The sequence below is a fragment of the Rhododendron vialii genome, chromosome 3a (assembly GCF_030253575.1).
Source record: "Rhododendron vialii isolate Sample 1 chromosome 3a, ASM3025357v1".
Classification (NCBI taxonomy): Eukaryota; Viridiplantae; Streptophyta; class Magnoliopsida; order Ericales; family Ericaceae; genus Rhododendron; species Rhododendron vialii.
The window spans coordinates 25857000-25927553 of NC_080559.1; the positions used below are offsets into that span (position 1 = coordinate 25857000).

A 70554-nucleotide genomic window follows, 5' to 3' on the forward strand; every position below is an offset into this window, starting at 1 on the left:
CTCTCTTCCCCTGGGATCGCATTCAAATCGACAGCAGAGAGAAGACGAAATATTAAAATATTGGGTTTAAAGGAAAAAGCTAAGAGTTGTGCTACGTGCACAGCACCGGTTTTCTCCCGCCTCGGGTCGCAAAAAGATGATCGGAGCCGCTCATTTTGTTCAAAATATCGTTTAAGGTCTCTGTAAAAAATGAGCTTGGTTCGATATCGTTAGAGTCGTTAACAAAACACCCAAAATCACTTCAGAATTTAGCCTAAATTCTGAGGCTAAATTCTGAAGTGATTTTGGGTGTTTTGTTAACACCTCTAATGATATCGAATGAAGCTCATTTTTTTCAGAGATCTTAAACGATATATTTTGAACAAAATGAGCGACTCCGATCATCTTTTTGCGACCCGAGGCGGGAGAAAACCGCTGCTGTGCACATAGCTTTTCTGAAAAGGTAAACACTGCCGCGCACAATAGCCTTTTACATAGGTGCTGGTACAAATGTCTTGTTGTACCGACACACTCCTTTACTTTGTCGATACTGTCCTTTCACTTTTCTCCAAATTCAGCTCTTCATTTTCTTGATAAACCCGTCTCGCTCTTGGATAAATCCATCTCGTGTTGATGATTTTTTCTCTTTCCTGAACTCATAAAAAATTATTTAAAAATAATTTACAGTTAGAATCATCTTTATAGAATTCGTGATGGCCCTTGCAAAAATTATTAATTTTTTACCATTTTTTGCTCGACCAAACGGGGCCTTTGCCACAACAATTTCTTAATTTTTGCAGAGCTTATTGCGGGTCCTATAAAGATGATTCAAATACCAAATTATACTTAAGATATTTTTTATGGGTTTTTGAAAAAATTAGTTCAATTCCATATCGGTAAGGATTGTCTTAGAATTCGTAAAGTGTTTCAGAATTCGTAAGATGCCTTATCATTTCTAAAATAGCTCTTACCGATATCCGATTAGACTACTTTTTTTGAAACGGTTAATCTAACGGGCGCATAGTGGCGCTGGGTATTTAGGTAAAAACCCGGCGGACAAAAGTTTCCGAGTCAGGTATTGTCCTTTCCTTTTGACACAGTGGGACAAAACCATGATTACACGTTTTGTACTTTTTTGGAATTACACTTTTAATCCATCTCTTATTTTACATTTCTCATTATCCTATGTCCCTATTTCTCCTTATTTCCTCTTTTGACCGTGAAAAACTATAACTAAATGGGGATGATTAGGGGGTGTTCCAACTCCAAAAAAAAAGAAGGTTTTGGAAAAAAGAAGATAATTTCAAGCCCAAAAATTATATGTTTATGCAAATAATTTTTCTACCAATATGGATCTTGTTTGATAGATTTCATTGAGATCTTTTATACGGTGCAAGAAAAATCAAAAAATTATTTTTCATTTTCATTATATTTGAGTTTGAAAATTGAAGAAAATGAACTTTTTAAAAAGGAAGGTTAGTTGGAACGGGGCCTTAGAGCGCCGGTCGCGAACAAATATGTATTTTCTTGTTCTTATTATAACGCTTCAAATATTTTTGATAATTTATGTGTTCGGGTCAAGTTAAGTACACATCGATTAATTCTGATACTAATTCTACTTTTCAGTAACGGGAGCTCCAATTATGGTCAAAACAAAAGATTTCATGGGATAATCTTTTTAGGACACTGGGGAATGGGGATGTTCTCACTGATCAAACATGTGAACGCGCGACAGCTTTTTGACTTTGACCTTGTTCAAAAAAAAATTGCATTTGTTAGTTTTGTGCTAAACTTTTATTTGTTATAGATTTGTCTCGATAAGAGGAATCGAAAAAGTAAAAAATTACGACATTTACTCAAGCATTTTGTGAAATATCCAAGAGAAATTCTTTTTCTCATCGAGACGAACCCATATAATACATAAAAAATTGATGAAAAACTAACGAACGTGAATTTTTTTTTGAATAAAGACAACATCAAAAACTTGTGGTCCATAATTTATTGCTCAGTGGAAACGCCCCCTAAAAAGTGCTAACTAGAAATGTAAACTCGTCACTTTTGCCCATCACTAATCAAACATGTGAACGACAGCTTTTTGACTTTTGTCCTTGTTCAAAAAAAAATTGCATTTATTAGTTTTGTGCTAAACTTTTATTTGTTATAGATTTGTCTCGATGAGAGGAATCGAAAAAGTAAAAAATTACGACATTTACACAAGCATTTTATGAAATATCCAAGAGAAATTCTTTTTCTCATCGAGACGAACCCATATAATACATAAAATATTGATGAAAAACTAACGAACGTGAATTTTTTTTTGAATAAAGACAACATCAAAAACTTGTGGTCCATAATTTATTGCTTAGTGGAAACGCCGCCTAAAAAGTGCTAACTAGAAATGTAAACTCGTCACTTTTGCCCATTACTTTTCGTCTGCATGGGACAATTTTTTTAGGACTCTAAAAATTGCTAATTATAAACAAAAGTACGAGATGGTGGAATCACAAGGTTGGGTTCTTGGAAACTTAATTTATTTTTTTGTTTTTGTGTGTTATTCGTCTTTTCTGTTTTTGTTTTTGTTTTGCAAGATATTTTTTGGATTAATCATCTGCCTTGACAAGAGCAGTCTTAAAAGTACAAAATTATGAACAAAAGAAAAAAAAATCATTAAAGACAAAAAAAATATCGAACTGTCTTATTTGTTTAAAGTGCCGTCTTATTTGGATTTTTTCAACATTCGTCCATATTTTTATATTTTCTGATTCGTCTCGTTGAGGCGAACGACTAATGAAAAAAATTAGGACGAAACGCTAAATAAAAGTTACGAATAGTAAAAAAAATACATAAATAAGTTTCAAACTTATTAGTTTACAAGAATGCAACCATAATATAAGATGAATAAGTTGGGCTAAACTCCACGTTAGGATTGTGAAGATTGCAAAAACTATTTCCTGGAAAAATGCGAAGTTCATGCAGTTCTTCTAAAGGGTGAAAAGGAGAAGGCATTATGGAAAGGGGTAAATTATGTAATAGCAAGAAAACTGGAGGGGTTATTGGCATTTTTCCCATAAATTTTCTGTACCACCTTAGTAGACATTTCCTATAAAGATGGTCCGGATTGACATTTACTTTGGGATAAATTCAACTTGATTGCAATATATTCATAGTTTATTAATTTTATCGGGTGTATTATGACGCCCATTGGAATAACCGTTTTTGAAAATTCATAAAAAAAAATTTAAGAATAACTTGCTATTTGAAATAGTATTTTTTTAAGACCCGTAGTGAACCCGAAAAAATAAAAAAATCATCAACAGGAATGCAATTGGCTAATTGAAGCCGACGGGTAAGAGGAGAGAGAATGTGGGTGGAGATTTTTTTTATCGGTCTTTCTATTGTCAGCCCAGTGGGTTGACAATAAACACATAAGAGAATAAGAAAAACACATATTTTTATATTTTTTTTTTACACTTTTTAATACACATTCACACTTCTTATTGTCAGCCCAGTGGGCTGATTTTAGATTTTTCTTTTTTTTATTAAAATTGAGAAGACAGAAAGGTTAAAATTGTCATTCGGATATTCAAAGACACGTGTCTGACAATGGAGTTATTGTTGAAAGGAAGTGGAGTAACATACTCGCGCGTGGGAGACCAAAAAGTAATTTTTTATTTTCTTAGAAAATGCATATTTAACGCCTGTAGTGTTAGCGGGACCTTTTTTTTTTTTGTTAATATTTGTCCTAATATAATCAAAAGCCAATTATTTTTAAAGTTATAATATTGGTGCAAAAGATGATTCACAATGGTATAATCAAACTTAGCAACATCCTTAAAAATAATCAAATTTTAAGCTTTGGATAACAAAAACTAGCAACTTTTTTCAAATAATCAAATTTTGTGGATTCTACACCACATAAATTAATTAGTTCCAAATTTTGTATAAACACGTGTTTCAATTGGTATTTTTTTCTTATCTTCTTCGTCTACTCTATATCTTCTTCATTTTACCCACAAACTATTTTTCTTTCCTTCCCTCAAAAAGTGAAGCTCATATCTCTCGATCATTTACAATTCAACCCATCATCCCTGAATTAAGGTATTTCACTCTTTTTTCTCGTTTCAATTTTTTTTCCCCAAAAAAAAATCATAATTGGAGGGAAGAAAGTTACCGATTTTTTCCCAAAATTAATAGAGGGAATCGATATATTTTTGCCAAAAAAAAACTGTAAATGGAGGGAAGTGAATGACAGAAAACAGAGGGGGAGAGTGAGTGAAATTGTAGTGGACCCTTATTTTGGTTATGGACTAAAAGTCTAAAAGTGACCATTGTGAAACTCAACATTGTTAAACTTAGCAACCTCTTAAGTGAATAATCAAAAGCTGATGTGGAGACTTTTGATTATCTTTTTTTGATTATACCATTGTGGATGGCCTAAGCCCAGATGTTAATCCTCATTTACGACTTGTTCGTTTCCTTTTTTGAAAAAAAAAATCAACTCAAAAAATAAAAATGTTCATTATTTTTACTTTCAATTATTACTCTTCACTTATTACTAATATCTTCGATCATTATTTATATTTTCAATATAATATTACTCTTCACTCATTACTCATATCTCCAATCATTATTCTTATTTTTCTTTCTATCTCTCATTACTCACTATCCCTAATTACAATCATTACTCTCATAAAAAATTTCTCGAAAACTCATCCAAACACAGCATTAATGAGACCAAATTACCCCCCTTTTTTTATTTTTTTCCTCCTTTTATTTTTCTAGTCTTTCAACTCCTGCGGGTTTAAGGAAAAAAACAAAATCCTATGGGTAATCCATATTAGTCACCGAAGGTCCGAAATGGTTTACTAAATGCAAGTAATTGTTTATTCCGATGAACACTTTGAACTCGAAGCAAAAAAAAAAAAGGAGAGAAAAAGCGAGAGGGGGTAAACCGCTGAAGCTTGGAAAAACAAATGAAAGAGTATTGTAGTACTTCTTCTTTTTTAATAACTAAATACTACTGTAATACATTCAAGAAACAAGTTTTTTTTTTTTTTTTCCCTTAACCAGATTTTTATGAAAAAAATCCCCCCAGCCAAAAAGTTTATATTTTTGGCTTATTCTTTTTTTCTTTGAACGTCAAACTTTTGGCTTATTCTTTGGGCTGATGTTATATTTTTTGAACCTTTTTTATATTTCGTCTTTTTTTACTTTTATTTTTTCTCTCATCAAAACAAATTAGCGAAGTAAATTATTTTGATCAAAAGTTCAAAACAAGAAAAAAAAATCACAAAAGCCAAAGAATAGATAAATTATTAGTCAAGAAAGTCCAAACGGACTCTTAATCAACATACTAATAATTTTTAAAAAGAGTAATGTTGCTATTGGAACTTTGTATGGGAGAAAGTGGTTAGGTTTGATTCAATAGCCTCTCATTTTTTTTTTTCTAGTTTATATGTGATAATTAAGTTTGCTAAAATTATATTCCAAAAATTCACAAGAGAACACATGCAAACATTTTTTTTTCAAATAAGTTTCATTTTTATTTGGTTAATTCTTAAATCTTAGGTTTTTGTTCGCTGGGTTGTTAGCGGCAATTTCGTCAAATAAAAAAAGGTTTCTCTTTCCAAAATGCAATTTATTACTCTACCATTGTTTGTGTTACTTTTCCCGTGGGAGTGGAGTAATGTGGAGCAATTAATGCGCTTTTATCATATGCTCCTTGGCATATATTAACAAAACCCTTTAGCACTATATAATTCATTTTTTAGACAAATCAATAATTCATAAAAATTGGAGCAAAACTAACAAATACAAAAAAAAAAAAATTTCAAATAAGACAAAACAACTTCTTCTTTTTTAATAATAAGTTTAGAAGAATGAGGCCATCTGTTTGTCCGCATGTAATCCGTCACCAGAGCCCTTGGGGCAGTGAAGGTTGTGATCCGTTAGGTGGTTTTTGGGAGGCTGGATTTAGAGCAAGATCTAGGGGAGTTTTGTCTCTCATTGTGAGAGTTTTGTTTCTCTTTGTGAAAGTAATAGAGTTCGTATTTTTGGTGATTTGTTTACTGTTCGAACTCAAAAAGATTAATATGCATCTATTGGTGATTTGCTAGAAATTGATTAGTGCGCTCATTTCTGGTCAAACTTCATCTAATCGTCTGAATTTTTGTTGTCTTTTTTCCTTGGCTAGCAATGTATCTCTTTTTGAGACTGCTATAGGATATATGAATTTTCCGCTCAGCAGAATGTGCTTCAGGCCATGCCTTTGCTGGGGATAAAAGATATCAATCATCTTATTCTTTCTAGTTTTGTATCAGTTAGATGATTAGTTTGATTTTGTCTAAGTTATTTTTAATAAATTTCGTTGTGTAAGTGTCGTTGGGCTTTATCAATGCAGTACGTCTCACTTTTGTAAAAAAAAGAGAGAGTAGGGATGGGCATCATGTCGTATTTGTGTCGTGTCATCTTATATTCGTGTCAAAAAAATTTCAACCATAACTTGGCCTGTTTAGTTTTTCATGTTAACGTATCATGTCATATTCGTGTTTTGTATCATAAATAGCCAACTCTAGCCCGCTAACTTTGTGTCGGGTTCGTGTTGGATTATCGTGTTCTTTCATATAAATTATCGTATTGTGTCATCTCTTGTTCATGTCGGAATTCTCTCAATCTTAATCCGACTTGTTTAACTTTTCGTGTTATCGTGTGTTGTCATATTCGTGTTTGGTGTCAAAAAATAGCAGACCCTAACTCGATAACTTCTAGGCATAAAAAAGAAGCATCTAAATTGAGTATTTTTCTAGCAGTCTTAATGTTTCGGAAATGTTAATTGGAAAGAGTAAAGTGGGGTGAAGTAAAGGAATAGAGTACCATTTATTTTTCTCCATGTGTTCTCTTGACAAGGAATTTTGCAAAAAAAATTAAAATTCCTTCCTTTTGGTGGGTTACTTTTTTTTGCAAGAAAGTGTTTCTCAATGAGAAAATTATAATTGTGAGTCTCACAACTTTTTGGGTTAATGAATACACAAAAAAAAATTATTGAAAATTTGATATTTTCACCATTTCTCATTATTTCTGCGCAACTAAACGGGATCTAAGTATTGCTAAATAATAATTAATTACTAGGCGATAACGAAACTGTGAAAGTGACTGAAGAAGACGGCTGCCAGTATTGACGGGGACAAGTATTTTTTTTGGCAGGTAGAAGGGCCATATTAACAACCTTAACTTAACTAATTGAGATACGCCGACAACACTAATTATTAAAAATAAATAAAAAACAAATAATTGGTCATTTCTTTGTTGATTGCTCTTAATCTCCACATAAAAAAATAAAATGTTGGTTCCCAAGTTTATTCAGTTCTTTTTGTTTTTCCTCGGGTTGGAAGCAACGTGGTTGAAACAACGTATCGAGTGATTTACGAATCATTAAAGTCTATTTTCACGGCTCAACATTTACGCTTTCTTCACCGCTCTCTATCTCACCGTTGGAAAGTGTTTTGGACAGTCTGGATTTTAAAAAACTCTAACTATTGATTGCTGAGATAGACAGTGAATGTTGAGCGGTGGGAGTAGACTTGCTCTTTACGAATATGGAAAAAATTGATAATCAACCTTGCTCTTTTGTGTTGATTTACACTTTTATATTCTTTTGTTGGTGTTTTGTTCGGTTGTTCGCCGCAAATTAACATAAATCAGTTTTTTTTTGCATCAAAGAGTAGTAAAACAATACTAATGTATTTTTTGAGTTTTCGCTTAATGAGGACCAAAACAAAACAAAAAAAAAACTTTCCCACTGAAAGGAAATGCAGAAAAAAATTTCGTTTCACAGATTTTCGAGAATTTAGTTTGACAACTTTTTGATTGGGAATAAACATTTTGAGCCCTTTAGGAGCAAATGTTCATAGTTGGTCCACTCAAGTTGTAACCAAACTTCAGGATGACAAAGAGAGATCAGAATGAATCTTGAAACAAACCAACTTTTTAATTTTTTGACAAATAAAATCATCTCAGATATATTATTGTAGATAACAAATAAACAATACAAATCAGTTGATTACAAACCATAAAAGTAGTCTCATACATCAACCAAAACACAACATAACCCAACGAAATAAAACAAACCAACTTTCTTGTATTTGGAATTTGTGATAAATTGTAAGGAAGCAAAACATTTAAAGAACCCAATTAGCTTCAATCCATACAAGGTATAGGAGATACTTCATGAGCAATAGGTACCCAAACAACTTACCTGAAAGTGCCACGAAATGGGAAATCAAAAGTCCATATTCATTAAAGAGATGATCTGAACACTTAATTTTCTTTTTCGGAGTACTTTCTCTATAGGTTTTTTTTTTGGTACCTAGTATATTAAACTTGAAGTATGTCAAATCAGGGAAAGTCTTCAATACACACCCTTTTAAGGTGTGTACGATATGCACCTATTGTGTGGTTCATATTGTGCCACCTCATAAAAAATTACTTGTAGGACCGGTCATTCATAACATTTTATTTCGTATCGTAACTTTTATACTAAAAATTCGTAACTTTTCAACAATATGATTCGTAACTTTTTAGCAATAGATTCGTAACATTTTAGGATTCATAACATTTTGGTGTATTTTAATAAGGGTGCATATGATACACACCCAAATAAAGGATGTGTATTGTAGCACTTCCCGTCAAATCATGACATTTACCTTTATAAAGAGTTCCAGCAACAATTGCAAATCCGTGACAAGCGTAACACTGATAGAAAAACAACACATCATTTGTCATGCTCAAGAGAGTCAAACATAACATCTGAATCGTCGAGTTATTAAATTATTTTTTATCAGCTAGAGTTATCAAAATTACCAATCAGATACAACTGAACTGCGTAGGACCTTTGGGGCGGCTCCACTAGGGTTCGCTTGACCCCCTGGGTTGAAAAATGTACTAAATTTTTGTATATTTTTGCGTATAATTTGATATTTCTCTCCTACCGTCGGCACCGAATCAGTGGTGCGAAGCAGAGTAAATGAAAATTTATTGAAATTTGTGAGTAAATAGATCATGTAGCTCAGCAAAATGAAATAAATTAGGCTCGATTAGTCTTCAAACAAAATAAAATATAGTGTTTGGTATGCAAAACTTTTTGTATAATTTTTTTGTCACCGCGGAGTTAAATCCTGCGACTGCCGCTAGCGTAGCTAACGCTATTGTTTGTTCAATGGTGCCATTGCAACGGGATAAGTTGAGTCTTTAGCATAAATTTGATCATGTAAGGATAGACATATCATAAAGAGGCATGGGTATTTCGGTGTTTTCGAAAGTAGGGGAAAATCAAAATCGAAAAATGAGAGTGCAAAAAGCTCCTCCCGGACAAATTCTCAAATTGTGCTTCTACTGTGTGATTTTGAAACGAGCAAGGCTCCCGGTGTTTACGTTAGTGATTAATTTATGCAGAATAATTTTTTGGTTGTCTTTATTCAATTTTTTTTTTGCATTTGTTAGTTTTACGCCAAACTTTTATGTAATATGGGTGAGTAAGGACGAGAAGAATCAGAAAAGTAAAAAATTTTAACTTTTACACAAGTATTTTGAGAAATATCCAAAGAAAAGCTCAAAAAGTCAATTTTTGAAATTTTTCTTGAATATTTCCCAAAATACTTGTTTAAAAATCATACTAATTTTTTACCTTTCCAATTTCTCTCATCATTTCTCACCCATATCACATAAAAATATGGCGTAAAACTAACAAACGCAAAAATAAAAATAAAAATAAATAAAGACAAAATCAAAAAATTATGGTACATAATGTAATCATTAGCGTGAACGGATCTGCAAAAGATGATGAATGACAGGTACGCATATACTTTTGTTCAAAGTAACATCCCAAGCGATTAATGTGGAAAGCATGGTCTCCATTTTTGTTGACTTTTGGCCCAATAATTCGATTTGGCAGTACGAAACGTATCCTTGATCAGATTTCCATTCAGTGCCACGATACAACACGTCTATCAGAGTTGTATTAACTTATTACTACTAACAAATACAGTGAAGTAAAAAGGAAAGAAAGAGAGAAAAGAAAAAGAAAACGTCCAATCACCAGCATGATTTTTCTCTCGCTAATTCAGGTGTCCGGAATAGGTTTTTCTCACTAATTCAAGTGTCTAGATAACTTAAGAGCACCTCGATTAAGAGACCAATCTTATCTTATCACAAACACCAACTTGTGCGTAACCTCAAATAATGAAAACTTGGATAAAGATCTGAAACCCGATCCAGATTACGTATTTGCTTTCAATGGATGGATCGATGAACGTGTTAGGACGGGCGCTTGCACATGGCTGAGTCATCTGCTAACACTAATTTTTGCCTTACTGCCTTGTTTGGCAGCAGAATTGGGTCCCGAGAGTCGATACCATAATATGGCATCAACTGGAAACTAATCCTGCATAACTGAGAGTAGAGCATTATGATTGTATAAGAAGTAAAGGCCACACATGCTCCAGTAAATAACTAACAGCCAGGAGAAAAGAGAACCTTTAGGAGGACCCAAAACTTTGTGAATGGATTGGGGGCCATACATGTCATTACATGATTATACCAAACATTTCGTCTGGTCCCTTTGGTAATACCCCATGAATTTCTAGGTGGGACTTCGACGTAATGGTTTATGAACCAAAATGCTGGTCTAATTCAGGCCTCAAAGAATACAAAATTAGAAAACTCTCTCTCTCTCTCTCTCTCTCTCTCTCTCTCTCTCTGATACCATGTTTTACATGATCTTGGGTAGAGACATGCAAGCCAGAGACATGCCACATAATTCCTCGGCAAGCCAGAAGCCAGAGACATGATACCTAAACTCTAATACAAAATTACTCAGGCAACACTTGCCGCATACAAGCCATAAATATGCACCATACCCATTTCTGCTACCAAACTCTGATACCATGTTACATGATCTTGGGTAAAATTCAATCCCAGAAGCTAGCTGTTGAAATGGGGGTGCACTCATGCTTATATATTACTCACTCTATCCTAATTTATTTGTCCACTTTGGTAAATTTTTAGACGTCCCAAATTTTTTGTTGACTTGTATTTTGGATGAATAAAATTTCAATTGCCCTTTCTTGTTTGAAATAAATTAACTTCTCATAAAGTTGAGGAGTAAATGTTTAGAAAGTTGAATCTTTCTAGGTGCAATTATTGTGTTACCTAAGAAAGTTGAATTTTCAAAATTGGACAAAAAAATTGGGCGGATGGAGTATATATTATTTTGATACTTAGATGATGTGGGACTTCGCTCCACACATCCATGGGCTAAAACTAATATCAGCGACCTATGGTCTGACAGCATATGCAATATCATACAGTATAAATCTCGTAGTGTCACAAGGTTTGGGTTAATTTACTCAATAGGTAGTTTCCTCGGCCTTGGCCTCACAAATAGTTGGCACTTATCGGCCCGCTCTCATAATCTAAGTTCAACTGCACACAATTAAGCAAACATTTTCACAGTTTTCTAGGCACAGGAACCAGTTCATGCCTTTCAAAACATTAGGCATTCCATGCAAAATCAATTGACAATTAGTGAAAAACAGCACGGGAACACGTACTAGTGTTAGAGGGGATAATAACCAAGGCGGGAATCGCGGGATATGCTCTAACACTCCCTTGCACATTCCACCCATGAATCGTACGTGGAGAGGCAAACAAAGGATAACGAAATGAAAGCCAATCAGCAATGAGTGGAGAGGCCACACAGGCTCATATACTAATTTTAGAGGTGATAATTCACCAATGTTTGACAATCTCTAACAACTTATAATGACGGTAATTCGTAGCACTACCACAATGCTCCTAGTATGCTTCGGGTTCTAACATAGGAATCGTAGCCACTTAAAATAAAATGTATACTAGCATGATTATCTAATAAGATGTGGTAACATGACAAAATAGGCTAACAAATATTTGGTTATGGCTTCTAAATCAGGACTACAGTTAGATTCTCAGCAATGCATCAATATTACAACAAACAACCAGAGAGAAAGACAGAGCTTCCACATTTCTACCAAATCGCTAGCTAAATATACCCCTTTTCAATCATCTGAGCTATAGTCAGTGGATTCTGAAAGGAGAGGCACAGCGGCACAACAGAATGATTCCTTGTCCTTGAGCAAAAGACAGCTCCCATCTGAATTCCATTTCAGATCAGTTATCATAAACTGTGGCAGAGGTACGTTCACGCAGTAAGCACCCGACGGGGTCCACATGTATAAGTGAGGGCTTCCAGTGCACAACAGGAGTCGTGTGCACGTGGGGTCCCAGGCTGCTGCTCGGATGGGATCTTTTTGGACCAAGATGGCAGCCGGCTCAAGATGGTGTACGTCCCATATCCACAGAACAGTGGGCATGCTATCATTGCGAGTACAGATATACCGACTGTCGTGGCTCCATGCCATCAGACCTGAAATCATTTGAGTTTGGCCAGTTCAAATATCAACGATTCATGAGATAATCAGCCAGAACAATAATTTCTGGGGATTTGAGAGTTTTGTTGTTACACCATATTTCATGCAAAGCTACTATAGCTTAACTGAGAGAGAAAATCAATTAATTTTCAATCAAACCTGTATGGGAGTATTTCAGATCGAAGACTTTTGAAGACCTTGGTGAAACGTTCTGACTATGTGGAGTCCTCGTATAGGCTCTTTCGAGTTTGTAAAAATACGCATTCAACATTTAAATGGAACTATAAAAGGGACATGGAGTCGCAAGAAATACTAGGTTCATCTTCTAAGGAATCTTCGCTTTGCAACACTCTTCATTGATATGAAAATTTTCAATTAGGAAACTTAGGTATCTTCAGAACTAGGTATGTTCTCCATAAACGTACAACCCACACTGGTACACCATATGCAGTATCATGAGGAATTCATCGTCACATACTACACATAGCACAAAACTCCCAGATGTGGATGTTTACCTACAATACTATTCAGTGCATTCTTTTTCCAACATAAATGGTTCTAACATGAATTAAGCAAAAAGCATGTTCAGAAAAAGGGGAAAACGTGCTTACTATCTGTGTGTATTTCCATTTCCAAATATACTATACGGGAAAAAGAAAGTAAATAAGAAAGCAATGGAAACCAAAGAAAAGCTCAGCTTACCAATCCCTTGTTTCGGATTGGGTTTGTCAGAAGGAGGCTTCTGAAAAGGCAAGGTAATGGGCAATTCCATGACATCATACCTAACTTGGATGTGTCCTTCAGAGAGATTTTCTACAGGGAGAGATAAAAAGGTGAGATAGCAATTAATCTGAAAAATTAAAAAGCTAGTATGTGCTTATTCAGAAGTAAGATGGCATACAGCAGATGAAAGAAAATTTCCAAAATACAAGTACTGTGTATAATTAAATTAAAGTCATGCTGAAATAGGAAAATAAAGTAGCTACAAGAAATTCAAAGAAGTTACAACCACCTCTTAAAAGGCACATTAATTGAAAAACACCAAGTATTAATCCATCAAGGAAGCTTTACACAAATAAAAGGCCACCGTGAACATCAAGTTGTTGTAGATGCCAACAAAAGCTCTAATTACCAGTCATCATAAACAAAATGAAGGGTGACCCAGTGCATAAGACTCCAGTGAGGGTGTGATCTGGGGAGGGCATGATGTACGCAGCGTCCCACCATTTCTTCAGGCTCCAGGGACAATAACCACAGAGCCACAGACGTTACATTTTCAGTCCTCACAAGAAAAGCGCTGATAAAAAGTTTTACTGTACTTATATATTCCAGTTACATATCTCGTGCCCTCGTAGCATCACTACAGAGTGAATTTCAACAAGTTTCATAAATGTTTTTTGCACATTTATCCACATGAACTTAGAATGTGTCTCTATGACAGGTAGCCATGTTCTGCCAGAAAAATCAACCCACTTGAAAAATCAAACCGTTGGAAAAAAAAAGTTAGTGTTATAACAGTAACGCCATTCAAAAGGAAATGGTGACAAGTATAAGAAGTCGTTCAACAGAGTAAATTCTCCGACAGAAAGACAGTGAGACTAATACATAAGGAAACAGATGGACAAACTTTTGAGTGTCATTTAAGACAATAGACTTACCAGAATTGCCACGTATGAAATCATCGCTCAAACACAGTTCAGACATATCAAGTTGCAATGGCTCATCTACCTCCTGAGATTAAACGTATGCAAAGGAACAAAAATATCAACAAGCTATATTCATTGTTAAAGTTTGTGACATATTAGATGCTTAAATACCTTGAAGGTAGCGGCACAACAAGGAGCACGGACAGTATTCAAGTGCATGAATTCAGCAAACACTTTCCAAGTCAACTGATTTAAAACCCGTAACATCTGATCATAACTTCCCACTGCAAGAAATTGGCCACAAGGAGACCATGACACACTTTTCACCCCAAGTCCACTTTCATATGCTAGATATTTGAATAAACACCTCCCATCTGGCGAGTAAATCAGAACCTGCAGAAACCGTATGACAACTAGCATCATGTACCAGGATTCAACTGTTTGCAACTAAAATGCACCACAACCATGACTCACATGCATCTTAATGCGTATCTAGAAACAGAAAATAGACCTTTGATCATACGACACGAGACAATTTTTAGTCAATACTTGTTGGCAAAGCGCTACTTATTACTGTTGATACTGTTCAGATTAACCAATTTTCACTTCTAACAGGAAATGTATTCTGCAACCAAATTAATGAATTTAGAGGACTTCCACAATCACTTAGAACATAGTGACAGTATCATCCATAAAAAACAACCTTTTGGCCACAAATTAAAGACCAACAAAAACCTATGTTTCTACAGGAACGTTGCATGTTCTGTGGACACGATGGCGTACCATTATGTTTAAGGCAATTAACTGTGGAATTCCTTATCATTCATCAAGATGGTCAGAGTCATATGGATTAATCAATTAGTATCAGGACTCGGAAGCTTCACAAGCATGGTATGACAAAAATATCGACCACTGAAAGGAGTTGTATGTGCATAAACTGCAAAATTCAAGAGGATAACACCTCTAATAAACCCTTATGCAGAAAAATAGAAGAGCACCTAGAAGTAGAAGAAGCATACTGTTAAAGCAATTACAAACGAACAACATACCTTATATTCAAGAGGTGAATCCCATATCACTATAGCACTATCATCTGGTGACCATTCAATATCAGCCAAATCCAGTGTATCGACAGCAAAAACACCCATTATTTCCCATGTGTAACAAGACAGAAGATTAATATAATCCTTGCAATCACGCCTCGTGCAAATCGCAGCGAATTTACCATCTTTAGTGAAAGAAATCCCCTTAGAAGCATGCTTTGGCCATTGTACATGCACACATGCCGTGTTAAGCAAGGACCAAACTGTTAATCGCAGCTGGAAGTCGGACGTGGTAAGTATGTGGCGGCTGTCAGGGCTCCACCTTGCATAAGCAATACCTGCAGGACCCTCGTCTATTTTGCACGTCCACTCAGGCTGTGTCAATGACCATGCCTGAATCATTGGTCTCTTGAAAAGGCCACATAATATGTATTCAGAATCTTGTGCCCATTCAATATAACTTATCTTATCCAAACACGAGAACAGCTGCACAACCTGTATTAGCATACCAGCGGTTAATTCAAAACTGGTAACTTCCAAAGTTACATTTTCAGATGAACTAGTGGTCAAACAAACAATGACATCAGACTCCTAACATACAGCATACATTTCTTTTACTAGAATCAAAGACAGACTACAAATTCTACAATTCTACCCATTTAGCCTCACTAACAACCTCCCATCATTGATCTTTGTTTTAAAATCTCTCATTCTTTGCCATAAAATAAAGCTCGAAGGTGATTAGTTTGATAGTTTGGAATTCCTTGGATCCCACAGAGTTGCGAATTAGATTCTGAGAAAAAAACGAATTTTTTGGGACATCATTCACAAGACGAACATTTTTATGACTGGACATTCTTCAACATTGCAATGCCCTCTATGTCTCAGATTCGAAACATTCCCAAGGGCTATCAACCCATATGGGGTCAGGGCTTTGCTCAGGCTTTAATAGGACCCTTGTCAATGGGGAGTGGAATGGTAGTTGAGATGCACGTAAGCTCGCCCAGACACCCAAAACCTTGAGTTATACAGAAGAAACATTGCAATGCTCTGGCTTTGATAAGGCCCATGTTAGTGAGGGCTAACTGAGGTGAACTGCCTGCAGTTATAAAGAAGAACATTGCAACCCTACAAGGCTACGAGATCTCTTTTTTTTCCCTAGTACCACTAACTGGTAACTGGTACTTGATGTTGCTCGGCAATGCCAAGTAAATATCAAATATTTCCAATGCGTAATGGTAATAACCAGTCCTAAAATTGCACTGTCTCAGTCTCCCATAGCCTGAGCTCGAAGAAGAAAGAAACAAGACGGCCTTACCGACAATGCGGCCGGAAATTCGTAACAGAGTCCGGCCACAAGGACCGAAAATTGATGCCCACATGGACAGTGCAAAATAAACTTCCAATTGGAAATTGGATTACGAAAATTGAAGAGTTAAAAGGAACGGAACAAATTACCTTGAGCGAAAGCACATCACGGACCACGAGGCGGTAGTCGACGGCGACGGCGAGAAACTGAGCGTTGGGCGAGAAAGCACAGGGACCGGACTGCTTGTAAGTTTCCGTGAATTCCATCAGCGGCGCAGTATTTTCATGGGAAACACAACAGAAACAGACTTCAGTCCCCAACAGAGTCGTGCTATCTAAGTTAGATTCGGAGCTAAGCTTCAACGGTGACACATTGCGGTACCGTGTGGCCCAGATTGGGGCGGAGATTGTTGGATCCGGGATGAAGATGGCCGGCGCGGTGAAATGATATAGGTATATACGGATGTATATACGCAGATCAAAATTTTGAAACAGGGTGGCTGTTTTTTGCCGGCGCTGTGGAAAATGTTGCTACTGTAAAATGTGATTGGTGGGAAATGGGGTGAAAATGATGGAAAGATCAAGTAGGAGAGGAACATGGTGAAAAATGGAATGAATTTTACTTTCTTTCTTTTTTTTCATAAGAATTTTTTTTATACATGGATATTTGGACTAATTTGTGCGCATCTTGACTAATTCTGAATCTTGAAGGTAATGACTGGAGTATAACCCCAGAGGCCTCAAGGTTAGAAATGTTTCGCCTCCATAAAAATAGAATTGGTGACTTCATGGAGGACATTTATTACTTTCTTACAATCACTTGCTAGTATATTAGATTTGCGAAAAGCATAAAATGGAAATGAGAGAAGTTTATGAGGTTAAATTTGGACTTTCAAATTTTTACTTCATTCATAAGTATATTTCCTTTTTCAAGCATATATTTAGGCTAAGTTCCGCTAAGGTTTTCTTAAATTTTTTACTTAATTTTTTTTTCGTTTGGCAGTTTTGTGCCTGCTTTTGTGAGATATTGATTCAAAAAGTAAAAATTATGACTTTTACCCAAATATTTTTTAAAATATCTAAAATAAAGCCAAAAAAAACTAAAACCCAAAAATTTTATAGGAACTTATTAGCCTCACTACCCCAATTTGATTCTTTGAACCTACTTGAATGCTGGGTAGAAAAATTAAGTTCCTTTTTGAATTTTCTTTCTTTTACTTTCCTTTCCTTTACCTTCTTATGTTTATGTTTAGCATTTTTTTTCCTAACCAAATAAAGTGAACATAAAAATACTACCGATAAAGTGAAATATGATTCTAATAATCAATATGCGGCTATGGTTGGAAATTGGCATACAACGACACAAATTGCTTTTCAAATCTCAAAAGATGAATTTTTGTTATTTCTATCTCTTATTTTGGCCGATCGACAAGGATTTTCGTAACTTTATTCCAATTAGTTTGACACGAGAAAGCATTACAAAAGTATTACTTTAACTGAAATTTTCAACTGTTTATTCAAAGTAACTTTATTGTCATCCTAATTTTTAAATTCATCTTGGTAGATAAATAAAAAAAAATTAGGAAAAATGACGGCCCATTATGTGTTTTGATAATTAATACCCGTTAAGAACATACTGAGAACATTTGTCAATGCTGAAAATGTCATTGACGGATATTAATTATCAAAATACGTCATTAACCGTCATTTTTCCAAAAAATTACTCCACAAGTTCATTTTTTGAGCTTAGTTTTATGTCTCTTCATTTTTTTTTTTTACCACAGTACTCAAACAAGACAAAACTGAAAACCCTAACCGCCTAACCGGCTAACCCCCATCATTCGAGCCGTTTCCTTCATTCGAGCCCATTTCCTCTCAAACTCAACAGGACCCAGCCTTATAACCATCCCAATAACAAAAACCCTAACCCCCCATCATTCGAGCCGTTTTCCTCCCACCAAACACTCACGCAATAACGTTCAAGGGTTGTAGGGTTTTGCCACAAAACCTCTCCCAAAACCCTCACTCCACACCTCCAATGGCGACCTCAATCGCCTCCCAGTTAAAGGCCATCAAGTCTCTCATCAAAACCTCCGATTCAGACCCCCGCAAGCGCCCGTTTACTCGCCCCTCCATCCTCTTCAACCCCAAAGAAGCCGCCGACCTCGACCTAGACACCTTACTCTCCATCGCCATCTCAGGTACCCTTGGCCGCCGCTCCATTAATCATAAACATAATAATCATAATAAGAAAGAAAAGCTTTTATCTTTCTTGAATTATGGTTATATTTGTTGTCTTGCATTGTTGGTGATTTGGCAGGTTTGGAGGTTCTTGTAAGCGCGGACGAGAGGTTTAGGAATTACAAGAATGATTTGTTTAGTCACAAGAGTAGAGAGTTGGATAGGGAGCTGATGGGCATTGAGGAAAATAACCAAATCAATATAGCCATTAGTTCTTATTTGCGGTTGTTATCAGGTTATTTTCAGCTCCCTTCGGCCTTAAAGACGCTCGAGTACTTGATACGTAGGTTCAAGTAAGTATTACAAACGTTCAATTGGTGGTTATACCTTTATAAGGTACATGATGGATATTGTGAATTATATAGTTGTGGGGGATTATGAGTGTTGGTGGAATTTTTAGGGTTCATGTATACAACACGGAGGAACTGATTCTATGTGCTCTGCCTTACCATGACACCCATGTTTTTGTTCGAATCGTGCAGTTGCTTGACATAGGGTAAGGAGATTCACATATTTTTCAACTCGATTATATGCGTTTTTTTGGAGACAGATTTTGATTCTTAAGTTCTGATGGTGTAGGAATAGTAAGTGGAAATTTCTTGACGGTGTTAAAGCATCGGGTGCACCGCCACCTAGGCAAGTTATAGTGCAACAATGTATTCGTGATCGGGGAGTTTTGGAGGCTTTTTGCAACTATGTAAGCTTGTGTTCTGCATAAAATGTTGTTTGATTGCTAAACAGCCGTGGACATACTACACGGATTCATAATTGTTTGTAAAATTTGTAGGCCTCACCTACGAAGAAGTTTCATCCTTCTAAAGCCGTGATTAGCTTCTGCACAGCAGTTGTTGTTGAGGTTTTGGGTTCTCTTACAACTCTTGATGATGACGTTGTGAAGAGAGTCCTTCCATATGTACTCTCCGGATTGCAGCTTGATGCCAAAGGTGGTCTAGATCTCAAGGTAAGGTTTGAAGATATTATCCTGGAAATGTGGGTTGTAGAAAATCTTCTCTTCACTGGTTTGTGTCTTCTATTTCCTGTGCCCTTGGCAAATTTTTATCAACAATCACTCGTACAGCTTTAAGTTTTTAATGGCTTGTGCCATCAAAAACTTGTGATCAGTTGTAGTTGCATAGTTTCTGAAGTTAACAGTCCAGAAGTGCTCGGTGGCTTGATATAGACGTGGATATCTATGTGCTTGTATTTGTGGCAGCTTCTTTTGTACACGAAATTAAACATAAGAAAGCAATATAAGACTGTCTTCTTCGAGGCTAGATGTGTTCCAAGGTGAATGCTGATTTATTTTTTGAATGGGGTACACACAGCTAAGGTGGGTTCATGGTGGCTTTAGAATGTGATAAGTAATGGTAGCTGTGGTTGGCTACATTTCTAAACTGCTACACGTATAAGTTGCTTACTTGCTTCTAGAAGTGTTTGTTAATTATAATTGACAGAGCCCTGAAATGTCTTTATGAGATTCAAAACAATGACATGTCTGTTATCTAGGTTTTATAGGTTTTCATGTTTCTTGAACTAGAATTAATTATATTTTGTCAGAAAATTTTGCATTGATTGAGATTAAAGACTTGTAATCCTTGTTATCTCTCAGTTGACATGGGTATGTTCTTTACCTTGTGTACTTTTTAGTAGTACTGCTAAGCACTGACTGAGTCTTACTTCATTCAAGTTTGTGACCTGAAATTCGGTTGGTTTGAACTACAATTTCTCTACAAATATGAACTCGACTTTGAATTAACTTTTATCCTCTCATTGAAGCTGGTAGCTTGACTTACGGCATTCTTTTTCTCTCATTAACTTTTACATTTTTAGGCTGGTGCTTTGATGACTGTCAGTTTGCTAGCGAGCAGGGTAGCATTATCCCCGAAACTTGTCAATAGCTTAATAAGGTCAATTGCTGAGGTAGCTAGAGAGGATGCTAAAGAATCTACTGATTTGCAGTGGTTTCGCACTTCATTTATGGCCTTGGTCAATCTAGTTCAGGTAATGTTTTGAATTGTGTTCAATTTTAGTAGCTTTACTCCTATGAGTACTTTATTCTTTTCCTTAGTTGTGGAGTTCTGTAGATTAAGTGTCATCGATCTCCTTGACCTTGAGTTAGTGGACTCTTGTGTTTGCTTCCCTACCATGAAAACAGATCCTAAAAAGCTGTGCTTTCCCTTGTCGATTCTAGCTTTTTGTCCGCAAGCTAGCTTTTACACAGATGGATATGCGGACTATTGCTGCAGGCTTTGGTTTAGAAGCGAACTTGGATATTTGAACCTGTTGCATTAAGTTCATGATTTAGGGCGAATATGAAGACACTCTCCTAGTCTCCTATGAGCTTCGATAGCAGGATTAGTAAAGGGAAGTGGCGGAGGCTTTATGGAGGTCCTGATAATAACGTTTTTGTAGTTAAAAAGTTAACGAAAATCTGGCTTTGTTGTGGTTTTAATGAGATTGAAAAAAGGAAGTTTATATGGTTGTGTATCCGAGAGTAATGCTGGAGCCGTTTGGTGTTTTTTTTTTGTGTGTGTTACTACTTACTAGTGTGTTGGTGGGAAAAATGTTGCTTGTTCACGCGCTCACTTTGGTTTGGATTTTTTTTGGCTAGTTGCAATCTGTTGTAATCTTCCCCAAGAAGGCAGTGGATAGTCTGAAAGAGATCAGGTAATTCTTAAATCTTGAACTGCTACTGGAAACGTAGGAAAAAAGAAGCAGCTTCCTGGTGATACTTTCCGTTATGCTGTTCAAAAACTTCTTTTTGTGAAGTATTATCATCGATTTATAGGGATGTTTCGGGGATTCTTGCTGGACTGACCAAGGAGTTCAATATCGACAAATTCTTGGCTGTGTTTCTGGAATCTCTCCTGGAGTACAGGTGTGACTGCACATGTTTTTCAGTTCTACCCTTGGGTGTTCTCATTTTCTCTTAATGGCACTGCCAAACTAAATAACTTTTGTTTGCAGTTCTTCTGATGATCTTTGCCATTTTACTCTAGTATCAATCATAGAGGCAGTTCCTGTGAAGCAATTTGTTAATCGTATAGTGTCTAAGCTCCTTTACTCTTGCATGAGGTCATCACAGAAGAAGAATGAGCCCATATCATCAGAATCAGGTTTCGTTGGTCATGAAATATTTTTGTTGTTTTCGTTTTCAAGATTTTTCAGCAACTGGCATGCGTGTTATCCACATTTAAATGCTAGAGCAATCCATCATTTTGCATTTTCTGCTATGCTGTTGTCTCGGCTCTTTTCTTTTTCTTGGCTCTAAACTTGTTTTTTCTCTTTGTGTGGCTCTCGACAATTGTCAGGAAGCTGGGCCAAGCAAATTTTAATCTCCATTAATAAGATGTACCCATCTGAATTTCTTGGAGCAGTTCACAGTTTTCTGGAGGTGTGTTGGCTCACTGTGTCTCTGTTCTCCCACCTTTGTTTTCTTTCTTGTTACTTTTCTGTTTTATTCTATGCATAGTGTTCTTAATATCCATTTCCCTACACCTGCAGGATGCTAAAGTGCAATCCAAGAATGATGGTTCCATAGATGAGATCATGTGCAGAATATTAGATGGGAATTTGGATTTGTCCATTGACGTCTCTGATTCTAAAATTTGGTTTGCACTGGAACATCCAAAGGTAGCTGATAGGTTGATTTGTTTGTCTATTTCTCGTTTTGTGTTCTACAAACTTTATTTTGTTGGCATTTTACTTCTACCTTATGTGGTATTCATATCCAGGCATCATCTGGTCCTCATGGTTTTTGTTGCATAATGTATGTAGGCTGAGGTTCGACGCTCTGCACTTTCTGGGTTGAATGCATTTGGCGTTCTCAAAGAGAAGTCTGTTGGTTCGGAGGTGAAGTTTTTTTATTTCCTCTTCCTGTGTTGCAGGGAAAAATTTGTTATGTGATGCTGCAGTACCAGTCAATCTGCATGTTATGTTACAACTCATCTAAACATATGCTTCACCAGCTTATTCATGTTTTTGGTGCTTTGAATTGGAGTTGGGTGTGGTTTGTAAGTTGCTCAAGTTTTGTTTTGGGGTAAGATTGTTCACTTTATTTTTGTCTTCCTGGAAAAGTTGTTCGTCAAATGGAAGATGCTCTTTTACTTCTTTGGGGGACTTAACGTTCGTCATGAAGTTGTAAAGGCTGGTTTGTGACAGAGTGTCCATATACAACAGAGCAGTAGTATATTCACAAGGCAAAGAAGATGGGCAGAATTTTTTTGACCATGCAGGGATTTTTTAGTTAGTCTTTGCTTTTATTAGATTACATTGCATGTTGATCCATTAGCTAGTAAATGGAAACTGAAATGAGATAGCAAACCTATTAAGGTTCTTTATTTATCAAAGTGTGAGAGAAAGTTCCACATATGAACTATGTAAGACTGAAGTCCGCGAAATGATTAGTATTGACACCAGTGATTTGTGAGAGAGCTAAACATCCAAGGCGGGACTCAAGTAATGAGGGAAAAGATGGACAGTTCTTAATCTGGTAGAGTGGGGTTTGTGGATAAAATAAGGAACGTAGAAATGAAGGGAAAATAGAAGTCAGAGTACCTGGAATGCTGTGTTGTTTGTTCGGTGTTATTTGGGCAGCCGGCCATATGCATTTGTTTCTTTACAATGTTTAGCAGAAATTTGCCTACATATTACTCCCTCCGTCCCATAATATTTGTCCGGTCCGCAAAATGGGGACTATAAAATAATGTATTTCTTTCAAGAAAAAAATCAAATTTTTTTCATAAGTTAAAAGAACTCGTCAAGATCTAGTAAATTGTTGAATTTTTTTCCAACTTTTCTTACAAAAATTGTATTATTTTTACATCTCCGTTTTGCGGACCAGACAAATATTATGGGACGGAGGGAGTATTTTTTTTTGTGAGTATTGTTAGTGTTTTTCTTTAAAAACATATTTGGTCTACCATGTGATTTATGTTAGAATGAAATGATTTTAGCCTTACTAGATGCTGCATTTGTAATTCTGAAGGTTGGAAATATACCTGGAGGCTGGAGTTGATCATGTTCTCCTGTATATTGCATATAATGAAATTAATGTTTTGCAACACTTTAGTGATCAAAAGGGAAAAAAGTCATGTTCTTTCAGTTATCAGCGGTTCTTTCCTTTCTGCATTTCTGATGACGACTCCCTGCTTCTGTGCAGAGACTTGTAGCTATTCAAGATGCAGTATTACGTCGGCTTCGAGATGATGATCTTACTGTGGTGCATGCAGCTCTAACTGTAAATAGATTGGATGTCTGCATTTGTCCTCCGGCTCTTATTGATGCGCTTGAGAATGTGCTTCAGAGATGTCTCGGAATTGTAATGTCAAGTGAGTTTCTTCAAATTTATATATAGATTTTGGAACAATCTATTTTATTGCTGGTCTTTGTTTACACAATGTTTGATTCAGCAAAATATTCCTTTAATTAATCGCCGAATTGAGGAGTAGCAGTACAAGGAAAGATTCAATTTGAGGGTAAAGAAGTTCAATATGGCCCAATGTGACAAAGAGGATAGTTAACCTATTAATATAGACAAGTGAGATGGAGTTGTTGATTGGATTTTCAGATGCCATTAGTATAAATCTTGACACAAGGACATGGATTGAGGCTGTGATAGGGAAAATACCGTTGTCATGGTACAGGAAAAATGCCAAAAATTTCTTCCTTGGTAAATTTGGTTTCCTGAAACTTAATTCTGATGTCTAATTTTATTTTTTTTGGTTAATGCATGATTGGGCAAATTGTATGTGAACTTTAAGTCAGGATGCGAAGTATGAAGATAATTTGAAAAACCAATCCGAATTCATGTCCTTAATAAAACCAAGTAACCCATGTTACTGGGAATGGTTTAAGGCTGCTGACTGGATGGCAAACGAAGGAATGTCTTCTTCATCTGTTGTATGGATAAGTCTCCATGGAACTTTTTTGGTGAGTGGGAGCTGATCAGATGGCTCTCTACTTAGGACTTGTTTATTCAAGCGGAATTGAAGAATATAATTGTAGATGAATGTTATATTTGGTGATGTGATGTTAGTTAAGTGACCTTCACTATGGAAATGGTGAGGTCGGATCATTCATAGTTTTCAGATTGTGAGATCTGCATGCATATCTTATGAGCTTACTAAGGTGTATCCACTAGTTTAAAATGTTTACTTAATTCAGGATGGTTAATTTCACTAAGACAATGGTGGTTGTGATAGGCATGTCATCTTGATATTGATCTCCAGAAAGAACTGAATTTGGCCTTGTTATTTAGACAGTTGGAGCCTAAAGAAGCTAACAAATGATGGTCACAGGTGTATGAAATCAGAGAATTTGTGCCACGGTTTTGGGTTATGTTATTAAAGCTTATAAACAAGACAGAATTTTCACAGTTGTTGCATTGGAGTTTCAACATATTGGACATAGGAGGCTTACTTTATTGGACTTGATAAATTACATGCTAGGCAGATGAAACATTTTTGAGCAGCTCTCTCTCATTCTATACTTGTGTTGCAGTTGCATCGGGTGACACATCTCTACCTAGCGATGTTGCTTTTTTGTGTCTCGAACGGGCTATTTCAAACTTCCAAGATCAGAAAGAGTTTGCAAAACAACTTGCAACGATGACGTTTCCCTTGCTGCTAATCGTACCAAAGGTTCCTTGATCTTTATGTTGTCGTCCAACTTAAAGTTAATGATGCATCATTTGGTGATAGACGTCCATTCATTGTCATTTTCTTATTGATGTAATGTTCCTATTCCTGAGTGCAGAGTCAAAGGTTAAATTTGAAGGCTTTAGGATTGGCCAAGGGATTAAAGTGGCCATTCTACCAGAATCTTATCATTCCCAGCAGCCTGGAGAAGGTAAAGTACGGATTTAAAAGCTTCTATGTGGGAGTTAACATCTTTTAATTTTGCTTGTCCTAAGGCGAAAGAAACAACTGAATTTATGCATGACAGCTTGAGATGTGTATGGGAACTTATGGATCAAGGTTGCATAAAATTGGAATCCTTCTATCCTTGAATTCAACCGATCAACTTCCTTCATGGTTTGTGTATCTTTGATTTCTTGGATGACAGAGAAGGCAAAGGATTTCTCTTTGCCAATCCAAGCTATGCTTCCTTTATCTTTTCTTTTCCATTCACAAATCTCGCAGCAAATGGAGCTCAAAGTATGTTTTTATGTATTCATTCCTTCTGCTCGCCACTTCTCCATGGGCTCAGTTGTACGTGGGCTGTAGGTCATAGTCCCTTGCATGTTACTACTTCCATTAGGCCCTCTTCAGGGTGTTGTTTCTTTACCTAAGAGTGACGTCCGTGGCATAACTAGGCGCTATGACAACTGACAAAGGTTATATCATGCTTTATATACTGATGTTGAACTGAAGCTCCTGAGCATAGACAGATTAGATATGAGACTTTTTGTTCTTGAGCTACTGACTCGCCTTCCACTTTGTGTTGCATGTGAATGCTGTTGTATGCTAATCCTGAACAAGATGTTATAATCAACGAGTTTGTTACCCTTGAATTTGCATGCCTTTTATCAGTTCTGCTGTCTCGCTTTTTTGATATTTTGGTATACCTAGATGTCGCAAATGCTAGTGGTATGCTCTGGAAGACTTGAACCATGATTCACTGCTTTCTAGTTTAAGGTGTTTTTTTACCTTGTGTTATAGAAGCCAAAAGAGGCCATACTGAACCAAGTTGACCTGAACTTATAAAGGGTGGTGTCTTGTGCATTCCAGTTATTTTGTTTCAAACAGATCCAAGTTGGGAATGAAATGTTCTTTTGCTAAGTGATTTTTATTTGCTCGAAGGAGATGGTAGATGTATTTTTGACATTTGAATTTTGAAAACTTTTTGAGATTTTGTTCCATTCCCCATCAGCTTTAGCTTTGGGACGGCAGGTTGTCTTACATGTTATTAGAGCTTTGTTTTTATGTGTGTGCAGGGGTTTTGGTTTTCAAATTGATATTTTGTTTGCTGATAAAGGGTCTCCATGTACACTTTGTCGTCTTTACTTGTCTGTCAGAAACTGTCATACTTTGTCGATTATATGTGAGAGGACATTGTGCATAACGGCATAAAAGTTTGTAGGTCCTATTTTATCAGCTGAAATGTCAAGGGTGTGGGTTGTTGAATCCTGTTGTTACTCTATATATGTGATTTTCTTGTTTGCTTCTTATTTGCCCTCTTAGTTTTGGCGGGCGTGTTGCAAATTGATCATGACTTTGAATTATGATTTATGCTTGCAGATGTTGGATCATGAGCACATTTCTTCTACTAATATGGATACGATAAGAGGGATGGCAGAAACATTGTCAAGGCACCCTGAAGAGTATATGCCTTGGCTTGTAGAATGCTGCAAGTTTTCGGAGCTGTCAAAGACATTTTTCTTCTTGGTTTTGTTGCAGTCATTCACGATGCCTAAGATTGGTATACTGACTGGCTATGCTGCTTCTTTTTAATTCTTCTTAGAAGTCTTTTTATACTCGTGTTTATTGACGTCCATCTTATAATGTACATGTTGGGTTTTGATTTGACTGCTTCCATGGCTTCTCTTGCAATGCAAAATAGTTATCGACTAGACAATTATTGGTGAAGGATTTTCTTGTCACTGTTACTTTAGCACATCTGGTTGTGAACTTTTGATCTATAGAGCACTAGTTAAGATGCTCCTTATAAATGTATGTGGCAGATTATGATATGTTTCATGTTGTGCATTTTGTTGGTGTATAGGGATGGGCCCAAAATGTCATTCAAACCCTGAATCCCTAACTCTTGAAGAAACTACTATAGAAAATATGAAATAATCTATTTCATTTTGTACTTTTCAGAAGCACCAATCTCAACATACTTCCTTGCATAACAATGGATAGTTACCATTCACATGGAATGCGATTCACTTTCAAGATGCCTGCTTTCGTCTGTATTTGGAAGGATAAGCAAGGGTGGTGTATGAGCAAGTTTGCGAAATGGTTATTCGTATCTGAACTCCTTGTGTTCTGAATTAACATGAATCTTGAAAGTTACAATCTCCCTGGCACCTTCTCAGTTGTCATCTACCCCTTATTAAGATGTACCTAGCCTTTTAAGATCATTCCATGTTGTCAATTTTTAAGTTGAGTTAGAGATGGTATGCATTAGGTTTTTTTAGCAAATCAGTCCATATTATTGAGATAGGCCCTTTTGACGCTGTTATTGATGGCAGTGAAATTATTTCTATTTAAACGATTGCGTATAATGCCCTAGGTGGGTGATTTGATAGAGGCTAGCAAGTTGGGTATATTATCAGATGTGATTGTGGTAATGTTGCCATCCACTTTGCTGCCTTGTCTTTCAAGCACTACAGGCAGGTGTACAAGACCTGCTGATTTCATTGGCAACTTCCCCTATGAGTCTGTCGCTATGCACGAGTTTTGTTTGTCATTTAGGAAACCATTGCCCCCACGACCACTTAACATTTTCGCTCCTAAAGTTCATGCTCCATAGGCAGTTGTCTGAAGCATATACTTGACAGAACAAAGTCGATGTTGATAAGAAGGTGTCAATTCATTTGACTATATCCAGGTTTAGATACAAAAAAAGAGGTCAATTCACTTTAGTAAATCTGTTTTCACTGGGTTTGATTGTATGTTTTCAACCCATTCCTGTAATTTAATCAGGCGACATGTAATGTAAACCTTTATGTGGCTACTGGACTGAATTCATGCTTTATGCGACTCATGGTATGCCTTTTTAGCTGCATATAAGTATTTTCTGGAATATTATTACGCCTATATATTGTGATGGGATTGCCTTGAAATGATGAAGGTCCCACGCTGATTTTTGTTTTTTCTTTATTGTTAGATGTTAGTCGGTTTAATGCATTGTATGATGCTTGCTATCAAGTTCTGGTAGCTGAGTGGCATGTGTTGAAGTCTGTGGGACTTGTATCTGCAGAAGAGGTACATAAATGATTTCTGCATTCCATAGTTTATTATTTCTCAGTTTGGACTTCTGTACCTGCAAATGTTTTATTGATCATATGAGGAAGAGTGGGCTTGTTAAGTTGCATATCATATGGTTCTGCTATGTAATTTCCAGTCCAAGACAAGAATGGTGGATAGTGATTGCAAAGGCTTTCTGGATCAGCTGTTTGAGGCCAACTTTAACACCAATTTTAGGCAACTGAATTCGAAGATACTAGTTTGCTTATTTTGGAGGATACTGGAGGTGTTTGTCTCAACAATGCCGGCAGATGTCTCATTGGTTCGTGATGCATTTTTTTGTTTACACATTTTTATTTCCCACCGTGTGGAAAATATTGTCACTATTGTTGCTGTAACATAAGTGAGCTTGTATTTCTTTCAGGATGATAGTGGAAAGTGGATGTCCACATTTCAGGATCTATTTGTGTTCCTTGCTGACTCAGACCGGAAGAATGTTTTCCAGAAGCATCTTCACTTCCTAGTTACAAAATGCAAGATCTCTCCAGTCCGATTTTTATTGAAGCTTGTCACTGAAGAAGGTTTTTATCATAGGATCCTATTTCAATGTTTTATTTCATTTCTTTTTTTGGAAAATTCTTGGATTTGGTAAATTAGTCATTCTTCGCTTCTGGCCAACTGCTACTTTCACGTTTCTGGTAAATGTGAAAATAATTTTAACCATACTCGTCTTCCATTTGTATCTCTTAGCTTGAATGGTAGTAATTAATGTATGTTTTCAAGTTTGTTATTCACACTTGTTTTGCTAGATATCAGGACTATATTGTTACTGGATTCTATAGAGTGCTTTAAAACCTCTGGAGATATGCTTGAATAGCTTACCACAAGTATTTCCATTGCTGAAATATCATGACAGGGTGGAATGGTGTGGGGAAATGGAAAACCTTGAAATTTTAATTTTTGAAAATAGTCTGAATTTTTGATACTGACCAGTTGACCACCGTTAACAGTTAACCTTGAAAATAGTTTTCCCTTACTGATTATATATTAGTACTTGGTCTCCATCTGGAGCTGTGATGCGGATGCTCTTGGTCTCATTTAGGGATGTAGGGACATCAAATTCAGTACATGTGGGTCTAACATCATTGGGTATAACCTTTACCAGTTTTTTCTTTGGAAATTCCTTTTTCTTTTTTTTGCAAAGATCTAGCTGGCTTTGTTTTGTGATGGTTTTGACATGTAGAGATTATTTTTCCATAATGTCTGTTTCAATTTTGCAGGTGTTTCTGTTGCTGTTCAAGTCGAGAGTCTTCATTGTTTTGTGTTTCTTTGTTCTCAGTTAGATGAAAGCTTACATTTTGAACTTCTTGGTGAATTTCCTTCGATTCTTGTTCCACTGTCAAGTGATAACAAGGTTCCGAACCATTTTCTTGAAGCTTATCTATATTTTGGCAATCCTTTTGTGATTTTATTTTGTTTTTTTGCTTTAGTTACATTATGTATTCTTGGGTAGGATTTATTTTCTTTATCATTTCAGGATTTACGGGTGGCTGCCATGAGCTGTATTGAAGGGTTGCGCACACTGTCGCCTCATGTTGATTTCTCCAAATGGAAATCTGGTATTAACACAATGCGTTTCCTCCTTAGTGAGGGTACCAATTTCAGTATCTTATTGGCTCCTGCATCAATACTTCAATCTTGGGTTTTATAATTCTTAAAATTGACAGGACAAAGTGCAACGTGTCCACATTTTCTTGATGAACTTCTGAGCCTGATGGTTCAACAAAAGAAGCTGATACTATCAGACAGAGATGTTTTGCCTTCATTTTTAACAACTTTGCTGAGTTCTTCCTGCCATAGCCTTTTAGTACCAGAGACAATTGGACAGAGGTTTTCATCATCTATTGTAGTTACTTCCCATCATGTTATCCTTATAATTGACAGTTCCATCTTTTCTCTCACCATCTTTGTCCTTTCATTTGGGCCACTTGTCAATATTCAAAGAATGGGAAGTTTATGAAGTTTATAATAGAGGTTGAGAGTTGCAAGTTGCAACCATTTTCGATAATAAGAAAAGACAGTTGCTTCCGGTCTCTAAGGCACAGATACTGAAACGGGATACGGATACGACATGATATGGCGATACGGCAAAACCTAAAAAAATAGGATATGGATACGCTGGGGAGACGGCTGTAAATTATACATTTTTATAAGCATTAGTCTCCTAGGCATAAAAGTGGAGCCATAAGAAATAGAAGAGTAGTTGAATTGCCAATACCAAGCATTAAGTACATGTCAATCTCTAAAGAGTAGGAACTTATCATCCAAAAGATTAGAATTTTGTAAAAAAGAAAAAAAAAATACAGATTAGTAGGCAATAGACTAATAGGTATGCATATAATATACTTCATATATATACACATATATCTATGTACCAGTGCATGTATTAGATATAATTTATTGTATATGTAAACAATAGAAATCCACACCAGTAAAACAGTGAGAGAACCTTGTGAATCAAAGGTTCAAGCGATCTATGGTAGGAAAATATCGACCGGTTCAAGATTCAAGGAATGATCTATCGATGTGCATAATTTCCGAAGTTTTATATTTTTAGTGATGCTATTATTACAATTTTCCCCTTTTAGTTTGTACTTGATTCTTTAAAAAAATTCATTTTAACCCCCTCCATATCCTATACGTATCCCCGCATATCCCTTGCGTATCTGAAACAAAAAATATTTAAGTTAAATACTGGATACTTATTTGCCATATCCGATACGTATCGGGTGTGTATCCGTATCCCTCATGTATCTGATACTCGTACGTGACTAGTTTCGGAGCATCCGTGCTTCATAGCTTCTGGTCCTTTAAGTGTATTCTATAAGCATTGTCGCAGGTGCAAATTCATTGATGGATTGTACCTGTAGCTGGGTAATCAACATGCACTTTTGTCATATGCCCTATGAATTAAGGATGTCCCATGCACATTAAGTGTTTAAATGTTGCTGGATTTGTTGCATTTAGCTCTGAAAAGTGACAGTTCATGGTTGGGGCATTTTCATGCATTGAAATATTTTGACGCAGAATCATAAAGAGCGGAAAGTCAAAGCTTTCTACCTGAAATGATATCACTCATAAAACTAAGAAACTTTTGCTGCTCTTTCTTTTTGACATACGGTTTAACTAAAGTAGTTGCTAAACTTTTAGCTTTGTTCTGTCCCTAGTGAATTCCGGGCAGAACATGTTGTGACTGATGTATATTTTTTAACCGAATACATTCCTTTGTCATCTCTGCTCTGTCTTTTTTTGATAGAAGATTTTACACCCTGCCTGATGTTGTATTTTGCTTGGGATTCATAACTATGTTAGTTGTTCCAAATGGTCCCATGTATTATAGCAAATTCCTTTAGTGTTAATAAATAAGAAACCACAAGAAATTGATTGAGAAAAAGCAAGGTTTAGTTAATTAATTTAGAATCACGTAGAGTAGATAAACTTGCTGAAATGAGAAGAATTATACATTCTAAATTTCTCTTAGGGATCTATGATGGGATCGAGAGTGAAACATGCATTCTGAAAAATTGAGGGAAATGTCATCTAGAAACTAGGAGTAGGGTACCAAGATGACCTTTTGGGGCCCGAATAGGATCTAGTCTATAGGCGAAGACTGCCTATTCTGTGAAGATTGTATTCGGCTTTCCGTGAGCAGCTGCTTATGCCAATTCGCAAATCAATTTTTAGAATTTTTGATGTTTGCTCCCGAAACATACTCACAAATCAATTTTTAGGCAGTTTGATGTTTGCTCCCGAAACATACTCAACAGAGATGCCATTGGCTTTTTGGCAATTCAAAGGCTCCAGGATGGCACACGACCACTTGTTACTACACTTTATTTTAGTCATAATGAGGAACACATCTTGGCCTTTGTTCTTTTGGTGTTGAGTATATGCATTATGATTGTCTGGGCCTCCATATCTATTCTATTTTCCTTATGTATGATTTATTTGACTTTTCAATTTCTTTTGCCATTTTCTGTCCTGAATGAATGCAACAATTAGCAGTGCTATATGGATTGGTTACCTATATTAACTCACTCTGTAGTAACATTTTTGACACTCTTTTTCAGATTCAATCAATCTATAAAGAATGAGATACTGATTTTCATTCTACGCTCTGCCCTAAAACTTTCCACATACGCAAAGGTTAGTATTTCGGAATGGGATGGACTATTTTTCAGATACATATAGTGTAGTTGTCTTTGGAAGTTATGCATGTATCTCTGATTTATTCGTTATTCTGACTTCTGGTTGTGAACTTGTTTTTATTCCTCAACGATCTTATTTATATTTATATTCCCAATAGTGTTTGACCATAGATGTTCCTTTGACAGCTAGTCATTTTGTCCTTGCTTAAAGGACTAGGAAGAGGAGTTATGCGTGTTGAGGATGTTGAGTCGTTGCTCTCTGTACTTTTGGAAAGATGTCGCCGGTATCATTTTGGGAAAGAAAAGACATTCAAAAAATTGTCAAAAGTTGAAGTTGAAACCCTCTGCCTACTATTGGAGGTGGTTAAAGATGTTCTACATAGTTTGTTTTCCTTGCAATTTCATTTTCTATCGCATTCTTCTAATTTTACAAGAATGCTCTCACCGTGCTAGAGCTGCTCTGTGCCCACCTCTTCATTTGATGAGCCTGTTTTTGAAGATCAACTATTGGAGGTTCTACAGGTAATTATCTATATCTATCCTGATTTATTTGTTTGTGTTTGCTCTTAGATGTGAAAGACTTCAACTCCATGGACTTATGTCTTGTTGGATACTGCTTTCTCTTCCAGTTTGGTGGAGTGACCTCTGAAGATTCTGCCATTGTGCTGCCTTGTATAACTGTGTTGAGGAATCTCAATGCTTCCTTTTACAGAGGTTTGAAAACTGAGAAACAGGTTATCCTCATTCTTTTCTAGCCTCGTCACTAATCAGCATTCTTAACTTCTGGATACCACTTATTAAGGCTTGGGTTGTTCTGCGTTGGATGGATATACGGGACATATTGCTAAAAATAGTTTTGCTGGAATTTCATAATATACTTGCTTTCTTTATAATGGAATCTAAATGGCATGTTGATAAAATGTTGGGCTGTGAACTGAGATTTAATTGATGCATTGGTATTTTGTTTATGTATGTACTCCTAAATCTGTCATCAATGCATTGTGTTTCCAGCGCCTGCAGATGTTCCCTCGCCTGCTCATGGTATCAATTTTGACTACAGTCCTCTTCAGCCTCTGTGTGTGTGTGTGTGTTGGAGGGGGAAGGGGGAAGCCGTTCCCAGATATATTTTGCTTTAATTTCATAATTTGTCAGTACAATGGGCAGGGAGAGCCTTTTTTGATAAAGCTTTTGCATTTTTGGAGAAGAAAAAAAAACAAAATCCTGCTAAAAAAGCAGGAGCTTGATCCAAATGGAAGGTGGTTTGCGATGTACACTTCCCTGGCATCGGTGCTCTTTTTTTGGACACTTTGAGATATCTGTTATTGTTTTTGTATAGAAAAGTGAGCTTCAATCATCGTTTCGTTTGTTTGATTTCCTTATAAAGGACATCGTTGTCGGCAAATATTGTCAATTAAGCTCATGGGAATGAGCTGTAAGGTGCATTGAAGTTTCTCCAAAGAATTGAAGTTTTCGTATGGGGTTGAATTATTAACTTCCCCTTTCCTCATCCTAGTTTTGATAGCATTCCCCGAAGACACTGGATGCCTCTGTAGTCTCTAGTATTTAATCCAGTTAGTAGTGCATTAGCTGCTATTCTAGCGATTACATTTAACTTTTTGGTGCATAGTTTTTTGTTCTCTTATTAACAAAGTATTATTGAAGTGCTGCAACTACAAAATTTAGAGTTGTGTCATGATTGAATAGTTTTGTTGATCTATGCTTCTGTGATTATAGATGTGTTCTCAAATCTTAGAGATTTTTATCCTATGTTTTTATCCTAATTTCTGTCCTGTTTCTTGCTTTGACAGGATCAACTTTTCCGAGACCTGGTGCTTCTGTTTCGGTCTGCTAACGGTGACATACAAAATGGCACTAGGGAGGCATTACTGCGTATAGAAGTTAGCTTCTTGTCTCTCAGCTTTATTCATGATTCAAATTTGGTACAATTGAGTTTAACTTGATGTTCAAAAAAAAAGAGTTTGTCTTGAACTATTTCCCTTTTTTTGTCCATTAAACAAGTATTACAATGTCACCTGCTTGTTATGAAGCTCATTCTGATTAAACTGACAGATTTTGTGAGTTGATTTTTCCTGCTGTATGTTTATTTAAAGTTTTCCCAATGTCGATGCCAAATACTTACTTGTTACTACTTACTAAAAGCACGAGGAGTTGAGTTCGAGATCACAGGGATCAACTTTATGAGCTCCACCTAAGGCATTTGAGATGGCCCAAATCTGTTGATCTAATGATTTGTTACCATTCATCTATAAAAAGCAGCTATAGATTTACTTTCCACCTCTTATTAAGATATTATTCTTCTATCAAGGTGTCCATCTTGTGTTGCTATTCTTTCGACACTATCATCATGTGGCTGCCATGCTGTCTGGATCAAAAATTTCTAAATTAAGTCCTTCTGGACATGCTAACAAGTATAATCATCATTTACATTGCCTTAAATTGAGCAATCTATGGATGACTTACTAGCACTCCTCTAAATTTTTGCAGTTTTCTTGCTCCACGGTCGTCAGGATACTTGATTCTGTTTTCGAGCAAGAAGTTTGCATAATTGGTTCTCCATATGGGAAGAAGAAAAAGAAACATATGTCTCATCTTAACCAAAATAGTGGAAGAACTGGCAAAAATGAACTTTCTTTCCTGAGCTCTCTCCTAGATTTTTTGCTGCTGAAGAAAGATTTAAAGAACAGGTTTGCTATAATGACTATATCTGCTCTTTGATTATCTGTATTACTAGATTATTATGTCGTGGTCGCTGTTCTGTTTACCATGATGCCATTGTTGAGTTGCCCTCATATATGTTCTCAACTTCTCATACTGGGGCTAACGATATTATTCCCTTGGTGTGTAGGACTTCCCTAATAGGGCCCTTATTTAAGCTTCTACGCAAAATGTTTACGGATGAGCCGGTTCACAATGATGTTGACCAGGATGTGCAAACTATGCAAGCTTCATCGGGCATCTCTCAAACCGTTTCCAGTATGATATGCTACAATCAACAGACGCTACTGTTGATTCTGGAAGATATAAGTGCCTCACTTTCGACTATTGTTCCTTCAAAGGTTGCCTCCCATTTTTCTAGGAATAGAAAACTTCTAATAGGCCTTTATTTCCTCTACTTATTCCCATTTGTTTCTAAACTCTGGGTATAACGAATTTGATGCCAGGATGATACAATGAATAACTTTGACTTGAAGCTTTTGATTAATTGCGCCCGATCTACAAAGGATGAAACCACTCGCAATCAAGTATTTTCATTATTATCTACTGTTGCAAAGGTTGCTCCAGACAAAGTTTTGGCCCATATAGTGGATATTTGTACTCTTATTGGGGAATCAGCTGTCACACAGGTCTGTTGGTATTTGTTTCTTGCCTTTTGGTTCGAATGTGCTGTTCTCTACATTGAACATGCTTCAAAAGAACTGTTTGGTTATTGAGTTTTTTTCCCCACTTAAACCTATTGTAGTCGTATACCTATGAATAGAAGTGTTTATGAACTCTTTTGTTGCAGTGGAACAGTCATTCACAAAGAGTGTTTGAAGTTCTCATATCGGCAATAGTGCCTTGCTGGTTATCTAAGAATGGCAGCATAGGCACATTGCTTCAGGTAATATGATACTACTACACTTGCCAAACCCTTCCTTCTCCAGTGGTACATAAATGGTTTCTTATCTCAGGTTTTCATTGGGTTATGTTTGTCTTTCAGATTTTTGTGAATGTAATGCCTGAAGTTGCTGAGCATAGAAGGCTGCCAATTATCTTGCATCTTTTGAGGTATTAGAGAACTTCCTTCAGTCTAGGTTATCTTTGCTTTTGCCCTGATTGACAAGCTTTTCCCTTCCAGGACTCTTGGAGAGAGTGCTAGCTTGGGTTCATTACTTTTTCTCCTTTTCGGTTCATTGGTTTCAAGGAAACTATTATCTGCCCCTGATAATAGTCTACACTCGTGGGATCACTTAACTTCTCTTACTCGTATAGAATGGGAGTTTGTATTTGCAATGAGAATATCTGAGCAGTATTCATGCATGATATGGCTTCCTTCACTTGTTAAGCTGCTTCAACAAATAGAAATTGGTACTTGTGGTGTACAAAGTTTTAAGGAACTGCTAGTTGCTATGCAGTTCATTTCAGACAAACTGCTAGATCCTGAAATTACATTTAAGCTCAGTTCTGGTGAAGAATCAGATGACGTTCAGGTTTGTATAAATTATGTTTGTTTGTTTCATTCCTTGATGAGTTATGGACGACTAACAAATCTAGAGCTTGGATGTGGCATCATCAAGGCCTTGGCCCCCAGACTCTAGAAACAAAACTTCGAATTGAGGCACTTTAAAAGACAAAAAGAGAGGACTTATGACTGAAATAAGCCCCCACCCATTTTTCTTCATTATGAAAGAAAAGAAATCCATTCAATCAGTGACTGCCTGAAGAACATTATGCCGCAGTGGGGGGAAGCTGCGGCTATGGACCTGCGGTCAACACATCATTTTCTGTTTGGTGTCCTAATTGGAGAGAAGTGTTAACCCAGCCGCCCATCCATCTCCGCATCAAACATGTACTCAACCCCTCATCAAACACCCAAACCAACCCCACCCTGCATCAAAATTGGAAGTGCTGATTCAAGTCGAGCGGTTTTGTTTAAAGGCTAGAAACAATTACTCCCCCCATCCCAAATTGCTTTCCCCTTTTGGGGAAGCTAAATATTAAAAGGACAAGCGATGATTGCATCAAATTCAATTTGTGAGGCATAACTTTCTTACATTGCCCTTGAATCCTATCTTTTTAAAACATGTTAACTACCTTTTAGGGACAATTTTGGAAAACTAAAAGCCTTTTAGTTTGACTTTTTAAAGGGACTAAAATTTTGGGACTTCCAAAAAAGGAAAGGACTGGCAATTTGGGACGGAGGGAATAATATACAGCAAATGTACTGCAACATATGCTTCTCTCCAACAAATTTGTGGGGCCATGTGCTTGATGGGGATAATTCATCATGTCTTTGTACCATTGAACTTTCAGTGGGTTTAAAGTAGTATGGGAGGCTGCTTTGTATAATGCAATCTGTTCATACTTTCCCACATCTACGTATAGCTGTTCTTCATATCCTTAGCTACTTGATTTAAAATCTTGTTTATGAATTACGATACTTTTGCAGAGAACACTTGGAGCACTTATGGAATGTATTGTTTCTCATTTACAACTGGTTGACTCGAGCAGAAAGCATGTAAATTTTTCCACAGTCGTCAGGAAAGAACTGAAGGAGTTAATGCGTACTGTCTTGAAAAATATTACGAAGGGGCTCATGCCGTCATCATACTTCAATGGGATTATTAAATTGCTGAAACATGCAGATAGAAGTGTGAGGAGGAAAGTAAGTAATGGATAACTTATTATCATGAATCATGTGTAGAGAGAATATTAAACAGATGTCTTTTTGTCGCATTTTGTAGTACTGTTCTATCCTATGTGGCAAGGTTGGATTAGGTGGTGATTTTGTGTGAGGTTTTTCACATAGAGATTTCCGCGGTTGGAAACCGTCGTATACATTCCTTTTAAATCCTATCGATTCCTTTAATGTCTGTAAATTGATGATCTCTAGTTAACCACAATTAAAAACTTTCTGCTGCTTGGAACAGAAGGAACTTTTCACTTAACGGATCCACGGCTTAAGTTCTACTGTTTCTCTCATGGTTCATTTTGTGTTTCTTGTTATCTGCTTGATATTGATTTGTAATCTTGGCACAACTAAATCAATACCTTTCATTGAAGCAGGCTCTCGGGCTTCTTTCGGAAACTGTCAGAGACTCTGACACTACGAAACTGAAGCATGGGAGAAAGGGTTTGACTTCGAAGTCAAGTTCTTGGTTTCATCTAGATGACAGTGCTGTGGAGTCATTTGGGGAGATGTGTTTGGAAATTGTCAAGTTGGTTGATGATTCTCTCGATGATTCTAATACTTCATTAAAAGTGGCAGCTGTTTCAGCGATGGAAGTTTTGGTGTACAAGTTTCCTTCCTATTATTCGATATTCAGCATGTGCCTCTCATCTGTAACCAGACACATCCAGTCAGACAATGTGGCATTCTCTTCTTCCTGCATTCGAACGACTGGTGCTTTGATCAATGTGCTTGGTCCAAGGGCCCTTCCTGAGCTTCCTTCTATCATGGAGAATGTGATGAGTAGGTCTCGCGTTGTCTCCTCATCTGTGTCTGCAATAACCAATTATGGCGAAGATAGAACTTCTACGTTGTCAACATCCTCCAAGGAACCTCTCTTCACGTCTATTCTTCTCGCATTCGAGGCAGCTATTGACAAGCTTGGTGGGTTTTTAAACCCATATCTTGGAGACATTCTAAAACTCATGGTGTTGCATCCCAAGTTTTTGCCTGGATCAGATCCAAAATTGAAATCGAAAGCTGATATAGTTCGAAAGCTTATAACTGAGAAAATAACTGTAAGTATCTTTGTCAAATTTGCTGTGTTTTTTGGAGCTTTTGGTTGAATTGAGTCAAATTCATCTCTCTTTCTTTTCACTATTTTGTGGAGCAAGAGTGAACCTCAGCCGTCATCGTTTACTGACCTACATTTTGCGTGCCAGGTCCGACTTTTGCTTCCACCGTTGCTGAGCTTGTACTCTGATGCTATTAAATCTGGTGATTCAAGTTTATCAATTGCTTTTGAAATGTTGGGAAATTTGGTCCGAACAATGGATAAATCATCAATTGTTGCTTATCATGCAAAAATATTCGACTTATGTTTGGTAGCACTTGATCTTCGCCGTCAACATCCTGTTTCAATTAGGAGCATTGAGGATGTTGAGAAATATGTCATCAACACAACGATCTTTCTTACTATGAAGCTTACGGAGACAATGTTCAAGCCTTTATTCATTAGGTGTATTGAGTGGGCTGATTCAGATTTGTATGAAAGTGGAGGTGTGGGAAGCACAAATCTTGATAGGGCAATTTCTTTCTATGGATTGGTACATAGACTAGCTGAAAGCCACAGGTGGACTATATTTCCCTTTCTCTGCAGTTTATATTCCTGATGTCAAATGAAATTCTGTTTTGGCAGATAGCTAGATGTTGTGGTACGGAAATTCGGTAGAGGCTCAATAATTTGGTTCTTAATTTGTATTCTAGTCTTTGTATTTAGATTATTGCATATCTCATCAGACAATTTCGTAAACTGTCTCTGAAATGCCAATCCCGAGCTCATCTTTATGACCTTGGGTTGCTTTGATTGTGGGGGTGAATTGTCTTTTGGTCATGCACTTTTCCAAGTTCTTCTGTGGAGTTTATATTCGAGAGTTTTCTCTGGTTGATGAGAAGACCTCTTGGAGGGGAGGGCTGTGAGTGTACAACAAAAGCTGCAAGCCTAACGGTAGATTTATGGTAGCTGAGAAGTAAAAAAATTCATAGTTCTTATGAAGACATTACTCTCAAGGACATGCTTCTGGTTTTTCAGTATCTTTTTTGGTTAAGTAGCATTTCAGTTTGCTTTCAGTCATCCTTGTACCCTACACTTCCCTTGGTGGTTGATTCTATTGTTTTCCGAGTGCAGATCTTTGTTTGTCCCTTACTTCAAGTACTTGCTTGATAGTTGTATACGACATTTGACGGGCGCTGAAGATGCAAATGTTGCTGTGCCACGGAAAAAGAAGAAGGCCAAACATCAAGAAGGTTATAGTAATGTAGATGAGGAAAATGGTACAGTGACGCATCAAGTATGGCATCTTCGGACGTTGGTTCTATCTTCCTTACACAGATGTTTCCTTTATGATACTGGAAACCTGAAGTTTCTTGACTCGTCAAATTTTCAGGTTAGTCAAAACACCTGGTTCACCTTTTATGCTTTTGAATTTGCTGTTGTTAACCTGGCTATTTTTTCTATGTAACCTATTTCTTTGACTGTCTTATATCCATGGTGCCTGCAAGGAGTGGTTTTGCTTGATGAATGAATTCCTGTGGTATATGTGACTCAAGTCTGATCGTTTCATTCTTTTTTGCCCGTTTGCCGGACTTTTTGTTTGAGCAATTAATTCTTTTGTAATTTTCTGTTAGGGCATTGGCTCAAGAAACTAAGTTATAGATTTAGTTGCTTCTCCATACTTGTGTTTCACCTTTTAGTCTGTCCATTGGTTCGGTTGCCCCCTCCAGTTTCTGGTCTACAAGATGTCCAACCTTATCATTTTCCTGATTGATGGTCAATGCAGCTTTTTTTGTTAGTGGTTATCATGTAAAACCACTTTGGATGCTTTTGTTCAACTTAAGACCCAAACTAGAATGCAACTATGAGAGCGGAAGATGCAAACCTGCAGGGAGAAAAGGGGCTAAAGAAGGCTAATTAGTTAACCAAATTTTGCCATTTCCTTTCAAAAGTTGGTACTTCTGTTAGTTTGTATTGATGTTGTGTAGGTTGCCAGCTCCCAATAAAATTAGCATAGTTGAGAAAAAGGTATGGTTAGGACTGATTGTCAATTTGATTCCTTTTAATGGCCAAGTATTACTAAAGTCTGCGAATTTTAAGGAACTCCGATCATTCACTTTGATGAAGACTTTAAATGTCTTAACATGATCGGATAAATAATTTGTCTGATTGATGTTGAATGATGTATCTGAAATGGTACAAATGTGATATACTTGAATTATCAAATGCGATCATTACGTGACTGAGAACTGAGAAGTATCAAATGCGATCATTAATAACTGCGTCGTTGTGCCTGGGCTGTGTTTGGCACTTGACCTTTAGATGTGGATCATCCAAGGCACATTAACATGGTGTACTCCTCCTATGCGAACCGGGGTTAAAAACCAAACTACTCCTCAAGAGGATACATGGGGCGAGTAAGGTGAGATCCAATGTAGATCCAACTTTTGATGCACTGCAGCTTTAGCTTCATATGTGCTTTTGTTAGCTCATTGGTTGTGTTCTCATTTGGAAGTATCTTGAAAGTAGGTAGTTGGGTTTGACTGTCATTGGTACTAACTCTAAATCGTGGAGCTCTTGGGCTTATTGGATCTCCATTTACCTGTGATGCAATTTAGAATAAGTTTGACGGTATCCTCTTTTGCAAGCTTCTATCACCATTATGAACCAGTAATATGTGTCATTCTTTCATCTCCATCCATGTCTGCCGTTACCTTTTGATTGACGTTAATTTGCTTGTTTCTTCAGGTTCTGTTAAAACCTATTGTATCACAGCTGGTCGTAGAACCACCTGCTTCTTTAGAAGAATATGCAAGCATACCTTCATTAAAAGAAGTTGATGATTTGTTGGTTACTTGTGTTGGTCAAATGGCTGTTACAGCTGGCACCGACCTTCTCTGGAAGCCCCTGAATCATGAGGTGAGTGCAGATCTCCTTTGAATTGACTGACTGGATGCTGTTGATGCTCTTAGCTGTGGGCTTCTACAGCTTATGCCCAAAAAATATGATTTGGACAAAAAAAAAAATATCGCCTTGCCACCACCACAACAAAAAGAAAAAATAAAGGGAAAAGAAGACTCATGTGCAGCGGAATTGCTTGAGCTTTCTTCATGACATGCATCTGTGGCCCTCTAAATACTGTCTGCCCAAAATTTTGTGCGCCAAGATTTTTGCTTATTTGACGAGCTTTGAAATTAGTTGCAAGCATCAATGGTGTTTTAAGTAACCCCGGTCGGGTGCCACTCTGCCAAACCAGGGCCTGCACGCAATTTTTTTTAATGGCGTCCCGTATTGTGCTCTATTTTCTGTGCATTATTTGACTACGTGTCTTGTTATACTTTTGTGACAATACTCCCAAGTTTGGGTTCTCCAAATCAATGTTCCGACTGTTTACAATATGTGTCAATAACATGGTGGTGCATATGGTTTTTACCACTTCTATTGCAGGGGGTTTGTCATTTGAGTTACTGTGTTCATTTTCAAAGCATGCATCTTTGATATCAAAGGCCATACTATTGGCTACCAAGGATGCGGTTATTTTTTCCTTCGGGGCATTACATTCTGTTTTCGATATTGCAGGTGTTGATGCAAACTCGTAGCGAGAAGGTTCGATCCCGCATTTTGGGGCTGAGAATTGTTAAGTACCTTGTGGAGAGTCTTAAAGAAGAATATTTGGTATTATTACCTGAAACCATCCCTTTCCTCGGTGAATTGCTGGAAGATGTTGAACTACCGGTCAAGTCTCTTGCACAAGAGATACTCAAAGAAATGGAGTTCATGAGTGGTGAAAGCCTCCGACAATACCTCTGATGTCGTTGATTAGCTATCCAATTCCTTTGTAGCACACTGCAAGCGGTGGTATACTTGAGAAATGGCAACACGGTGGTGAAACTCGATAGAACGAACTGTGCTTTCTGTGGAGCTGATGCCTGTGTGCCTATTTATCGCATGTACATAAATGTAATGTAACATGTTTTTCATGGTCAGTGTACATGAACTCAAAGAAGTTTTGACATGAATGCTCCTTTTTATTTCAGTTGGTTTTAGATTTTAGGGGGCAAATTTTGTAGTTTCTGATGTGCCCGGGTTGTTGATACATCATGTATGCATTCTTGTTTATGCTAAAGATGGTAATCAGTCACGTTCTGCTCAAGTTTCTGGATTTGCTGAATGATTGGAATGCTCCTTACGAAAGTTATTTGTGTTTAGCAAGAAATTTTGGCCAAAGGTGATGATGAAGCAGTTCTATTTCTTCGACCTGGTACTTGGAAAGTAATGTGGGAGGAAGGAGAAGATCTATCAGGAATCTGGCTTGTGAGTTTCATCTTAGTTTGGTTTGGTGCTAAGTATGGAGGAGGAATGGAATTGGTTTTTAGTACTATACCGGGAAATACGATAACTATAAGGCGTAGGATGTTTATCGTGAATCAGTATTGCATTTGATTGACTGATGGTGAATCAGGGGCGTATTTGTTATTCATCGGCCGATTGTCAGGGGTCTTTGGGATGCGGTTCTTGTTCGGTCGAGCATGTTGTACTTACCAAAAAAAAAAAGCGCTTTCATTTCACTTCATTTACTTCTTTTCAACATATTAGAAGTCCTTCCATAGCATTTTTCTCCAGTTCTCTCATCAATGTGGAAGACAAAAGCTATTCAAGTCTGTGAGATGCCACCAAAATTGAAAAGAATCAGAATGGACAAATTTTTTTGAAACAAGAAAGATTAGAAACAAAGTACTCCACAGAATCAATCATGTGGATTTGAAACAAGAAAGATTAGAAACAAAATACTCCACAGAATCAATCATGTGGCCGATGTTCCATTCTTAAGTCACTGTTGTGTGATAAAGCAAAAATGAGAAAGTGAAAAAGCGCTTTAACTACTGGAAGTTCGTGAGAACGAAAATTGAAAGTGAGCGTAAAACGTGTTTGTAGAGAGCCAAAATGAAAATGAGAAAGTGAAAACGTTTCAAACTAGTAAAGAAACTCGTGAGAAAAGCGTGGATTGATATCGGAAGCTAAGAGAAGGATTATGTGTAGGACTGCAAACAAATTGAGTTGCTCGCGGCTCTGCTCATTAAGGCTCGGCTCGTTTAGTAATTGAGCTAACGTTCGAGTTTTAGGCTCGTTTACTAAACGAGCTGAGCTCGACACTTTACTGATTCGGCTTATTTAAAGAGGCTTGTTAAGTAAAATCGCTAGGCTCGGATCGAATTTTAGACTCAATTACCGAGTTCAATCACTACAAAGCTCGGCTCGACTTGTTTGCACCATTGTGTATATAACGAGGCACTAGGGTTTTAACATTGCTAAAAGAGCTACGTATCCATACTCCAATAAGCAGGAACCGCTACATAAAATTCTCCCCAAAGCCTACAATGAACTCAGCTCTCTGCTCGACCCTCTCTTTCTCTCCTCGCTTCAATGAACTCTCCCTCCTCCTCTGCCATTCATTTCTCTCTCCTAACTTTCTGCCCTTAGATCTCTTTTTCTGCTCTTCATCCCTCGCGCCCTTGACCATTACGTTCTAGGGCTTAGCCTTCTAATCAACCAATCGTAAAAAAAACGAACGACGCACTTTGGAAAATCACAACCCGACTCCAGCACGAATCAGGTTCTTTTTGCTTTGTACTTACACCCCCATATATATGTATAAATATATGTAAAAATATACATATACATAAGCTTAGTTCTAATTGTGGTAGAGGTTTGGGAAATGTTGTTTTGAATTTGACAGGTTAAAGGCCGCCATGTTTTCGAGATGGAGCAGAGCCGTGACGTATCTCTATAGGGTTGGACCACAGAAGGACGTGGTAATCAGGAGAGATTTCTGTTCTCTCTCGGGCCGAGGGTATTCGAAAGTGGCTGCCACTGCTGAGGTGCCGGCAGGGGTGGATTCCGGTGAGAAAGGCCATGCGAATATGCCGGAGGTATGCATTCAGAACCAGCAAATTCTTTTTGGGGAGAATCTGTGGATAGAGAAATTCAACTTTGGGGTGTTCTGTTTAGTGAACTTACTGAATTGAAAAGTTTGGTACGCGTAAGGTGATAGTAGATTTGATCCTTATGTCATAGTTATGGGTAGAATTTTATGTCTTTTCTCTAGGTACATTACACAAGGAAAATGATAATGGCAGAACTGTTTTTGCTAATGCCAAAATCTTAGCGCACCAGAGCCTTGTACTCCACACTGTTAAATTTCTTGGAGGGTTCCAACCTAAAACCAATTGGCAATAGGTGAAGTAGTCTCTAAATTATATTAACCAAACTTGGGTGGCTTGGATGAGCGATGTGAGATAAAGTCTAACACTCACCCTTATGTGCAGCCTGGATGCACTTGGAGGCACGAATTAAGGAGACTAGGAGATTTGACTCAGGTGATGGAGACTTAGCCAGGTGAGGTGAGGCCACCCAAGACTTAGCGCTAATACCATGTTAGAATTTCTTGGAGGGTTATGCAAAATCAATTGACAATAGGTGGGGTAGCCTCTAGATTATATTAACCAAACTTGAGTAACTTAGATAAGCGATGTGGAATAGTGTCTAACAAGTCTTTTATGCGCTATAAATTTTGGCATTAGCAACACTGTTACGAAATTGAGAAGTGAAACTTGAAATTTACATCCATACATTCATATACACACGTGTGTATATATTGTGTGTGGGTGGGGGGTGGCACGGGCCTCTTGATACCTCCTCCCCTGGGAGTAAGGATGTAAAATGGATATTGGTGGAGTTTGGAACAGAAGGATGGATGACAACACACACACCTCTCATGTTGATGTCTAATGTTCTGAACTATGAAAAATGTAGATTTCAGGGATATCACCGGGATCAGCCATCCCTGAATACACTTTGGTAATTTACTTCAGCTTGCATTATTGTTTTTGGATTTCAAATGTTGGTCTTGTTCAGCAAGATGAATTGATATCATGAGAAAAAATTTTAAATAAAAGAAAAACAAATTGTTGTAGTTCCTTTGAACTGTTATGGTTTCTTCTCCTTTCCTCGTTTGATAGTGGTATGTTAAGTTTAAAATCAAATTTTGGTCACTAGAAGATGGCGTGTAGAGTGGCAGATGTATCCATCATCTGTTTTTCTATCGAGCCAAGAATACTCTGCTATTTTTCTGTTGTTATTTGTATCATTATCTTTGGTCTCAACAGATAGTTACTGTAAAATTGGTAAAGTTAAACAAACAAATGAGCTCAGGCGGTCTCTGTTTCTGTTTCTATTCTGATGAGTATAATCTGCTTTGAACCTTACTAAGAAGATGTGTATAGTCTGGTAATGAGTTTGTTGAAGGTTTTGTTTTTGAGGTCATGCAATGTTCTCTGATAGTGCTCTATTACCCAGTAGTTGTCAAACATATAAATAAAGCTATTGTACATTATTCGATGGTAATAGGCTGTTGACTAGTGAAATTTTCTTGTGCTGACTAACACACTATACACTTGGAACAGGTAAACTTGAATAAGATGTTTTGGGCTAAACCCCGTTCATTGGCTTTGGCCGCTGATTCCCCATTACGAGTTGAAGAGCCAAAGTATGAGGGCATCAGGCATATAATTTTCAAGCTGCTGCTATTTTATAGTAAACAAAGCAAGTCCATTCGAGGGGCAAATGTTGTTTACCGCCGCATCGTTTCACAAGTTGATAAACCTGCCATTTATAATGGTTGGTCTTTCCATGTTTTGTTTCACCAATTAGTAAATCTTTCTTCTCATTAACGTGGTGAACTCTAGCTTTCCTGCAAGTTTCTGTATTTCTGTTGTAATTTTTTCACAACACAAAGGAATTGTAGTCATTTCCCCTTTTTAAACATTCACCTGATTTTGGTGAAAATGTTGGATGAGAATAAAACAACTCAGAAAAAGCTACCCTAAAGAAGTTTGATGGTTGAATTTTATATTCTTGTGTCGTTATGCAAAATTTTCCAATAAAAAACAGGATAGAAACAATTTGCAGGCTATATACCATATGAGGTTGGGTTTGCTCTTGTGTGTCCTCAATATTTACATCTATAAAAGCCAATATTGAGGTCCATACCATTTTTCTAAAAAGTTTCGTAAACTGAGGTGAGCATTCTGACTGAGAATAAGTGAAAATCAACCATTTCCTCTCTATAAGGCCAGTATGGTAGAAAGATGCTGACGCATGCAGGTCTAGACCTCATCTGTGCTGCATTGTACTTCAAACTTAAGCTACTAACTTGACTGATGCTTCCTCCTGGATTTTGTGTCAAAGTAGCGGGTGTCACTCCTTACTGAAAACTAAACGTTTTTAGGGGTGGCAGGTAAGGTTTCTCGCTGAGAATTCAGAAGCAACATCAGCATTTTATGTGGCTTTGAAACTGGAATCATGAGCCTAGGCATTGAGTGCGTGTTTTTGTAAAATGTCTGCAATAACTATATTGAGAAGACCTTCAAAATGACACTCTCTTTGTTTGCAGTATTTAGCCTGGAGAAGACCTTCAAAATGACATTCTCTTTGCTCGTGCTTCACATGTGGCTTTGCTTACGCCGGTTGAAACAAGAGGGAAATGAAGGTGTTGAGTTTGGGCAGTACTTGTACGAGTTATACAATCATGATGTAGAGATGCGAGTATCTAAGGCTGGGGTTCGTGATTTGTTTCCATTTGGTGACTTTAACACTTCTCTGTTTAGTATTGCCTATCAGAAATGAGCTATTAGTTGCAGCAGGATGAAATTTAGGAAATTGATGAGGAAATTGAATCAATTGACTTTTAGAATATTGCCTATAAAAAGGGTAGACTGGCTGACAAAATGAGGGAATCACACTGGAATGTATTTTGTAGATTGATGGTTAAATCAGTGATTTTGGTTGAATAGCCATATCAAAGTAGGGAGATCATTTATTGCTCGTGTTTTTGCAGGTTAACTTACTATTGACTAGATGGATGAAGGATTTGGAGAAGATATTTTATGGAAATATTGTTGCTTATGATGCTGCCCTGCTACCAGAAGCTAAACAAGAGGAGTTGGAAAATGTGCTGTGGAGGTGAGGCATTCGCTTGAGTTTGATTGGCCCATGTTTTGTCATGATGGTTCTTAACTCTCTGCTTTAATGTTTGTATATGCTGCAGGAATGTGTTCTCCGATGATGGCTCATCAATACCAGATGATTCTGGTTTACGTGCAGTTCAGGCAAACTTCTCACCTCTGTTTTATTTCCTTAAGCTTGAAGGGAAATATAAATCCGTGAAACTAGATAATCTCGTGTCCTGATACATAAGATGAGAAATATGACCATAGCATCTATGTTGATGTTGGTATGCATATAGGAGCACACCCACATGTAGCTCCAAAGAAATGACATTGGTGTTGGGTGCTCAAAAGAAATGACATTGGCAGTTAATCGCATATCTATTTCTGGTGGGGTAACAAAAATCAGTCATGTAGCTGCGTTAGCATCTACAGGGGTTGTACTCTATGGTACATTGTAATAATATTGTAGTAAAGGCCCTTCTGTCTTTCTTCCATTTTCCACCACTAACCATAAACCAGAAGTATTTGGTGTTGCTATTGGAGGATGCATTTCTCAAAATTACTGGGCACCCAGAAAAGGTGTTAGCAATTAGTTTAAGATTGAGTTTTTGTGTTCACAGAAGTTGAAATTGGAGGACCATCAAGTTTCTTAGCTTATTGGTTAAGTGGGGTCTTATGACACACAAGGAATGTAACAACTTCATAACTTGACCACATGTAATAGTTGAGTTCAAGAGGGTTGTATAAGCATCGATTTTGTTTTTTCCTTCTAAATTTTCCCTGTATTCATTTGAAAAATCTCTCTACTGTCCTTGTAAGGAAATACATCTTGGATTAAAAAGCGAAAAGAAAGGGAGAAAAAGAAGTTGAGGGAAAGCTTAATGGACTCTTCTTGGTTTATATGCAGGCTATGTCAAGGTATGTTCGCAGGGAATCTACTTGCCTCTCGTTAACAGGTACATATACCTTTACACAGAGTCTAATGTTGCTTTGGGACAACATAACTACTTTGTGGGTGAATATTAAGTTCTGTGCTGCGTGGAAGAACTTCAATCAGAATGATAGCATTTCCCATCTGTCTTACCATTGATTTTTAATCGGCAGAAAAAGAAGCTTTATTTTCTGGGAACTTTATGTTCACGTCATTGGAGAATTCGTCGAGCCATATGCCAAAGAATACAGCATAGAACAGTCTGAGACGAGATTATGGCAACATGTTGACACAATTAGGGGGATCCTATGGTGGTTCATTGGATATATAAGTAGGCAGGATTTCGGATTGCACACGAGAGTAATGAATATGAAGGCATCTTTTTATTCTTTCTTTTTTTAGAGAAGGGATCTCTTTGTTCACCATGGATATATTTGTATGTTTGCTGAAGAAAGTGATTTGTTGGGTACTTGACTTTCGGTTACTCAATATCAGCTGGTTGAATAATGAGACCTTTTATGATGATGAGACCCTTCTTCTTCTTCTTTGGTACATGCAAGAAACTTACTTTGTCCTAATCTAAGGGGTAGGGAATAAGACCCTACGGTGAGAATTGAGCAAGGGAGCACAGGGCTACCCTTTGTTCTCTCTGGGCCTTTGTGTGGATGGATCCAGCTGCAGCTACTTGGTCCTTTTGTTCAGCAGAGATGTAATGTACGTATATTGTCAAGGGCTCCTTTGGTTACCTTTCTTAGGCTTGTCCTAGTTCCCCCCGCACGGGCAGGCCTTTTTTCCTTGTCGCACCGTACATAATTTGGCAAAGCAGTTGGATTTTTTTCCTCTTCTTGTCTACGGCTTTACACACCAGCACAGTACAACCCATATAGAACGCAACTGCACAATTTTTCTTTATGCAAAATAATTTCACTTCTTCAACCTCAGGCTTTATAGGCCTAAACAAGTGTATTTCCGCTATATTACTGAACTACTGGTTAATGGCAATAGTCACGTTTTTATTGAATGGTAATTTAGTTGACGTATGCGAAAAGAATGACACGTCTTGAAATCCGTCGAAACATATGTTGTAGTCCATTTAATTTAGTGAAAACGCCCCTGTACCAAATAAGCAAGACACAAACATGATAGTATTACTTATTTGCTTTATTTAGCTAGTCGGTGAAATTTGTTTTATGTTTCATTTGCGTATTATTATCCGTGTGAGAGTAAGAAAACTCATCTGCTTATTTTTATCTACAAAACAAGGATTAGGGATCAATTGTACAATTCCCCCGTAATCCAAACACAGAGAAACCATACCACGAAAAGAAAAAAGGAGGGAAAATCCAGGTAGTAGCATTGTTTCCTGAGTAAAAATATAGGAGTACCAGTATGAAATATCAAATCCAATGTCATAGAGCTGAATAAAAGTCCTGTGGATTGAGGATATGCCACTCCCCCATTCACTCTCCCCTCCACGCTGGGCTTTTGGGTAATTGGGTGTATGATAAGATCACAGCCACGACCACGAGCACCACCGCGAGGGCCAAAACTGGCTTTATATTTAGCATCCCCTTCAAGATGGTCCAATGCCCCTTTCAAAGAAACCCAGTTGGAACTTCTCAGATCCCGACTCCAAACAAACAAAGACTAATTATGCGCCAAAGATTGTTCAGGAATACATTCAAGAAATACTGTTGGAGTTGAAGAGATTATAATGTATACGAGTATGTTTGTTTGTGCGCGCGCGCGGAGAGAGAGATCCTCGCCTTTTCCCCCAATCCCAGAATCTGCAACCCCAAAGAGAAAATTAGAACATCAGTACATTGCCAGGATAGAAATGAGTTGAGTTTTGTTCACCCTCCACTTAAGAGGGTGAACATTACCCTCCTTCCTATTGGTTGAAATGATGTGGATCCCACTACAAAATGATGTCATGCTTACTCAAAAGTGTATTACATGGTAAGCATGACATCACTTTGTGACGGGGTCCACATCATTTCAACCAATGAGAGAAAGGGTAATGTTTACCCTCTTTTAAGGAGGGTAAACAAAATTGCACTCGATAGAAACAGTGTACTTAATTCCCAGATGAACTCAGTTTTTAATTACCTCCAAATACAGAGAAATTAAAAACTGACTCATTAATAGAAATTAAGTGCATCAAGTGCATTGTTTCTATCCTTAGAAGTAATTTTTTTGTTTTAAATAAAAATTTCTGTTTTAACCGTTCTTTTGAACTTAACTTAAATCTGAGAGTTTTGTCCTTATTTGAATTTTTTTCGCATTTGTTAATTTTGCATCAAATTTTTGTGGGTTATTAATTCGTCTCGACGAGAGGAATTGGAAAAGTAAATTTTTTTTTTACTATTACCCAAGTATTTGAGAAATAACAACTTTTTAGCAAAAAAATGTCAATCAATAATCCACAAAAATTTGGCGCAAAATTAACAAATGCGAAAAAATTCAAATAAGAACAAAGCCCCCCGATTTAAGTTCAAGAGAACGAGGATAAAAGAAAAAGCTACTAGCCCCGTTCCACTTTCTCTTCTAAAAAAATAAGTAGTTATTTTAAATTTTTATTTTAAATTTTAAACTTAAAAATAATATGTATTTACAAAAATAGTTTTTCAATTTTTTTACATCGTCCAACATTTCTCATCGAAATCTATCAAACAAGATTCACATGCCATATTTTTAAATTTCGATAAACTCAATATTTTTAAACTCAATGTTTTTTTTTAAAATTTAAATTGTCCAAATACATCTGGACGTCAGAATTACCCGCACAACCAACACAATGGCTGTGGGCGTATCATTTTTGTTTTAGGTACTTATTATTTTTGAAACGACCCGCTCTAGGAGGATTAACATAATCAGTCTAATGAAAGCTTAATATCAACCTTAATGAAATTCGTTCCATAAGCGCAAGACAATGTCGACTAAGTATATTACAACCGGCTTCCAAAATAAAATTTACAAGTGAACTATACAAGATGAGTTGCATCCACATACGGTACGACAACTCTCCAAAAATTGATATTACAAAATGTATACGCCAAAAGGACACCAAGTCGCCCCTCCTCTCCACTCCTACAGCCTGTCAGACCAGTCGTGGACCAAAACTCTACTTCAGTTACCTAGAAGGATTGTGAGTGTTACTACTTCATTCAAGCAAAAAGCATAAAACAATTTACACGAGCAAACATGGATCAAGTAATGCTTCTAACCATATTTAGCAAGAAACAAGTTATTTTTCACAAACCATTAAATAAGCACAATATTTCAAGAAACCATAGGGTTGCTTCCCTCGCAACCAGGAGTTATGACGGTACCGTGACCCTGTGAACAGGGTACTTCCAACAATTTATACCCTGTTTGTGTACAGCAAACAGACAATTTATACCCTTCTTGTGTACATCAAGAAGAAAACAATTCCAACCAACAATACAGCTATGGCATGCTCTTAAATTAAATCATGTTTCAAGCAACTTGATCCATATCACTATCGTCAAAATTTCCAACATTTGCAGAAAAATGATAAATTTATGTTTTAGCTAGCCACTTCAATGAAATAGCACGCTCACCTTAGAGATTCAAAAGACAAAAGCGAAACGCCTCCTTCTCAACCTTGAGGTGGAGACTCGTCCCCCGATCCTAAAATATGAATGACACTAAACTTAGTATATTTCATACTCCAACTCGTGTTAAAATGCAAGTAAAATGTATCAATAAGTCTAGCATATGATCTTCTTTTTAATCTCCAACCCTAGTATGATACTGCATGAGACCAATGCAATAAAAATGATGGGTGATGTGCTTCAATGCTCAAAAGATGATTCAATGAGATTTGATACAAGAATTCTCAAGAATAAGGCTTAGACCATGACCAACATGTATTGTTCTGACCGTAACCGAAACATAATCGTCAATTGAAGAAAGACACTTTAACCATTGAAAAGTAAACTTCTTCCTCTTCGAATCGACAGGTCATTCATAAAAAACGGAGTTCGGGTAACCTTATTACGGCCTCGCAATTAAAATTTAACATAATATCAAAACTGGTGCAGAGACAGATTTGGGGTCAACTTTAACAGCAGTTCTGTTATTGCTCAGGCAAAACCACAGAGCACGGGTTGCGTCTTTGGAAAGCTCTACGTGTCTAGTTTCTAGCAAAACAAGCGGAATGTGATTTCGAGTCTCGAGCTAGGAGATATGACTGTTTTCCCAACTTGTGTCAGTGCAGTCAGCAATGCGAGTTTCACAGCAGCAGTTTGGTGCGCGATTTTTAACTTTTTCCCCTCTTCGAAATAAATTCTGAAAATTTTACCCAACAAACTAGACATGCATATCCATCTCCAGTAAAAATTTCAGAAAATTACAAGGTCGGAAAGTCTATGAGAAAAATTCGCTAACAACAGGACAGATTCAATTATGTTCAAACTCTAACTGAGACATGTCCCAAAGATGGACGAATTTGCTAGGTTAAAATCCATTCTCCTATGAACCAATTAGGATTTAAACTACAAGAATATGCAGGTATATACATGTTGATCAAAACCCAAAACATAGATTAGGTATAAAATAGGGTTTACCTTCAATTAGATTTTCCCAATTCCTTTTCTTCTTCTTCTTCTTCTCATCACTCACTCACTCTCTCTCTCTCTCTCTCTCTCTCTCTCTCTCTACGTGATACAAAAGAAAGCGATGGAGAGGTGGAATAATGTAGAATACCGTAGAAGGTTTTTTTAGGGAATAATTATCCCATGAGGTTGGGTGTATGGGTTCTAATAGGTCAAAACTCATCTTAACCCTTCATTCCACCTACCAAGTCAATCTCTTTTAATTAACTTAATTAAACCCTCAAACTCAATCATGTATTGCTTAACAATTAATGAATGATATGCGAATAATAACACAACTCGTGTAACAAATAGCATGACCTATGCAACATAAAGTTAAATGTCATATGCGATGCACGTGCATGTTCGGAACGGGTGTTACAATTTTGAAACTGAAACGGGGCCACTAGTACTTCATTTTTGAACAATAAAAGAAACCGGCGACTGTCGGTGTGGGGAAGACGGAAATTCGACCAAGAGGTCCACGCCTCCGTCGACTCAACATGAACGTGAATTACCATTAAATTAACTCCAACAGGTCAAAAACCCATAAAAAGCAACCCACATCAAAATCACTCAAAAAAATTTAAAAAAGAAGTACATACGAAGCACCACATTACATGCATAAAGATAAAATGCACAAAATCAACATTTTGCCCAATAAGTTTTCCACCACAAGTCACAAAACCTAGTAACCAACTAAAATAAGCCCCTTCTTCCCGGCGCCAAAAAGCTGAAACTAAATACACTCTAATGAGCTGTCAGAAACCCTAGTAACCAACTAGAATGAAGAGACAGCCCAAACAAGAGTATACAGTGGGAAAAACAAAACAAAAAAGCAGAAGAGAAGGCCATAACACCGTCTTCCTTATCTTCTTCGTCGTTGACTCCATCACCATCGATGGGTTCTCTCTCGTCCTCCTCAACATCGAGTTCATCTGCACGAACGCGCGAAGCGGAAAAAAAAAGAAAGAAAGTTAGCGCCACATATTTCGTAGCAAACATGCTTCAGAAATACACATCTTTGTGGAGTTAGATTAGGGTTTTTACCTTCGTCGTCTGAGATTCAGTTGTTTCTGGCCATTTTCTGTAGAGAAAATTAGGGCACGAAAACCCTAGGATTTGTCAGCAGGTGCGATTCGAGCGAAAACCCTAAAAGAGCACACAGATGCTTCTAAACTACAAGAATCTACAATGTCGTGATTTAGAGAGAGAGAGAGAGAGAGAGAGAGGGGGGGGGGGGGTGTGGGAGTTTGTGAAAGGGATCGGGAATTGCTTTTGGGCGGTGCAGTCCCATTGCTCCCTCACCACGTCCTCCACTCCATGTACAAACGGAGAACATGTACAGTGAAAGATTTTAAGTCCCTGCTACAAAGACCGATATATATAGGAAAGTTTCACGAGGCCCTATCGGTCTTCTATATATATACACACACACACACACACACACACACATCAACGTGAATTCGAATTAAATTAACTCCAACACGTTAAAAACCCAATTACTTTGACTATACTCCTAAAGGAGCCAATAAAGAGTGGAAGAAGGGACGGATTTGAGACTACCGATGTGCTGATACATAGAGCTGCCGGTTAGTGGATTTTCTAGAAAGCGTGTTTCTTCCTTTTATTAGACTATAGGTTTTTTCCTCTTCTCTTCTCCGTGTGTATTGAATGATGGAATGAGTAGAGCTACATAGCGCATAGCATAGTGAATGTTGAAAGCTCCGTGTAGCGTTCTTATTCTTAATGAACAAGAGTTGTCAATTGCAGAAGTAGAATAAACAGCTCTTCTCTCTTTTGGTGGTGTAGAGCGGGGGCTTGTGTAGCGATCTGGCAGAAGCTTGTTCAATACGCTACCTCCGATTGATTATTCAATGAATGAATGCAATGAATGCGTTGTTAATAAAGAGCGCCCTTCGCACTTTAGCAACTATAAACTCTGAGCTCTAAGCTACAAACTCGTACTGGATCGAGCTCCTCCCTTCAGTAGCTACCTAAACGGATTGATTAGATTTGGCTCATTAAATGGTGCACATTAAAATCAATCAAAAATTTTAAATTAATACTATGAAAATGGTTTCTTATCTTCTTCTCTTTTTTTGGTAATTAAATGGGTTCCTATCTTACTCAACATGAACGTGAATCATCATTAAATTAACTCCAATAGATCAAAAATCCATAAAAAGCAACACACATCAAAATCACTCAAAAAAATTTAAAAAAGAAATACATACGAAGCACCACATTACATGCATAAAGATAAAATGCATTAAATCAACATTTCGCCCAATAAGTTTTCCACCACAAGTCACAAAACCTAGTAACCTACTAAAATAAGCCCCTTCTTCCCGCCGCCAAAAAGGTGAAACTAAATACACCCTAATGAGCCGTCAGAAACCCTAGTAACCGACTAGAATGAAGAGACGGCCCAAACAAGAGTATACAGTGGGAAAAACAAAACAAAAAAGCAGAAGAGAAGGCCATAATACCGTCTTCCTCATCTTCTTTGTTATTGACTCTATCACTGTCGACGGGTTCTCTTTCGTCCTCCTCAACATCGAGTTCATCTGCACAAAATGTGCGAAGAGGAAGAAAAAAAAAGAAAGTGAGCGCCACAGATTTCGTAGCAAATATGCTTCAGAAATACACATCTTCGTGGAGTTAGATTAGGATTTTTACCTTCGTCGTCAGAGATTCGGTTGTTTCCGGCCATTTTCTGGAGAGAAAATTAGGGCACGAAAAACCCTAGGATTTGTGAGCAGGTGCGATTCGAGCGAAAACCCTAAAAGAGCACACAGATGCTTTTGAACTACAAGAATCTGCAATGTCGTCATTTATAGAGAGAGAGAGAGAGAGAGAGAGAGAGAGAGAGAGAGAGAGGGGTGTGAGTGTTTGTGAAAGGGATCGGGAATTGCATTTGGGCGGTGCAGTCCCACTGCTCCCTCACCACGTCCTCCACTCCATGTACAAATGGAGAATATGTATAGTGAAAGATTTTTAGTCCTTGCTACAAAGACCGATATATATATATATATATATATATATATATATATATAGGAAAGTTTCATGAGGCCCTATCAGTCTTCTCTCTCTCTCTCTCTCTCTCTCTCTCTATATATATATATATATATATATAAAAGTTTCCTATTTTCCAATGGAATACTGTTTGTGTTTCTTGGTTGAATTTCAAGAAAAAGGGAAAATTAGTATTTTGTTGGGTAATTTCTCACTTTAAAAAAAAAGGAGATAAAACAATAGGGTAGTGAGTCTTTTATGCACTCCACTTTTTACTAACCACATTCAATCATTAAAATGTTCTTAAATTTTATACAAAAATTATTTCATTTTCATAACAAAAAGAAGAAAATATTAAAAACTAAAAGGTTATTTTGGTAACTTCACACACTAAAAAACATAGGGGGGGGGGGGGGGGGGGGGGGTGAGTAGTCAAAAGGAGAGTGCATAAATCACTCCCATTCTTATACTCCTTTTTTTGCAACCGTGTTTTCTTTTTTTGTCTTCCTGGGATGTGAATTGTAGAGACCCGTATTTAATTTAATTAGTTTTAATATTTATAAATGAGGAAAATGAAAAAAGTAGCGTTTATGTGATTTGGGGCTAAAATGAAGAAATTGATTGTGGAGGGGTACAATGTGTAGTTTGCATATATGTGAGTATATATAGGAGGGGGAGAGAGTAGGAGATCATTTTCTCCTCTCCACCTCTCACGCCTCTCTCCCCGCTCTCTCTCCAAATTTCACTCAAAACCTACCAAAACAACCTTCAATCTTTCACCCTCTACGCATATTGTGGCCCGTATATCGCTGGTTTGAGCTCAAAAGAGTTGTATTTCATTCGAATCAAGGTTTTTCGGAAGCTAGGGCTCGTAACTTCTTGGGTTTTGTGCTTCGACTTCGAGGTAGGGATTCTACCTCTCAATATATGTAATAGTAGTGTTTTCCTTGCCTTGAATCGTGTGCATGATTGGTATAGTTGTTGTGGTTGAAATCGTCAAAATCTGCTCGAAAGCCATCTGTATCGATAAGGATACAACACTCTCTGGACTGCTTTGAAGCTCACCTGTATCAATACTTATTAAGCTCGTATCGATATGGAGAGCTTAGTGACAGATTTTGTTGTTTTGCTCTAAACTCCATTGATTTGACCCCCGATCATTTATAACTTGTTCTAAACATCACCAAATCATTCCATAACATCGTTGATCATATTCATTGAGTTCGTTGTGTATCTTTACATCCCTTGCCACTGTTCGGTAAACTTTGACGTCGATTATCACATGAGCTTCAATTGAAATGAAATGACACGTTATGAGAAGATGAGACGCTTGAACCCTTGTTGACACAACGATGAACATTCAGGACCTATTGACGGGTAGGTGCCTGGCAAAGGATATCGGGGTCCCATAATTAGCCCGGCAGGAGCTAATGCTCATGTTGAATACTCAAGGCCCGACTTTCTAGGTGGGCACTTGACAGGGGGTATCGGGGTTTCATAATTAGCCCAGCAGGAGCTTCGGCTCATGACACACGACGCGAAATGACATTGGAGACACAAAAAGTTGAAACGGTTAAAGGTTGAGGTGTATACCAAACTTCGTATCGAGTACGTGGGATTGTTAAGCCTTAGTTATTGTCTGTTATGCGGTTTAAATCCCGTTCTTGCCTTGTGATCATTCTTGCACTCCCCTTGCATATATTGTTTGAGTAGAATTTCCTACTGGGCTAGTGTAGCTCAAGCCTATTATCAATTTTAGGTACTAGCGCAGGGCAGTAGCGTGCATGGTTGAAATGCTTGGATGTGGAATTACATTTGAAAGCTAACGATTGAGGAGTTATTTAGTCATCTTTGTAAACTTCTTTTGGAAGATGTATTTGTAACTTTAATTGTAAATCTTTTGACTATGGAATATTGTAACCCTTAACTCTTGGATATTCGATACTTATGTTAATTTGGGCCTTAGAGCCAAAGATGTAATATTTTGGGAACTATTGATTGATGGAAGCGTGAGTAGGGAAATGGGAAAGCTACGTCATTTTGGGTGTCATACGAATTATCGTGAGGTTTTATTTATGGAAATCATTTATGTTTATGTTAAAAATCGAGGGCGTGACAACTTGGTATCAAAGCGTAGGTTTAAAACACCTAGAGACCGTGGGGAGACGTTCCGTCTCATGGGTTCAAAACGTAGCATCTTTTAACATGACTTGTGCATGCTTGTGTGACTAACATTCATATGACTACATGGCATTGCATTTTGATACCGTAGAGTGGTGTGGAGTTGTTATTAACCCGTGTTGGGAATTTAGGGGCTTAAACCTCATAGTCGTGATGTTATGATTAATAGTCTTTCCTTTCTTATATCATGTTGTAAGATGCCTCCGAAATCGCGTGTTAGACGGGGTGCAGCAGGAAACCGGGGAGGTCGTGGTCGTGGCCGTGGGGTGCCACCAGAGGATGAGGTTAGTCAGCATGGGGAGAACCCAGGTGGGAATCCGGGGGCTGGGGCCGGTAGGGGTGCAGGAGTACCACCCAATTAGACTCAATTTGCTAGGGATCTCGTTGTAGCACTTACAGCTGCAAATCTCTTAAACCAAGCTGCTAAAGAGAATGTCGAGGATCGGGCCATGGTGGCGATGCGAGAGTTTAGCCGTAGAAACCCTCTAGTGTTCGATGGGACTAGTGGCGACCCTTTGGTAGCTGACCATTGGCTAACGCAAATCTGCAAACTCTTTAGAGCTCTCAATATCACTGAAAACAACATCAGGGTCGGTATTGTGGCCGTTTAGCTAGTTGGGGAGGCCGGCGAATGGTGGGAATCTGTCCTGGAAGGTAGAAAGGATGCGAGGAGGGCGACAAGGACCGCGGCTCAAGTAGGTGAGCTAGACGTGGGCGGAATTCGAGGCGCTCTTTGAGGAGCAGTACTTTCCGAAAACTTTCCGTGAAATTATGACAGATTAATTTGAAAAGCTAGAGTAGGGTAATATGACTGTCTCAGAGTACGTGCAAAAATTCCAATCCTTGTCTTGTTTCGCTCCAGAGTTGGTGGCGACAGAGGAGAGAAAGTGTCGACGATTTGAGAAGGGGCTGCATAGTATCGTGAGGAGAATGGTAATGGTCCAACGTAAGATGAAGTTCTTAGAAGTCGTAGAGTGCGCAAGGAGCATCGAAATACCGAAGGAGGCACAACGAAATTCGAAGGTCTGGGAGTCGAGGCAACCGGTGGGGAGTTTGAGTTATTCTTCGAGTAGTTTTGGGAGTCAAAGACGGAAGAGACAGATGGAACCATCTCAGCAACCATCTAATCAATCCAACTTTAGGGTACCTTCTTCTTCAGGGACTCGAGGTGCTTTGTCTAGACCTCTGCCTGTGTGCTACAAGTGTAATCAACCTGGACACATTCGTGCTCAGTGTCCACACCTCGAGAAGGCTTGTTACATTTGTGGTAAAGCGGATCATCTTGCTTGGAGTTGTCCTTAGGGGTCGGGAATGCGCAGTGAGTCAGGTTCCGTGCAGCAGCCGGGAACGGGGCATAATATGGGCCAACAGTTGAAGGGTACTCAGAGGCAGCAGTAGCCTCACTTCCGCCAGACTAGGTCGGTTAAGAGTTCTGGGGGTGATAAGGGAGCGAGTTCTTCCGCGCCTATTCAGGGTTCTGGGCAGAGGGGAGCTTTTGTGCAGGGACAGAGTACTTAGGGGCGAGTTTTCAACATCACTTATGCTATTCCACCTACCACTTCTCAGGCTCCGGAGACATCCGTTGTGAGGGGTACATTTCTTTTGTTCAACTCCTTTGCTAAAGTACTCTTTGATTCTAGAGCATCACATTCATTCATTGCTGCATCATTTGTGTGTGCCTTGGAATTGGAAACAGAGAGTATTAGTCCTCCTTTATTCATTGAGACACCTTTAGGGGGTAGAACGCCTCTTGATCATATATGTCGAGCTTATGAGTTAGTCATTTGTGACCGTCGTTTTGTATTCGACTACATCATTTTGGGAATGTCAGGGTTTGATCTTATCTTGGGAATGGATTGGTTGTCCACATTTCATGCTACTATCGATTATTTCAAGCGTCGAGTTCGTATTTGTCCTTTTGAGGGTCCTTGTTTCCAATTCTTTGGGGAACGTCCGGAGCCATTGAAACAGTACCTATGTGGGTCTCGAGAGCACGAGTCAATTTATTCCTTGTTGGCGAGTTTGACATTAGATGAGAATGCCTCTGTGCGTGGAGAGTTACCCTTAGTGGTTTGCGATTTTTCGGACGTGTTTCCGAAAGAGTTACCTGGCTTACCTCCCGAGAGAGAGATTGAGTTCATTGATTTGCTTATTGGTACCACTCTTATCTCCGTACCTCCGTATCGTTTCGCGCCCGCCGAATTGAAAGAGTTAAAAACCCAGTTGTAGGAATTGGAGAACTTGGGATTCATATGTCCGAGTACGTCACTGCGGGGAGCACCGGCTCTTTTTGCGCAAAAGAAGGATAGTTCACTCCATTTGTGTATCGATTATCGTAAGCTAAATCGAGTCACCATTAAGAACAAGTATCCCATGCCTAGAATCGATGATTTGTTTGATCAACTTCGGGGTGCGACATGCTTTTCCAAAATTGACTTGAGGTCCGGTTATCACTAGTCAAGGGTTCGGAGGGAGGATGTTCCTAGGACCGCATTTCGTACTCGCTATGGTCATTACGAATTCGTTGTTATGCCTTTTGGATTGACGAATGCTCCAGCTACTTTCATGGACCTAATGAATCGTATCTTTTGAGCATATCTTGATCGTTTCGTGGTTGTATTCGTCGATGTGTAGACACCCCAATCCGGTTTTCCGATTGTTTTATTTTGTTTTTCGGTTTCTTGTTTCCCCGATGATGAATCAGATCAAAAACAGTCTTGAGAGCGAAATGGTTTGAGCTTGGAGTGAGTGGAGCCCATCCTAAACCCTAAAACCCTAAGTCAAAACCCTGTTCTCAAGGTGAACTGTCGCGCGATCAATTGACTCTCTCGCGTGATGATGTACCTGCCAGGTGTTGGTCAAAGTCAAAACCTTGACTGTTGACCATCGCGTGGGTTGGTACGACCGTCGCGCGATGGAGTCACTTCCTCGCACGATGGTCAATACCTGTCACTTTCACCTTTTTCTAGCTGAATTTTGTGATGATCAGGGGGCTACTGTCCTGAGGAACCCCGTTTTCGTCGACTAAACAGTGTTCTGCAGGTGCATGGGTTGCACCACCCTCACAATCTCTCCTATCACCTTGTTGGAACCCTTCTCCACTAAGCCTCCTTTAACCAGCCTTGTTGGCTGGTTTTTCCACCAAGTTAGCCACCCACTACCTTACTCCCTCCTCGTGTTCTATAAGTACACCCCCATTGTCTTTCAAGAAAAAAGTTATGAAAAATCAAGCAAAAGAAGGCATACAAACCCAAATATACTTCATATTCTCTCACTCTAGCCATCATCGTACACTTATTTCATAAGCTTTACCACCTTGTTCAATCCATTCTCAAAACACTCAAGTGAAGGTATAATTTCCTACTGTTTACTGTTTTGATCCCTAAGGGGGGCTGATAGGACCAAGGCTGGTAATCTATACCAGTCCTGGCCCTAAAGTCAGTAGGGCTACACGAACTGACTCATTAGCATTCCCGCGCGCGACGGACCCACTATCTCGCGCGACTGTTTCAGTCAGCACGTGACTGTCCTCGTGGGGATGGGGTGCTGATCCTTTCTTGTTTTTATGGTATTATAAACTACTGTGAAGCATGTTTAAATATTAACCCATTGTCTTGCATACTAAAACTCATAGTTTAGTTCAGATAGTTTGTTTAAATTCTCTAGGATGCCCCTGGGTGGCTTCTGAGTATGTTTCAGAGCCCAGGCATGCAAAGCAATTCCTGGAAGTTCAGTCAGGATCAACGCGCGAGGGTTTCACACCATCGCGCGATGGTTTTCTTATTTCCAGGAACCGCCCTTGCATGGGCAACTAGGCCTTAGGCCTTTGCTTTAATACCCCCACTGTTTAGGGTTCTAATGCAAAGTTTGGTTATTCTGTTTGTAATAATTATTTGCTTTCAGTTCTTATAAATTGCTTGGTTTAAACCTGGGTGTGCAATGGTCCTTCCAGAGCCCAGAATGAGGTAAAATTGAACCTGTTGAAGGGACTTGACCATCGCGCGATGGTTGACTTGCATGCTGGCAGATCCATGCATGCAAGTTGGCTACTGCTTGTATCAGATTCATTCCAACGCACTGTTTTGATGTCCAGCCACGGTGTTTGATTTCACCTCATTTATTTTCTAGTATATCCATCCATCCATGCCATTCTTTTGATCACATCCTTCAAATTGTTACGGTTTTAACCTCCGATTAACTGTTTTCTCGCCCTAATTGGCTAAAAATTGGTTAATAAACGAAGAATAGCAAATTTTTCATAAAATGCTTAAGTAGAGACCGATCTCCGGATTGGGTGAGAGGGGTGCCTTAAAACCCTTCCCCTCTCGTAACTTGGCTCCCGAACCCAAATATGGTTATGACAGACTGGTTCCTTAAACTTTTTCAAATCAAATACCGCGGCAGGTGCTTCGAAATACGGTTCCTTAGGTGTCGGACCTTTAAAACCCAAGTGGCGACTCTGTATTTTGCAAGCGTTCGCTGTCCGCGCACGCGCTCCCTCGATTTCCGGGTCCTCGCGTTTGGAAATTCAGAAATTTCCAAAGGGCACGGTTTCCACACGATGACATCCTTATTTATTCGCCAACAGAGGAGGAATACCAATCTCATCTTGCCATTGTTCTTGAACTCTTGAGAGAGCACCAATTATACGCTAAGCTTAGTAAGTGTAAGTTTTGGTTATCCGAGGTTAAATTTTTTGGTCACGTGGTTTCAAAAGGTGGAGTGTCCGTTGATCCAGGGAAGATAGAGTCCGTTATGAATTGGCAACGACCGAAAAATGTGTTTGAAATCCGTAGTTTCTTGGGTTTGGCCGGGTACTATAGTCGTTTCGTTCTCGATTTTTCTCGTTTGGCAGCACCGATGACTAGGTTAACGCGTAAAGGGACCCGTTTCATTTGGAGTTATTCGTGTGAGGCAGCTTTTGAGGAGTTAAAGAAGCGATTAACTACCGCACCGGTTTTGATTGTGCCCGAACGTGGAGTTGGCTACTCCGTATATTGTGATTCGTCTAAGGAGGGATTGGGGTGCGTGTTGATGCAAGCGGGGCGAGTAGTAGCGTATGGGTCGCAACAGTTGAAAACTCACGAGCGGAATTACCCTACACATGATCTAGAACTAGCGGCCGTCGTTTTTGCTTTGAAAAGTTGGCTCCATTATTTGTACGGTGAAAAATTTGAAGTCTTTTCCGATCACAAAAGTTTGAAATATTTGTTTTCTCAAAAAGAGCTTAACCTTCGACAACGCCGTTGGATGGAGCATTTGGAGGACTACGATTTCGAATTGCAATACCACCCGGGGAAAGCGAACGTCGTGGCAGATGCGTTGAGTAGAAAACCAACACACCTTGCGAGTTTAGCTATCTACGAGTGGAAAATGATGAATGATTTGGGCTTTTGTGCTTCACATTTCGAGGAAGTTCGGGAAGGGGTTACGCTATGCAACTTGACCATGCAATCGACCTTATCAACTTGAGTGATTGAGGCTCAACAACATGATGAAGAAGCGAAGGAACTTCGTGCAAAATTCCTTAGTGGAAACGCTCAAGAGGGGTGGATGATACACGCCGATCAAAGCTTACGTTATCAAGGAAAGTTGTTCGTACCCGTTTCGTGTCAGGAAGAAATCTTGCAAGAGTTTCACCGTTCTCCATTAGCCGTTCATCCGGGGGGAACGAAAATGTATCATGATTTACGTAGGCAATTTTGGTGGTCCGGAATGAAGAAGGATGTTGTGACTTTCGTATCCAAGTGCCCTACGTGTCAACAAGTGAAAGCCGAACATCAACGACCCGCGGGGGAGTTACAACCGTTGCCTGTGACCGAGTGGAAGTGGGAGAACGTAACCATGGATTTTGTTACGGGTTTACCGAGATCGCTGAGGGGGCACGATGCTATTTGGGTAATCATGGACCGTTTAACTAAAACCGCTCATTTCTTGCCTATTCAAGTTACCGATTCCGTGGATACGCTTAGTCGTTTGTATATTCGGGAGATTATCCGACTTCATGGGATTCCTGTATCTATCATGTCCGATCGAGATCCTAGATTTACCGCACGTTTTTGGCAGAGTTTGCAAGCCGCTTTGGGCACCAACCTTATGTTTAGTACCGCGTATCATCCTCAAACCGATGGACAATCCAAGAGAACGATTCAGATTTTGGAAGACATGCTTAGGGCTTGTGTATTGGATTTCCGGGGTAGTTGGGAGGATCACTTACCGCTAGTCGAATTCGTGTATCGTTTGGCCTTGCCACTGAATATATCGGGTGTACATGACGTGTTCCACGTTTCTATGTTGACGAAATACGAACCGAACCTGTCGCACATGCTAGAGTGATCCGAACTTGAGTTGGAGGCCAACATGTCTTATGAGGAGGAACCGATACGTATCCTAGATTCGCGTGATCAAGTTTTGAGGGGTAAGACGATACCGTTGGTGCGAGTCTTGTGGAGTAATCAAGGTAGAGAAGAGTCGACATGGGAAATGGAGGATGAAGTTAGAGAGAAGTATCCGCATCTATTTCCAGAATGAACCAATGTAAGTGTTAAGATTTAAGTGTCATGATGTTAGATTTGTTGCGTAATATTGATGTCTATGATTGTCACATGCATATGTGATGTATATGTTAGCTGGTCTTGGCTTGAAAAATTTCGAGGACGACATTTCTTTAAGGAGGGTGGAATGTAGAGACCCATATTTAATTTAATTAGTTTTAATGTTTATAAATGAGGAAAATGAGAAAAGTAGCGTTTATGTGATTTGGGGCTAAAGTGAAGAAATTGATTGTGGAGGGGTACAATATGTAGTTTACATATATATGAGTATATATTGGAGGGTGAGAGAGTAGGAGATCATTTTCTCCTCTCCACCTCCCACACCTCTCTCTTGGCTCTCTCCCTCTCTCTTGCTCTCTCTCCAAATTTCACTCAAAACCTACCAAAACAACCTTCAATCCTTTACCCTTTATGCGTATTGTGGCCCGTATATCGCTGGTTTGAGCTCGAAAGAGTTGTATTTCGTTCGAATCAAGGTTTTTCGGAAGCTAGGGCTCGTAACTTCTTGGGTTTTGTGCTTCGACTTTGAGGTAGGGATTCTACCTCTCAATATATGTAATAGTAGTGTTTTCCTTGCCTTGAATCATGTGCATGATTGGTATAGTTGTTGTTGTGGTTGAAATCCTCAAAATCTGCTCGAAAGCCATCTGTATTGATACGGCCCTTGATCCATATCGATACAACACTCTCTGGATTGCCTTGAAGCTCACCCGTATCGATACTTATTAAGCTCGTATCGATACGGAGAGCTTAGTGACAGATTTTGTTGTTTTGCTCCAAACTCCATTGTTTTGACTCCCGATCATTTCTAACTTGTTCTAAACATCACCAAATCACTCCATAACATCGTTGATCATATTCATTGAGTTCGTTGTGTATCTTTACATCCCTTGCCGCTGTTCGGTGAACTTTGATGTCGATTATCACATGAGCTTCGATTGAAATGAAATGACACATTATGAGAAGATGAGACGCTTGAACCCTTGTTGACACAACGATGAACATTCAGGACCTATCGACGGGTAGGTGCCTGGTAGGGGCTATTGGGTTCCCATAATTAGCACGGCAGGAGCTAATGCTCATGTTGAATACTCAAGGCCCGACCTTCTAGGTGGGCGCTTGACAGGGGGTATCGGGATCCCATAATTAGCCCGGCAGGAGCTTCGGCTCATGACACACGACGCGAAATGACATTGGACACACAGAAAGTTGAAACGGTTAAAGGTTGAGGTGTATACCAAACTTCGTATCGAGTACGTGGGATTGTTAAGCCTTGGTTATTGTCTGTTATGCGGTCTAAATCCCGTTCTTGCCTTGTGATCATTGTTGCACTCTCCTCTTGCATATAATGTTTGAGTAGAATTTCCTACTGGGCTAGTGTAGCTCAAGCCTATTATCAATTTCAGGTACTAGCGCAGGGCAGTAGCGTGCATGGTTGAAATGCTTGGATGTGGAATTACTTTTGAAAGCTAACGATTGAGGAGTTACTTAGTCATATTTGTAAACTTCTTTTGGAAGATGTATTTGTAACTCTAATTGTAAATTTTTGACTATGGAATATTGTAACTCTTAACTCTTGGATATTTGATACTTATGTTAATTTGGGCCTTAGAGCCAAAGATGTAATATTTTGGGAACTATTGATTGATGGAAGCGTGAGTAGGGAAATGGGAAAGGTACATCATTTTGGGTATCACACGAATTATCGTGAGGTTTTATTTATGGAAATCATTTATGTTTATGTTGAAAATCGAGGGCGTGACATGAATTTACAATATTGCTCTTTTAATTGTGAATGATTGTACAAATAATAAGTTAATTTTGTAAATTTTCATAACAAGAGGACAAAAATAGAGTTTGAAGATCAATTACCAAACAATATATTTCTAGTTAGCAATGTTGGAAGCTCCCTTCTAGCCAAAGTATCTTCCATCATTCAAAATGGGAGTTGGCACTGACACTGGCCCAGGTAGAGAAACATGGCAATCATGCAAATTATGAGGAGCACATCTTCAACTCTTAGACCTAATCTAGCTGTGGAAGATTCTGTGAGATGACTGCCTGCACCTAGTGATATTTTCTCAGTTCAAACTGCTTGGGAAGCTCTCAGGTCCCTCTCCCTAAAGTTCCATGGGCTCATATTGTATGGCTTAAGCAAGGTATTTCTTGATGGGCTTTTATCATGTGGCTTGTTTGCTGGGGTAAACTCTCTACAAAGGATAGACTTTTGTCATGGGTATGAGGGTGGACCCTCAGTGTGTTTTTTTTCAAAGTGTGAATGAGTCCCATGAGCATCTCTTCTTTCATTGTTCTTTCTCAACTTCTATTTGAGGTAGAATTCTCCATTTGTTTCGCATGTCTAGGTGCCCAAGGGAGTGGGAGCATGAAATTACATGGCCTGTGCAACATCTCAAGAAGAAAGGTTTCCCTTCTGCTCTTTATTACATAGCTATGGCTGGGGCTGTGTATTACATTAGGAAGGTTAAGAATGGCTCAATTTTTGGCAACAAACAATACTGTCTGAACTCCATTTATGAGCAGATCATTAAAGACGTGCGTGATAGAGTGTTCTCTTAGAGAAATTGTGGTCATAGCCCTGTGAATAGAATCTTATGTAGTGATTGGAACATCTCGGAGAAAGTTCTGTAGTTAGTAGTAGTTAGGCTAGTCCTTTGTTTGTTGTTTCTGTGTTTTGGTTTCCAGTTTTGCTGGGGTATGCCCCTTAGTTTCTTTGTATATTGTCTCCTTTTTTGGTAATAAAATCCCTCTTTACCAAAAAAAAAAATTACTAGTTTCTAAAATTCGCATAGGAAACTAATATTTGAATGCTGATTATGTATTCTCTCAGAAATCAACTTTGTCAATGCAAAAGAAAAATTAGGCGTTTTTAACCGAGTCGCGGTATGATATATTTTGAAACCCTTCTCAAATCGTGTACGATTGGGCTGCTGCCTGTTAAAGGTTTGAATAAACGAACGAACATAAATATTATGAGACACCATGCATTGAAAAAGAAAAAAAAACATAGATAAGATACAAATAGTATGAGTACCACAATCCTATATCAAGGAATACCAAAAGGATTTGAAACAATTAATATCCAATTGCATATATAGTCCCAAGCAGTCACACAATGGACTTGTGCTTAGAAGTGTACGTTAAGATTCCTACATTGTTATTTACTTACTTTTCTTGCTGTGAATTTTGGTAAAAAAATTTTGATTTTTGCTTTTGAAAAATAAAGAGAACATTGTGTGTTATAGACATGATTAATACTCTTATATCATATAACAATATAGATATATGGATAGATAGAAATAGATCGATTTGAAATTCATCACACTATCTTCACGCTGCCGCACCTCCTTAAACTAACTATCCACTTCAATGTTGTAGACAAACACCTTTCCATGCAACACCGTCATAAGATTGGATGTCGCCAGCAATCGATGGACAATAAGTGTTACGTTGCCCATGGACATGTACAACTGACTAGGTAAAACCCATATTTAGCTTTTTTGCCTATTCAAATATTATCTAACATATATTTTCTAACACCCTCAATAGAGGCGAGTAAAATAGTTTTTCCTGTAATAACTCTCCAAAATTACCTAGTTACTATTCACAAATCAAATTGTTTTTTTCCCAAGTTCTCTATCCTTTGAAGTTTTCTTTCTCCCTTCCTCTCATGAAAAGTAAGAAAAAGAAAACATAAAAAAAAGCAATAAAGAGAAACAACGCATATTAAATTAGAGAATAGGTAAAAGAAGATATTAGTAGTGTTGGGATTTTGAAAGGAAACGGGATTATTTAAACTAAGAAATGGATGTCCTTTCGATTATGCTCTGTAATGGCATTAGGGACAACCTGCTTAGTGGATTAAAGATCAAAAGGGGATGTCCCGTCCTCTTTCATGTTCTGTTTGCCAAGATGCGTTACTTTTAATGTCAAACGAAAATCGTGGGATTCATAATCTAAAGAATATTTTGGATAAATTCTATGTAGCTTCTGGTCAGCTCATCAATTATGATAAGTCAGCCATCTGTTTCTCTGCCAATACTAGTCAAGATGCTAAAAGGTTTATTTGCAATATTTTGAATATTCCAATCATGGGAGCTGACTCAAAGTATCTTGGCTTATCTTTCTTTTGGGGGAGATCCAAATCTGAAGCTTATATGTTCTTGATTGAAAAAGCTATTACTAAGATGCAGGGCTGGAAAACGAAAGATTTGAATGCTGCTGGCAAAGAAACTCTCATTAAGCACGTCATCCAAGCTATTCCCTCATATGCCATGGCCTGTTTTTCCCACTCTCAGAAGTTCTGCAACAAACTTAACAAATATGTAAGAAGGTTTTGGTGGTCCAGCTCTCATGAGGATGCAAAGATTCATTGGGTTAATGGAGATGATCTTTGTAAAGCTAAAAGTCAGGGCGGTTTGGGATTTCATGATTTCAAGAGTTTTAATCTTGCCCTCTTGGCAAAGCAAGGGTGGAGGCTCATTCAAAATCCTAATGCTTTCTGCGATTGTCTTTTAAAATCTCTTTACTTTCCTGATGGCAATTTCCTTAAAGCGACGAAGGGTTCTCGACCTTCCTAGGCATGGGCTAGCCTTCTCCAAGGGAGGGATCTTCTGATGAAAGGAGTTCTTTGGCAGATACAAAATTTCCTTTTGTTGGACAGTCTAATTTTCAAGGATTTTGAAATATATGAACACTAGAGAATACCCACGCATAAAGCCAATTTATGAAAATAGTCTCTACAAATTAAATCAATCGTATTGCATATTATTGCCCCCTTACAAATTTAAAGCCACAGAAACAACCTTAGTAGCAGGATTCGTCCAACTTGGTGTCGCTCCCAACATAGGAGCGCAGATTTGCGCTCCAAAGTCAGATTCGTGATGGGAGCGCGAGTCCTACTACATGGGAGCGCGATCCTAACCAAGCTTGGAGTGTGTGGGAAGAAAACCAGTCGATCGAAGCAAGAACAGGGGCAGCCG

At 38.1% G+C, this 70554-nt stretch overlaps 4 protein-coding genes and 1 long non-coding RNA gene across 13 annotated transcripts; 3 read left to right on the forward strand and 2 right to left on the reverse strand.

Moving 5' to 3' along the window:
* Positions 1-11868: 11868 nt before the first annotated feature.
* Positions 11869-17002, reverse strand: LOC131320727 (uncharacterized). Its single transcript, XM_058351537.1, has 6 exons — positions 16588-17002; positions 15136-15624; positions 14258-14479; positions 14099-14171; positions 13143-13253; positions 11869-12436 (listed from the first exon to the last, which is right to left on the reverse strand). The coding sequence occupies exons 1-6, from the start codon at positions 16702-16704 to the stop codon at positions 12069-12071; spliced, it is 1380 nt and encodes a 459-aa protein (XP_058207520.1). The 5' UTR covers positions 16705-17002; the 3' UTR covers positions 11869-12068.
* Positions 17003-18326: 1324 nt separating this feature from the next.
* LOC131320728 (uncharacterized protein At3g06530) lies at positions 18327-43396 on the forward strand. 7 transcript variants are annotated; one of them, XM_058351539.1, is made up of 39 exons: positions 18327-18638; positions 18758-18971; positions 19079-19174; positions 19258-19375; positions 19466-19639; positions 20509-20679; positions 21290-21345; positions 21467-21556; positions 21646-21794; positions 21990-22072; positions 22183-22311; positions 22456-22530; positions 23840-24008; positions 25180-25319; positions 25435-25527; positions 26919-27099; positions 28513-28610; positions 28750-28914; positions 29017-29173; positions 29873-30006; positions 30130-30211; positions 32384-32502; positions 32721-32798; positions 32987-33160; positions 33254-33322; positions 33430-33534; positions 34609-34698; positions 35306-35505; positions 35667-35877; positions 35983-36165; positions 36327-36422; positions 36522-36589; positions 36660-37011; positions 37971-38186; positions 38588-39268; positions 39413-39822; positions 40378-40636; positions 41992-42162; positions 42823-43396. In XM_058351539.1, exons 1-39 carry the CDS (start codon positions 18476-18478, stop codon positions 43051-43053), a joined length of 6450 nt encoding a protein of 2149 aa, XP_058207522.1. In that variant the 5' UTR covers positions 18327-18475; the 3' UTR covers positions 43054-43396. The 7 variants fall into 7 exon arrangements, with proteins under 7 accessions (XP_058207522.1, XP_058207523.1, XP_058207521.1 ...); XM_058351538.1 differs by lacking the exon at positions 32384-32502 and adding an exon at positions 30320-30482 and having other exon boundaries at positions 18328-18638; positions 32723-32798; XM_058351540.1 differs by lacking the exons at positions 22456-22530; positions 32384-32502 and adding an exon at positions 30320-30482 and having other exon boundaries at positions 32723-32798.
* Positions 43397-44548: 1152 nt separating this feature from the next.
* Positions 44549-49707, forward strand: LOC131320733 (uncharacterized). Of its 3 annotated transcripts, none has more exons than XM_058351556.1 (8): positions 44549-44857; positions 44981-45173; positions 46707-46920; positions 47696-47862; positions 48140-48264; positions 48350-48410; positions 49159-49207; positions 49356-49707. In XM_058351556.1, exons 2-8 carry the CDS (start codon positions 44994-44996, stop codon positions 49436-49438), a joined length of 879 nt encoding a protein of 292 aa, XP_058207539.1. In that variant the 5' UTR covers positions 44549-44857; positions 44981-44993; the 3' UTR covers positions 49439-49707. The 3 variants fall into 3 exon arrangements, with proteins under 3 accessions (XP_058207539.1, XP_058207541.1, XP_058207542.1); XM_058351559.1 differs by lacking the exon at positions 44549-44857 and adding an exon at positions 45570-45644 and having other exon boundaries at positions 45068-45173; XM_058351558.1 differs by lacking the exon at positions 49356-49707 and having other exon boundaries at positions 44589-44857; positions 49071-49207.
* Positions 49708-52044: 2337 nt separating this feature from the next.
* On the reverse strand, positions 52045-53792 carry LOC131320734 (uncharacterized). Its single transcript, XR_009198331.1, has 2 exons — positions 52767-53792; positions 52045-52319 (listed from the first exon to the last, which is right to left on the reverse strand). It is a non-coding gene; the product is annotated as an uncharacterized LOC131320734 (long non-coding RNA).
* A 6015-nt stretch (positions 53793-59807) lies between these two features.
* On the forward strand, positions 59808-61229 carry LOC131321281 (uncharacterized). Its single transcript, XM_058352279.1, has 2 exons — positions 59808-60267; positions 60697-61229. The coding sequence occupies exons 1-2, from the start codon at positions 59808-59810 to the stop codon at positions 61227-61229; spliced, it is 993 nt and encodes a 330-aa protein (XP_058208262.1).
* Positions 61230-70554: the final 9325 nt, after the last annotated feature.

Bases quoted from the DNA above. Each gene is read 5' to 3' on its own strand.
- LOC131320728 (XM_058351538.1), top strand. From the start codon at position 18,476: ATGGCGACCTCAATCGCCTCCCAGTTAAAGGCCATCAAGTCTCTCATC. The intron at 24,009-25,179 runs GTGAGTTTCTTC...CTTGTGTTGCAG, and splicing joins TCTCGGAATTGTAATGTCAA to TTGCATCGGGTGACACATCT. The intron at 30,212-30,319 runs GTATTAACACAA...TAAAATTGACAG, and splicing joins TTTCTCCAAATGGAAATCTG to GACAAAGTGCAACGTGTCCA.
- LOC131320727 (XM_058351537.1), bottom strand. From the start codon at position 16,704: ATGGAATTCACGGAAACTTACAAGCAGTCCGGTCCCTGTGCTTTCTCG. The intron at 15,625-16,587 runs GTAATTTGTTCC...ATGCTAATACAG, and splicing joins GTGATGTGCTTTCGCTCAAG to GTTGTGCAGCTGTTCTCGTG. The intron at 12,437-13,142 runs GTAAGCTGAGCT...AAATGATTTCAG, and splicing joins CAATCCGAAACAAGGGATTG to GTCTGATGGCATGGAGCCAC.
- LOC131320733 (XM_058351556.1), top strand. From the start codon at position 44,994: ATGTTTTCGAGATGGAGCAGAGCCGTGACGTATCTCTATAGGGTTGGA. The intron at 46,921-47,695 runs GTTGGTCTTTCC...CTTTGTTTGCAG, and splicing joins TAAACCTGCCATTTATAATG to TATTTAGCCTGGAGAAGACC. The intron at 47,863-48,139 runs GTTCGTGATTTG...GTGTTTTTGCAG, and splicing joins TGCGAGTATCTAAGGCTGGG to GTTAACTTACTATTGACTAG.
- LOC131321281 (XM_058352279.1), top strand. From the start codon at position 59,808: ATGACTGTCTCAGAGTACGTGCAAAAATTCCAATCCTTGTCTTGTTTC. The intron at 60,268-60,696 runs GTAAAGCGGATC...AATTGGAAACAG, and splicing joins GAAGGCTTGTTACATTTGTG to AGAGTATTAGTCCTCCTTTA.